Genomic DNA, 72089 nt, shown 5'->3' with positions numbered 1-72089 from the left:
TCTTAAAAAAAATAAATAAATAAAGCGCTTCTGCACAGTGAAGGAAACAATAAACAAAACTAAAAGGCAACCTTCAGAATGGAAAAGATATTTGCAAATGACTTATCTGATAAAGGGTTAATATCCAAAATCTATAAAGAACTTACCAAACTCAACACCTAAAAAACAAATAGTTAAGAAATGGGTAGAGGCCACGAATAGACTTTTTTCCAAAGAATACATCCAGATGGCTAAGAGCCACATGAAAAGATGCTCAGTATCACTCATCATCAGGGAAATACAAACCAAAACCCTGCTGAGATATCACTTCACACCTGTCATAATGGCTAAAATTAACAACACGGGCAACAAGAGATGTTTTCAAGGATGCAGAGAAAAGGAAACCTCTTACACTCTTGGTGGGAATGCAACTGGTGCAGCCACTCTGAAAACAGTATGGATGTTCCCAAAAAGTTACAAACAGAGCTACCCTACAACCCAGCAATTGCACTATTAGGTATTTACCCAAAGGATACAAAAATACTGAATTTGAAGGGGCACCCTACTGTTTACAGTAGCATTATCAACAATAACAAAACTATGGAAATAACCCAAATACCCACTGACTGATGAATGGGAAAAGAAGGTGTGTACACACACACACACACACACACACACACGGGAATATTGTTCAGCCATCTAAGAGAAATGAAATCTTTCCATCTGCAACACCAAGGATGGAGCTAGAGTGTGTTATGCTAAATGAAATAAGTCAGAGAAGGACCTATGATTTTACATATATGTGGAATTTAGGAAACAAAACAGATGAGCACATGGAAAAGGAAAAAAAAAGGAAGGAAACAGGCCATAAGACACTCTTTATGCATATAGAACAAACTGCAGGTTGATGCAAGGAAGTGGGTGGGGATGGATTTGATGGGTGATGAGTATTTAGGAGGGCACTTTGATATGATGAGCATTTGGTGTTATGTGTAAATGAGGAATCACTAAGTTATACTCCTGAAACCAATATTATACTATATGTCAACTAACTAGAATTTAAGTAAAAATTTGGAGGAAAAAAAAAGGCAGGACACTCACCTGTTATTATGTCTTGTGTCAATTTAATTATTAGTCCAGCCACAAGAATCAACTGGCCTAGGGGAGTGGGTTGGGGAGAGGGGCTATTTACCCCCTCCCAAAGTGTCCATCTTCTGCAAATGATATATCAAAATAAATCCCTTCATCATTCAACCCATCCAGGCAGACTCCATGCTAAAGCTCCCCTAGGAAGAATTTCAGGCACCTCTGCTCTTAGCCTATCTTGGGACTCTGAGGAAGGCTTCCAGGAGAAGATAAGTTAAAATGGATTTGGGAGAACAGGTAAAATGAATTTTTGAAGTTCCCAAAAGTTGGAAGCGTGTTCCAAAAGAGTATCAGCTACCTGAGAGGGTCACAAGTTTATGAAGAGCCTTCCTTTGTAAACAGTGCTATGGAGATTCAAATCTTCAAAACATAAATCGAATCTTGTTTGTGAATGCAAAGTTTAAAGCTGTGTCTGATTGTAAAGGAAAACTATTATCTTCGTATATATTACACACATTAATCTGAGCATTCAGAGCACTTCACTTAACTACACTTATGACACCAGACATGAGTTTTTCACACATCGTGCAATTCTGGGGCACCTGCTGGGTGTCCTACAATTTAACTCATTCTTTTTTTTTTATTATTTTTATTATTATTTATTTATTTAAGAGAGAGAGAGAGAGTGTGTGTGTGTGTGTATGTGCACATGCAGTGGGAAGGGACAGAAGAAGAGAGATAATCCCAAGCCACCTCACTCCCAGCAGGGAGCCTGATGATGGGCTCAATCTCATGACCCTGAGATCATCACCTGAGCTGCAATCAAGATTTAGATGCTTAACCGACCAAGACTCCCCTGACTCAATTCTGAGGATATCTACCTGGAGATAACATCAGGTCCCACAGGTTAAGGGCTCACTTCATACTCTAATCTCAAGCCCTGGTTATAACCTGTGCTTCTTATAGCAGGCTATATATTGGAGTTTCATCCCACCTTCCAATTAATTTGCTAGAGCAGCTCATATAACTGAGGAAAACAGTTAACTTATGCTGGTAAAGAAAAAGTGGGGTCAAAATGGGTTCACTTACCCCCACCACAGCAAACCAAGATTTAGCTCCCAGAAATGTGACCATTAAAGGGTGGATCTGAAATTTCCTGATCAGCACTTGTGAGATAATCTCCATAATAAGTCTCCTGTATTCCCTTCCTTGCAAAAGGAGATGGCCTGACCTCAAACAACCTGTGTTTTCTTTTGCTAATAACGTCCTTGCCTCACTCTCCTTTGGCCTATAAAATTCCTGAAAAAGCCTATCTATTTGCTGGAAGGGTTGTTGTCCAATTGTGAATCCAATAAAGCCAATCAGATACTCAAATTTGCTAGTTGAATTTTTGTTCTTTAACATTTATAGATTACCAGTTTATTGCAGAGGCATTAAAGGATAGGGTGCAACAGCCAGATGCAGAGCTACATAAAGGCAAGGTATGCAAGAAAGGTAGGAATGTATGCTGAGCTTCTCTGTCTCCTCTAGGAGTGTCCCTTTCTCAGCACCTCTGCATATCCCAGCAGTTCAAGATTCACTAAACAGCATGACTTGTTAAATCATTGGCCATTGGTGAGTGATTTGACCTTCAGCCCCTCTCCCATCACCAGAAATGGGGATTAGTGAAGAGAGACTGAAAGTTCCAGTCCTCTAATCACATGGTTTGTTCCGCTGGCAACCAGTCCCCATCCTTAGAAGCACTCCAAAGTCTCCTTGTTAACATAAACTCAGATGTGGCTGAAAGGGGCTTATTACATGAATAACAAAAGGCACACATCATTGCCCTGGAGTTATTTCAGGAACTGGGAACAAAAATCAAAATTGTAAAAAAGATGCCCCTAAAACTCTAGTATTGAAAATTATAAACATTTTGTCAGGAACAGTAGACAGAGACTATATTTAGTCTCTGTCTATGCCAGTGTGATGTTGTGATTTATAAAAGAAATATATATATAATATATAAAAGATATATATATAAAAGACATATAAATATATATATATATATATTTCTTTTATAAATCACAACATCACACTGACATAATCAGATATGTAGTTTAAAATTTAAACTAGGTGAATCATCTTGATTGTAACAAGAATAGGTTTAGTGGAGGGAGACAGTCAGACAAGGCCCTGGTAATAAAGGCAGATACTCAGAAAGCCCTTCATAATTCACTGGTGATGATAAAACATTGTAGATAAATGATCAGTTTTGAGATGCATTCATTCTTCATAGTTAAAAACAGCTGAATATTTAGTTTTAAGTATATCTTCAATTGCCTGGCAAGATCCTAGTTTATACCCACAGTCTTGGCTTTTGATTTCACTCTCAGTGGTACCCTTGCTTGGATGATCATTTATGAAGTCTTCCTATGATTTAAGCAACCCCAGCATAGGACACCAATAATTGCTAATGGTTTTGCAACTTTAATTTTACCTGACATTTTCCTCTCATTGTTTGACTTTACCTCTGTTATTGTTTCTTCTGTGAAATATAGAGATGAACCATATCCTCAGTATGTTCTTGTTCTTTTTAGGATCAATGTTGCCAAGGCCCCTTCCTACATTAACCCCCTAAGTCAGTGTGGGGGGGGTTGTTTTGTTTTTTAGTCAATATTTTTTGAGCTTTGTTTGAAAACAGGTTAAAGTTCAAATTTTTTTAAAGATTTTATCTATTTATTTGACAGAGAGAAATCACAAGTAGTCAGAGAGGCAGGCAGAGAGAGAGAGAGGGAAGCAGGCTCCCCGCCGATCCCAGGACCCTGAGATTATGACCCCAGCCGAAGGCAGCAGCTCAACCCACTGAGCCACCCAGGCGCCCAAGTTCAATTCTTTTTTATCGCCACACAATATAGACATAGACTTTTACACAATTGAAACAAAATTTCACAAGAGAATTGCAAGGTAGCTTTGCAGTGCACTCTGACATTACATATTCGACTCTTTTCTGTCATATTCTAGCCCATTTCATTCAACTTCATTTTTTAATAGTTCTGGTAAAAACCTACCACATGGTTTTATGAATTGACCAATGGGTTGTAACTTGAAAATTGAGAACCAATGCAGTAGATTATCCTATCATTATGTCACCAACTAGACCCCAAGACCTGAGCTTTATTGCCCACCTCATATGAAAATGTTGGGGTTTAGGAGCAAATGAGAAAGAATTCTTGAGATGTCTTCAGCGCAAAATGGTGGTTTTATTAAAGCACTGGGAGAGGACTCATGGGCAAAAAGAGCCGCATTGGTGTCATGAGGGGTGGCTGATGATAGACTTTCAAGGTGGGAGGGGGTCAGAGATAGGGAAGGTCTCTAAGGAATTTGAAAGCAAGGTTTCTAAAACCTGGAGGGGCTAGCTATTGTTAGGAAAGGTATAGTAAAACCCTTGTCATCAGACCCTTCAGATATATACTGGTGGACCATATGCTTGGAGGATGATTCTAACATATATCCTGGGGGCTTAGAGATAAAGGAAGTTTCCAAAGGAATTTTTATATGTTATAGGAGGCTTACAGTGTCCTGGAGGTTCGGATAATGTGAAGGTGAGATTGTCTTTTACCCTTAACAAAGTGTCGACATCAAGGCAGCTGAAGTTCATTCAACCTGTCTCAAGAACTTGTCAATGGGCTGTAAGTTATAAGGAAATTTAATTTTTTTCTTTTGCCTTTGTTCCCCACATTACACCTACTTATAATCACTAATCTTTTTCCCACATTATTTCTTAAATTGGAAAAAAAAATCCCCCCCCCTGTTTTTTTCAGTAATCTCCACACCCAACATGGAGCTTGAACTCACAATCCTGAGATCAAGAGCCACATGCTCTACTCTACTAACTGAGCCAGAAAGGTGCCCCAGCCTATCTTTTAACTCAGCAATTGGAAAGCAAAAGCACCCCTCGAGCAATAGCAACTGCCTGACAAAACCTCCGGTGGCTCAGACTACCCAGACCAGTTTGAGCATAACCTTTGACCTGAAACAGTATAGAGGAACCATAGAGTGATCTCTAGAGTGACTCACAATTACCTTTACCTCATTGTAATACTAAAATTTACCCCCTAGAGGTGTACAAGCCTCTTTTACATAACATAAAATGTAGGTCTAGGCATGTTCCTTAAGGTACATGTATCACCTTATGCCTGCCTCTTCATATGATGACAACAGTCCCCTTTTTAAACTTTCATTCTAACACTAAATAGAAGGAATCTATCCAGTCTTGCTCAAAGAGTCAGAGCTTTGTAAGTTTTCCTTGTGATCTCCTTCTTTGGAGCAAATAAAGTTTACTTTGTGCAACTGTAAGGGCCAGAGAGATTCCATCTCAGTTGAACAGCCATTTTGTTGTTCTGCAGTAACATTTTGTTGTTTCTCCTCTCCCCGCCAGGCGACTTACTTAAAAGCAAATCCAGGAAACTAGTAAAATATGGTTAACCAGTCCCAGGTAACAGAGCCCAAATTCAAGGGTGAATCAGGCCAAGTGGAGACATCCAGTTAGTGGGGCATGCATACTGTCTCCCTAGCTATCAAGGAGTGTGGGCCTACCTTTTGAGCACCTTTTGGGTGCCAATTCTGACCAAGGTGATAGGCTAGTTCAAATATCTACTATAGGGTAAATTGTAGTTCAGTTGGCCATTCATGTGTGACCTAGCATAACTATGCAACTTTCTCTGTGTGTTATAATCTTATTGGCCACCTGTGTCTGGGCAGGCTCAACCACATGGCTGTTGCCCTTTAAAAGTTAGTCTGTAAGGCAGGAAAGGGTCATCCCCTCTGTAAGAGGCGGCCCTGACAGGTCGGTTTGATTATTGATGCTTGGCATGAAATAAAGCTTTGCTTGACCTTCGCTTTGTATCAGTCTCGTTCCTTTGATCATGGACCCATCATTGGGGCTCGCCCGGGATCAAACGATGAGAACTGAGCCAGCATCAGAATTTCTGGTTGGGGCACCTGGGTGGCTCAGTGGGTTAAACCGCTGCCTTCGGCTCAGGTCATGATCTCAGGGTCTTGTGATTGAGTCCTGCATCGGGCTCTCTGCTCAGCAGGGAGCCTGCTTCCCTTCCTCTCTCTCTCTGCCTGCCTCTCCATCTATTTGTGATTTCTCTCTGTCAAATAAATAAATAAAATCTTTAAAAAAAAAAAAAAAAAGAATTTCTGGGAAAATCCTCCGGAAGTAAGATCTCAAGATTTTATTCTGTGAGATCTGGTCGGTCTGTCTGGTTGTGGAGCTCCAGGGTATGGCCCACAGGGGAGAAGCTGGACACAGCATTGCTCCCCAGGGCTGGAGTGGATGCAGGGATCCCCCATCTGTCTTCTGGTAGATCACCAGGGGGTTTGAGTCCCACTAAGCGGTCAGGGGACCAAGAAAATCCCCACCAGCCACTGGGTCTGTGGTTGTCTTTGTCTTGTCTTTTTGTTGTCTGTTGTGCTGCTCATTTGTAGGGTACTGAGAAAATCCCCACCAGCGAGTGTTTGCAGGGACTAAGAAAATCCCCACCAGCAGCAGGTTCTGGGTTAGGGCCACTGGGTCTGTGGTTGCCTTTGTCTTCTCTTTTTGTTGTCTCTTATGTTGTTTGTTGTGTTTGAAGGAATGGGGAAAGCAGAGAGTCAGAGGACTCTAACTTTCATCTCTCTGTTCCTCCTAAAAGATGTGGGGCTTCTCCCTTTCTCATTTTTTGTGTTAATGGCTCTAACTGAAGCCAACTGTGGTTAGTCTAACTCGAGACAGATACTGTAAGGAATATTCCCAAGCAGCTGCTGAAACTCCCTTTGTTTCAGGGAAATTCCTTGCCTTCTCTGGCCCAACATGGACTGCCTCCCCCTTACTGGCGGGAAAGAATGGCATCTGTTCCTCTCTTGGAGCTGATGAGCTCTAAAACTGGGAACCCTTTCTCTGCCTTCTGGCGGCACTTTGTTCTTCTATGTCCCCATTCTGTTTCTGCACCAACATGGATGTGGCCTGCATAACTGGCCCCTAGACCATCCTCGGTGCATCCTCGGTGACTCCTTCTCTCTTTACTGTTGGGAAACAAGAAGAGCACCCCCTGGACCTAACACCCACCCACTCCGGAACTTCCCACCCGGGTCTCAGGTAAACATTTGAAGTGGAGTGCACCCAGATGGAACGTAAATCAGTATTTGAACTAAGTTAAGTTTGTTGTTTTAATTAGGATGAACATGTCTTTTGAGTTAACAGCAGTAAATGTGAAACTTCAATCAAAGTTTACTGAGGGTCAAATAAGCTCATGTTATTTGTTGAAATCTGTTAGCGAAGAGATGACTAAAACTGATGGTTAATTGTCTGTCTCAAAGTTTTAATGGGTAATTGTTAAAGTAGCTTTCAAAGTCTTTAGTAACCTGAAACTTTAAAGTTTTGCTTGGATGACAAATGGAATTAAATTTGTTGGACATCTAGGTCTTAACCAAATGGGATAAAATGCTAGATCACTGGTTGCTAGAACTAGGTTTGTGCTTTTGAAATCTGTTGGTAAACGTGTTTTGTGCTTGACTGATTCATAAATTTGCCTTCTAAGAATTCTGTTATAACAATTCACAATTGGTTAATATTTAGTCTTCACTAGAGATTGAGATGTTTCTAAGAAAATGTAAATGGTTTTCTCTTTGCCTGCCCAGGATTGTAAATGAAGTCTCTTTGACTCATAAGGCTTTTCCTTGATATGCTAATTGACTTGGGAAGTACTGCTAAACCAATGATAAACCTTGGATTACTTTTGGGTAAATGCTGTAACTACTCTAGAAGTTCTATATATTTTCTAAAGTTTTAATGTTTTGATAAGGATCATCACTTGATATTTAACCATATATATTCTGAGTTATTGTCATTTGTAATTGTTTTGATTCTTTTGTAAAATGAATTCTGCCATAAAGGAAATTCATATGGGAGACTTTCAGGACAAATACAGGTCTTTGATATGTTGAGATCCTGTAACTGAAATGGGTAAGAATTTCCAGAATTAAGAGCTACCTTCAGACTAAACTAGAATTAGCAACATGGGACTAGATGAACTGAAAGATTGTAATGTTGTGTCTCTTAATGTTCTGTCTTATTTTAAATAATTACTGGTTCTGTAATGTTTGCTCTTCCAGACCAGGAAAACTTTTTCTTAAGTTATCTGTAACTTACAGAGATGTAAAAGTATTCACTTGTAAACAAATCAAAGCATTCAACTTTTCTCTCTATCTGAACCCTCTGAAACTCAAAAGGTCTCAGCTAGTATTCTTTCTTCCATAGCAGTCAGTCATTTGCATAAGTTCAATAAGAATCTGTTCTCCTTGTAACAGGACAGCATTGGAAACACTGTTTATTTTACCAAGGCTTTGACTGGAATGTCATATTTGAAAAAGACTCAGATATGACCAGACAGCTTGAAGGAACTAAGGTTGACTTTATAAAACCTGGAGCCATAAAGCCCTTTGGAACTGTTGGCCTGATACTTTGCTTACAGAGTTCCCAGCAGCCTTACCAGGTGAGTAAAGAATGTCACTTCCTGGCAGGTACAGGAGCCTGAGGCTACTTTGGGCACCTCAGGAAGAGTAATACACCCAAATCCGACAGGTATTGCAGGCATATCTGATGGCAAGTACGTGGCTTGGCTTCTGGCCTGGAGACGCTACTAAAAATTCAACTTAGAGATTCCTTATAAGAAGTTCCAGCAAGCAGATTCTAAAAGATCTATATGATCACTCAGTGTTCTTGCTGAGCTTATGTAAATAATTAGGCCAAGTTTGTTAAAACTGGACTTGTTTTTCAAATAAATTAATCCTGATTTGGCTATCTCTGGAAATTAGGGTTATTTTAGAGAGAAAAATTATGTTTTAATAACACAACTTTAGGGATGTTAAATTCTAGATTTGGTTGTCTTTAAATGTTTGTTTACCTAAGCTAGACAACTTGAGGTAAATGTCAGAGAAGTTGCATGATAGCTCATTTAGACGATCTTGCCTTCACCAGTCGACCCCAGATATAAGGAAGAAACTTCAGAAAATTAAAGGATTTGAAGGGAAGAATCTGACTGAGTTAGTGAGAATAGCAGAAAAGATGTTTAACACAGGGAAAGTATGGACACAAGTATATGTTAGTTTTTATGGGTACCTTTTCAGGCTGAGTAGAAGTTTTTTTCCACCAAACATTAGATGGCAGGAGTGGTAGCCAAAAATCTACTTGTCACGGCTGGCACGACAAATCGGCCAGGAACGTGAGGGTAAGAGGATGAAGAAAAGAACTCGAGAAGCAGAGAGATGGGGGCAGGAGGACCACTGAGGAAGATGTCCAACAGTGCTAAGTTTATTCAAAGCATTAAGGCCATATATATAGTGATATTACAATAGGAGAAGCAATACATCTGTGTCTAGCTAAACAACCACGAGTTCCCATAATAAGTTTCACTATTAACTATAAGCAGACCTCATGATGCCAAATGGCTGATGCCAGTAAAATTGTTCTGTATTGATACAGCAATCCTGGAAGTGATTTATGAGCTGTACTAGGGCAGCAAGGACCAGCCACAAACTGATGACCCTAACCGAATTGTTCTCATTTGTTTAGCAAGCATGTGCGAAGTCACATAGGTGAGCACACAACACATAGCACAGACCCTTTCTCAGTGCTACTCAACTTTTCCCATCCTAAACCTTTTGTTAGGTTATTCAGACTTTAAAGGAGGCATAAGTCGGGGCCTGGTCTCAAGCCTTATTGCGGCCTCCCACATCTACAAGAAGAAATAATTCCTAGGTTTGGGCTGCCTCTCGTGATCAGGTCAGACAACAACCCTGCATTTGAGTTCAGTCTCACAGGCATTGGCAAAGGCCGTGGGCACTAATTGGAAACTACATTGTGCCTACCTGCCCCAGAGCTTCAGGCAAGTAGAGAGAATGAACCAGACTCTTAAGAGACCTTGATAAAGCTAATCTGGAGACTGGCAGTGGATGGGTGGATCTCCTTCCTTTCACCCTCTTCAGGGTGTGATGTACACCCTACTTAAACAAGGTGACCCCATTTGAAGTAATGTTTGGGAGACTCCACTCTCCCCCACACTCTACCCTCAGCTACAAGAGATTGCCCTAGCAGAAATGACTGATCAGCCTGTACTCCAGTCCCTGCAGGCATTACAGTCTTTCTTAAAAAGACCCCATGCAGGGATCCGAACTGCCCACACTTATCGCCCTCGCCCCGCAAGGACAACAAGACGCCCTGGTTCGGATGCATCTTCTCTCTCTTCTCTCTCTTTATTTCCACAAGTCTACACACTTATATATGCTTACATGACCAATCAGTGAGCAGGGTACAGGAGGGAGCGAATCAGGCTGTGCACCTAAACGAACAACTTCGCTAGCAACCAATGCTGTTTACTTCCTCTTTGGGCGTTCTGCTTAGTCTCACGAGGCAATCCTAACCTGGCAACTAGCCAGGCGCCATCTTTTAATGGCGGAGGCCACCCTGGCCAGGGGCCTGCCTCCAACACACACTAAGACAGAGACGGAGGTGGAACCACATCCTTACCAACATGGGGACTTGGTTTGGATATGCTACCACCAAGTGGGAAACTTGGAGCCTCACTGGAAGGGACCATTTACTGTCATCCTGACCACCCCCACGACAATAAAAGTAGAAAGCATCAGTGTCTGGATTCACGTGGGACACATCAAACAAGCCGAGGATGAGGACACCCCCCAGAGATGGATGCCACTGCCAATGGACCCCACCAATTGTGGACTAAAGCTAAGACTCAAAAAAACAATGGTTCATTGAGTTCATTGTTGCTCCTATTATTAAAGTATAGGTGCGAAATATAGACAATTAGGGCTTGACATGCTATTTCTAGAAAAAGGGGAGCTCTGCATAGCCCTAGGAGAGGAATGCTGTTTCTGGGTAAATCACATTGGAGTCATTAAAGACAGTCTGGCAAAAGAGATTTCCTTAGAAGAGTCAAGGATTTGACTAATCTCCAAAGAAAAGGGGAGAATGTAAGAGTCTTACTTAGCCAGAGCAATTCCATCTCGGTTGAACAGCCATTTTGTTGTTTCTGCAGTAAAACTTAAACTGACTCTACCTCCCCCTCAGGGGACTTACTTAAAAGCAAGTCTGGGAAACTAGTAAAATATGGTTGACCAGTCCCAGGTAACAGAGCCCAAATACAAGGGCGGGTCAGGCCAAGTGGAGACATCCAATCAATGGGGCTAACATACTGTCTCCCTAAATACCAAGGACTGTGGGCCCCCTTTTTGGGCGCCAATTCTGACCAAGGTGATAGGCTACTTCAAATATCTACTATAGGGTAAATTGTAACTCAATTGGCCATTCAATTCATGTGTGACCTAGCATGACTATGCAACTTTCTCTGTGTGTTACATTCTCATTGGCCACCTGTGTGTGGCCAGGCTCAACCACATGGCCTTTGCCCATTAAAAGTTAGTCTGTAAGGCAGGGAGGGGTCACCCTCTCTGTAAGAGGCAGCCCTGACTGGTTGGTTTGAGTCTCAATGCTTGGCACAAAATAAAGCTTTGCTTTATCTTCACTTTGTATCAGTCTCACTCCTTTGATTACAGACCTATCTGTGACTCACGAAGGAGTGAACTCACATGCTTTTGTTACAAATGGATAGGAAAGGACAGTTTTATGACCCCAAAATATTCATCATGCCCCACTGCAGTCAGTCTGTCTTTTTTTTTTTTTTCTTTTTTACATTTTATTTTTAAGTAATCTCTACACCCAGCATGGGACTTAAACTCACAGCCCAGAGATCAAGAGTCACATGCTCTACCGACTGAGCCAGCCAGGTGCCCCTGCAGTCAATTTGTCTGACGCTTGTCTCCAACAACTGTGGTGTGTTTTCTGTCACTATATAACTTGCCTTTTCTGGAATTTTATATAAGTGGAATCATATAGTATAGTCTTTTGTTTCTTACTCTGTATTCAACATAATACTTTTGAGATTCATATATGTTGTGATATGTATTGTTCATTCATTTTTGTTGGTGAGTAGTATTGTACTGCAGTTTATTCATTTATCAGTTGGTTGTTTCCAGGTTTGGGATATTATGAATAAAACTACAATGAACAAAAAAAAAAAGAAAGAAAACCTACAATGAACAGTTGTATACAAGTTTTCGTGTCTTCACAAAGACATGTATGTTTGTTTGTATTTTTTCACTTCTTTTGGGTAAATATCTGAGAATTAAATTGTTGGGTCATGTGGTAAATATATTCACTTAATAAAAACTACAAAAAAAAAAAAAAAAAGGAAAGAAAGAAACTAACAAACTGAGAACTGAGAAAGGGGAACCCTCTTGCTGTTGGTGGGAATGCAATCTCATGCAGCCACTCTGGAAAACAGTGTGGAGGTTCCTCAAAAAGTTAAAAATAGAACTACCATATGACCCAACAATTGCATTACTAGGAATTTACCCAAAGGATACAAAAACACTAATTCAAAGGGATATATGTACCCTGATGTTTATAACAGCATTATCTATAATAGCCTAATTAAGGAAATAGTCCAATGCCCACTGATTGATGAAGATAAAGAAGAGGTGGGGTGCATGTATGTATATACGCACATATATATATAACATTAGTCAACCGTAAAATGATCTTGCCATTTGCAATAACATAGAGGGAGCTAGAAAGTATTGTGCTAAGTGAATAAGTCAGTCAGAGAAAAACAAAGTCCATATGATTTCACTCATATGTGGAATTCAAGAAACAAAATAAAAGAGCAAAAGGAGAGGGGAAAAAGAGGGGGGCAAACCAAGAAAAACAGACTCTTAACTCCAGAGAACAATTTGATGTTTACCTCAGGGGAGCTAGGTGGGGCAGGGAATGGGTGGAATTGATGATGGGGATTAAGGAGGGTCCTTGTTGTGCACCAGGTGATGCATGGAAGTGTTGAATCACTATCTTGTAGACCTGAAACTCATGTTACACTGTATGTTAAGTGACTGGAATTTACAAACAACATTAAAAAAAAAAAGAAAAGAAACTATTTTCAAAGTATTTGAGCCATTTTTTAATTATTTTTACCAGCAAGGAAATAAAATTTCAAATGCTCCATTCTCACCAATGCCTGGTATTGTTAGTCTTTTTTTTTTTTTAAGATTTTATTTATTTATTTGACAGAGAAAGATCACAAGTAGGCAGAGAGAGAGAGAGGGAAGCAGGCTCCCTGCTGAGTGGAGAGCCCAATGCGGGACTCAATCCCAGGACCCTGAGATCATGACCTGAGCCAAAGGCTGGTGCTTAAAAGACTGAACCACTCAGACATCCCATCTGTAATGTTTTTATAATCATTTGGTTCACTCTTATGTTGTTGGTGGGAATGCAAACTACTGCAGTCACTCCGAAAACATTATGGAGTTTCCTCGAAAAGTTTCAAACAGTGCTACGCTATGACCCAGCAATTGTACTACTAGGTATTTACAAAGGATACAGAAATACTGATTTAAAGGGGTACATGTACTTGGATGTTTATAGCAACATTATCAACAATGGCCAAACTATGGTGAGAGCCCAAATGTCCATTGACTGTTGAATGGAAAAGATGGTATACTATCTATATACAGTGGAATATTATCCAACCATCAAAAGGATGAAATCTTGCCATTTGCAATGACATGGGTGGAACTAGAGTATATTATGCTGAGCAAAATAAGTCAGTCAGAGAAAGACAAATACCATATGATTTCACTCATATGTGGAAGGTAAGAAACAATACAGATGAACATAGGGAGGGAAAGGGGAAAAAAAGAGCAGGAACCAAACCAGAAGGGACTCTTAAGGGTAGAGAACAGACTGAGTTGATGGAGGAAGGCGGGTGGGGGATGGGTTAAATGGGTGATGAGTATTAAGGAGGGCACTTGTTATGATGAGCACCAGGTGTTATATGTAAGTGATGAATAAATAAATTCTACTCCTGAGACCAATATTATGCTGTATGTTAACTAAATAGAATTTAAATAAAAATTTGAAAAGGAAAAAAAATCATTGGTTCAATATATCATAATTTCCATTCTGAATTCTTAGTGTCTTTCTTAAATTCCTAGCACAAGGAGATTTTCTAGTTATCATTTTATTGTCTCCTTATAACCTAATAGCATTTATTAGAGAATGTCATCTATGTGATTTCAATCCTGGGAACTTTGTTGAGATTTGCCTTACAGCCAAATACATATTCAGTTCATAAGCTTCATGTGTGCTGAAAGATAATGTGTGTATACATGTTGTTTTTTTTGTTTTGTTTTGTTTGTTTTTTGTTTGTTTGTTTGTTTTGCAGTTCTCAGTGTGGAGTTCCATGTTTTCATTATGTCAAATTTTGTAAGTTATATACATCAGATCTTCTAACTTATCAAACATTTTCTGTTAGTTACTAGGGAGTTTAGACACATTCTTTCACTATAATTATAGATTTATCTGTTTCTTCTGGTGATTCTATCAGTCTATGCTTTATGCATGTTTTTTCAGGCTTTATTCCTTTTTTTAACATTTTTTTAAATAAACTTATAATGTACTATTAGCACCAGGGGTACAATTCTGTGAATCACCAGGTTTACACACTTCACAGCACTCATCATAGCACATACCCTCCCCAATGTCCATAACCTCACTGCCCTCTCCCTACTCCGCTCCCCCCAGCAACCTTCAGTTTGTTTTGTGAGATTAAGAGTCTCCTATGGTTTGTCTCCCTCCTGATTCCATCTTGTTCCATTTATTATTTTCCTACCCCTCACATTTCAAACTCCCCACATTGCATCTCCACTTCCTCATATGAGGGAGATCATATGATAGTTGTCTTTCTCTGATTGACTTATTTCACTAAGCATAATAACCTCTAGTTCCATCCACATTGTTGCAAATGGTAATATTTCATTTCTTTTGATGGCTGCATAGAATGAAGAATAAAATATGACTGTAATAATGAAGGTTCAAAAAAGATTTTTTTTAATGAAAGGTATTGTTAAGATAAACTAGTTTAAAAAATGTTAAATGAGGAAAGGGTAAAAGTTTTAAAAAATTAGCAGAAGAAAAAAAATAAAATTTTTAAAAACTAATTAACTTTGCAAGACTAAAAAAATCACAGGGAGAAAGCCATGAATTCCATGCTTTGCTTTCTCCTCCTCTGTAATTCTGCTGTTTTCCTTGATAAGTGAAATTGGTCTTGGCTGAATTTCTTGTTGATCTTCTAGGGGAGGGGCCTGTTATAGTGATTCTCAAGTGTCTTTGCCCAAGGTGGAATTGCACCACCCTTACCAGGGGCCAGGCTAAGTATCCACTCGAGTTCATTTTCCGAAGCTTTTGTTCCCTGAACACTTTACGTAGAGTTCTGGAGGATGGGAATGATGAAAATGGCAGCCTCCCAATCTCTGTCCTGGAGGAGCTGAGACCTCAGGGCTCCACTCCTCAGTGTGCCCTCAGAGAAAAGCACTCAATCACTCCCATCTCCCTGGCCTTCCACCACGCCTTGAGCTCACCCAGCCTGTGACCAAGCTTCTCTGTCTCTGGCACACAGCCCTGCCTGGAGTCTCTGAACCCCACAGATCCCTGAGCTCTGGATCTGGATCTTGAGCTCCCTGGATCTTGTGGGGTCCCTGCTCACAGAGCAGTGGTCTGTGCCACAGATCATGATTTAAAGTAACCCCGAGTTGAGAGCTTACTCCTCAGTTCTGTCTCTGTAGCTGGCTTCCCCGCTCTAATACATGTGAACTCTGTGACACTCAGACAGCCCCAATCCTTCTGTGACCCCGCAGGACCTGAGGCCATGCTGTCCCCATGTGGGCTTCACCCCGGCTTGGCCTCTGGTGCAGTGTCCCTCACTGGAGCAGACTTTTAAAAGTTCTGATTTTGTGCTTTGTTGCTCTGCCGCTTGCTGGGAGCTGGCCCCTACCCCCACAGTCTATCTTCCCATCACTTTGGATTCACTTCTCCACCAGTCCTACCTTTCAGAAAGTGGTCAATTTTCTGTTTCTAGAGTTGCTGCTCTTCTTCTCTTCAATCTCCTGTTGGATTTGTAGGTGTTCGGAATGGTTTGATAAGCTATCTAGCTGATCTCCTGCTACCTGATGTCATTTCAGCCTGCTACTTCTCTGCCTTCTTGATTCCTCTCGGGCTTTGAATATAGGAACCTATTAAGGAAATTCCTACCTATGTCCAAAATAGTGAAACTGCAGAACAGTAATGGAAAAGAGGTTATCATTGGGAATAGGAGGGAAAGATGTAATCCTCAAAGAAGCAAAATTACTCACACTTGGCTTAGGGGCACTGTAATCTACAAAACAATGAAATGTTCTCTTTAGTGCACTAAGAATAAGCAACTGAAAACCTGGAATTCTAAACCCAGTGAAAGTATTTTTCAAGAATAAGGGGAAATATAATCATTTTCAGACAAATAAAACTGTGTCTCCAAGAAAGGGAAAGTTTAGCCAGAAGGAAAGTAATCCCAGATGAAAGGTCTAAGATATAAGAAGAAACAAAGGGAAAAAAATTAATAAATATTTGAATAAATCTAAACACATACCAACTACAAACTATAAAACAAGGATGATGTTTAATGATTTGTATATTGAAAAGAAACAAAATCCAAAATAACATTATATGTCAGGTTCATCTTCTGGAGGAGATAAGGATATTTATTAACTTTAGACATTGTAATTTAAATGATTACATGGCAACATAGAGGGTAACCACTAACAAAAAAATAAAGACAAAAACCACATCCCCAAACAAAATAGAATGTATAACTTCCAAAGTAGTAGAAAAATAGTAAAATTGATCCAAAAAGAGGCAAAAAGCAGTAGGAAGTAAAGGCATAAACTAGGATGGTAGATCTTTATGAAACTAATTTCATAAAGTAAAAGTAGATGAACTTGATGCCTTAGTAGTTTAAAAAAGATTCAATTGCAAAAAATTATTTATAGACTGCATGCAAGACCTTTAGAAGGTAAAATGAAATTTGAAAATTTGAAAAGTAAATGATAATAGAAAAGAATAGAAGTGAATAGATGGAAAAGATATATAGGCAAAATGAAAACCATCATAGCTCTATCAAAATGAGAATAGTAGAGTTCAGCACAAATAACATTATTAGAAATAAACAAGGCCTTGTGCTAGCAGTGTTCAAGATAAGGATATAAGGAGTACTTGGATGGTTCAGTCAGTTAAGAATTCAGCTTGATTTCAGCTCAGGACATGATCCCAGGGTCATGGGATCAAGATCTGTGTTAGGCTCCATGCTCAGCATGGAATATGTCTGGGATTCTCTCTGCCCCTCCCCGCTTCGTGCTCTCTCTCAAATAAATAAAACTTTTAAAAAAAAAAATAAGAATTAAGACTATCCATGACTGACTCATCCCTGTGATTATATAATTCGACCATCAAAACATGATGGTATCTTATATTTCCTATTATCACACCAAAAATTTGTTCATAAAGCATCTTCTTTTCTCTTCTCCTTCAACTTTCTTCTTCTTCCTTTCCTTTCTGTCCTCCCTATCTCCTCCTACTTCCTTCTTTTTCTTTCGCTCCTCCCATCCTCTTCCTTTTTCCTTCCTCTTCTTTTTCCCTTTCTCTCTTTCTCTCTCTGGAAGAGGTGGAGATAAAAACAAGATTCTTGAGTTAGGGTAAAATAAAGATTTTCAAGGCATTAAATTTATTTCAGGTGTACCTGGCTGGCTCAGTCAGTGAAGCATCCAACTCTTGATCTCAGAGTCATGAGTTTGAGCCCCAGGTTGTATGTAGAGATTACTTTAAAAATAAACAAATAAATTTGTTTATTTCAGTAAACACTTAACAGCATTAATCTTTCAGGGGAAAAAATGTATAATGTTTTATTTAGATTACCTGGAAAGTTGAATTTGGGGAGGGGCAGGCATTTGGATTTCCCCCTTCATGAATTATTGTCTCATATCCTTTGTACATATAATGGCATATTTGCTTAGTTTATACCTGGTTCCATCAAAGGAGAGGATTACCACTCAATATCTGTAATTGAAGAGAAACAGGATCTTATTACTTATTTCTTTACGTAAGTAAAAGAAAATAATACTACCAGGCACAGTATCCTTGGAGAAAACAAACTCCTCATTTAATGAGGTTCTTTGGAAGCATTTGTCTAGTGGTTGTATTAATTATAGAGGCAAGCATGGGTTTACATCAGCCTTAAAAATGTGACCTCTACTAGTTAAAGAGAAGAGAGTGGATTATTCTGGTAAGAAGGGGCCTGGGGAAGACCACTCCAAAATATGCCACAATGTCATAATGATTATTTTTAATTACTTGAAAAGCAGCCAGGGCAAGAAGGGCATCTTGACTCTTTGTCTCCCTGAATGCAGGAAATAATTCTCCCATGTGAAGGGCATCCCAATCTTTACCTGGAGACTGAGAGAAGTATAGTTACCACCACAGATGGGATTTCAGGGTTGAAGAAACCTATATAGACGAACCTTGTTACTTTTAATAATTTACTGTCTTAGCCTGAATCACCTTTAGAATTCTTTATTAATTAAAGGTCACCATTTTCTTTGTCCTATCAATTACTCACAGATTTCTGCTTCTTTGTCTAAAGCATATAAAAACTGCCTGTCTTGGTCATTTCTTTGGGTGTCAGTTATACCACTGGGCCTCCATGTGCACCTAATTGAGCTTTTAAAAATGATTATTATTCTCTTAACCTGTCTTGTGTTAATTTAATTCTTAGACCAGTCAGATGAATCTTGAAGGATAGAGAAAATTGTTTCCTCCTCAATATCTTGGTGACTGGCTGGCTTTCAGGAATATTGGGCTGGCTCTGATGGCTTTCAAAAGAATTTTCACAAAAGAAAATTGATTAACAGAAGTGCTTGTTATCATGACTATAGAACTGAATATTTCTTCAAGAAGCCTAAAAACTTTCTAATACCCAGTTTTTTATGCTAAGGATATTAAGCTTTTGTTGTGTTATTCAAATTTTTGTTTTTAAGTTTATCTTTTAACTTGGAAATTCTTCAAATATAAAGATATACAGTTTATCAAATTCCCTTGTCTTTATGCTGCCTATCTGTCAGTTTAAAATCTTTTAGAACTCATGGCATATGATGGGAATTTTCCTTTTTTTTTTTTATTAGTTTTCATTTTTAAAACAATTCTTTATACTGATTTATAATAGCCTCATATCTGTTTATTTTGCTTCCTCTAAAATTACAAGCTCCATGAGGTCAGGGTTATATCATTTTTTTTTCTCCCACAGCACATATTACAATGTATATGAGGTATGTGAGTTGGCAGTGTGAAGCCTGGACTGGAACAGGATTAAAGACTGTAGGCTATCTATTGGGGTAAAGAGTTAGTAAGGGTTGATGTAAACCAAGGACAAGTTGGATATGAGAAAAGATTCAAGAAGAGGTAAATGAGGTTCCAAATTTGATAGAACTTAACTTGTTCATAAAACAAATTCTCTTGGGTTGCAAAAATTTCTATAATTTTTTTTTCTTTAGTAATTCCACTCCTTTCTTGTTTGTTTTTTATTAATTCAGTGGACTGGAAATAGTGGAGTTCTCTTGTGGGATCTTAGTAAAGTAAGATGGTTAAGCATAAAGACTTAAAGAGTCCCTAACAACTGAACTTAATAAATCCCAGAGGATTAGAAGACTGAGGACTCAGGTGGCAACTTTATTTAAATGGCTACTTCTAAACTTAGCGGACACAAGTAACCATTATTAGTGTGTTTACCCAAGGGTAGTTCTCAAAGGCACCCAAATCCCCAAGCCATACTGAAGCCATCCTAAGGGTAATGAAGATCAAGTTTTCTTTTTCCCAAAAGAGTCTCAAAAATTTTTGTACTTGTTGTATTAGGTTAAAAGACAGAATATTCTATATTTGGATTTTCCATTATGTAAGATAATGAATTTCTTCATGATGGTGAAAGAAAGGAGAGGAAAGTAAAAGAGAAGAAAAGAAAGGGAAGGAAGAAATTGAGGGAGGAAAGACAGAGGCAGAGAGAAAGGAAGGAGAAAGGAAATAAAAGAGAACAAAAAAAGGGAAAGCAAATAGACTAGAAATGAGAAGTCATACTCAGAGATCTAACAGATGTGAAAGACTGAAGCCTGGAGTCTAGTTTTCCTTGAAACAAGTGCTCTGCCAGTTATGGGTTAATTGTATAATGTTGTTGTGTGGGACTGCAAAGAGATCTAGGAGCAACCTAGTTCAAGTCCTTTTTAAAGGACTTTTTAAAGAAAAGATTGAATGCCTAAAGGTTAAATTACTTGCTAAAGTTTTAGTACCAGGATTGATACTATAATTCAGATCTTCTGATTCGTATCTAATGGTGTGTAGTTTATGAGATGCTTCATTACACACACCAACTCCTGGCTCTTAGTTCAATAGCTAATAGGCGAGAGAGCATAGTCAGCTAAACAAAGAGTTTGGCTACCTTTTAATGATTCTGGATAAGATCATCTCTCTGGATGAATTCCTAAGGATGTAATTAATATTTCCCAGAAGGACTAAAGTCAATTTTTCAATTCCTTATGCACCTTACATGATCTAGGTTTGTTAGGCCCTATGGGGAAGATAAATCATTTATGGTGGCTCTGGCAAATATATGCTTTGCTTCCTACATCTTGCAAAAGAATGAATGGGTATGGAAAATAAAGTTTCTAAGAATAAATGTCTCTGTCTTGGTTAAGTGTGACTTTTCCTGGTAGGACATATATACTATTCATTTGCAGTGGTCAATGACAAAAACCAGACAAGTAAGAAGATTGATTTTATTCAGATCAGAGTATCTCAGAGGGGTGGTATTGCCTTAGACTTTTATAGGCCGGGGTAATTTACAGTGGAGGTTGTTTTGTAAACAGGAGAAGTCTCAGTCAGTTATTGGAACAAACATTTTTCTCTCTAGTTGGCTAGTTTCAAGGAGACAAATAGTTCTAATCTTAGCTGAAAATCAGGAGACAAAGAATGGGAAGTTGGTGAGGTAAAAAGCAGGTTTAGGCAAAGAGGAAGAGTATGTGTCTGGCCTTGTTACAACATTTACCCAATCAACAATTATTGAATCACTCGTTCTTTTTTTTTTTTTTTTTTTTTTAAGGAATTTCTTTCTCTCTCTCTCTCTTTTTTTAAGATTTTATGTATTTATTTTAGAGAAAGAGAGCTAGAGAGACAGGGGGTGGGGGAGTTGGTGGGGGTAGGGAGTAGAAGAAGAAGGAGGAAGAGAGAATTTCCAGAAGACTCGAAGCACAGAGCCCAACCAGTCTCATGACCCTAAGATCATGACCTGAGCCAAAACGAAGAGTTGGGTACTTAACCAGCTGAGTGACCCAGGGGTCCCTGAAACACTCTTTCCCTCCCTTCCTCCCTCCCTCCCTTCCTTTCTTTCTTTCCTTCCTTCATTAATATTTTATTTATTTATTTATTTATTTATTTGATAGAGAGAGAGATACCATGAGAGGGAACACAACAAGTGGAGTGGGAGAGGGAGAAGAAAACTTCCCACTGAGCAGGAAGTCTGTTGTGGGGCCCCATCCCAGGAACCTGGGATCATGACCTAAGTAGAGGGCAAACACTTAATGACTGAGCCACCTAGGCATCCCTCACTCCTTATTTCTTGATTGAACTAGTAGGTTCCTAAAGTAACCAGATCCACTGCCTTGGTCTAATCTTAGTGGAAAGCTCTCTGTTACAAAATTAATTTATGGAAAATATAACAGTTTCTTGTGAATGCTTTTAAACGTTTAGTTACCAGTGTTTTTGTGATTAAAGTTGTCCATGAGGAGTTCTCAGAATGGATAGACTTAGTAAGTAGCCATGAGTAAGATAAATATAGGGCATAAATTGGATAATAGTGTGATGGCTGTATAATTTTGTAAATACACTTAATGCCATTGGATTATATATTTTAAAATGGTTAAAATGGGGGTGAGGGAATGGCACCTGGATGGCTAATTTGGATAGGCATCCAACTTTTGGTGTTGGCTCAGGTCATGATCTCATGGATTGTAAGATGAAGCCCTGAGTAAGACTCTGTTCCATGGGGAGTCTGCTTGAAGTCTCCCTTTGTCCCTCCCCACACTCACGCACTCTCTCTCTCTGAAATAAATAAATAAATCATTTTTTAAAAACACAAAATGTTTAAAATAGTAATTTTATGTTATATATATTTTACCATAATTTTTTAAGCACATGGAAAAAAAGAAGAAATTAGAAATTATAATGCACAGATCCTGATAACAGTAAGAGAAACGACTATCTAGAAAACTATAAAACTGTATAAAAAGACATAGAAGAACACCTGGATAAATGGAGAAACATACTATGTTTCTGGATTGGAGAACTCAATGTAAAAAAAAAAAGAAAAGAAAAGACAAGGAAGCTCTTCTCTAGTTTATCTATGCATTCCATGCAATATAAAGGAAGTCTTTATAGAATTTATATAATATAAGTAGACAGACACATGTACACATGTACAAAAACTGATTCTATAATTTTCAATGATCTAGAATGGATTATTCAGTAAGTAGTAGTATGACAACTAACTAGCCAACTGGAAAGTGGTAGTCGAACTCCTACAACTTAACATACACCAAAATTAATTACAGTGGATCAAAAATGTGAACTTAAAACCATAGTGAAAACACAGAAAAGATAGACCTCTCCTCTCTAAATATGCTGAAGTCTTAAATAGGCATCACATAAAACAGAAATTCCAAATGATGAATCAGTGAGGTGCTATTTCGCATAATAATCAGTAAAAGCAGAATAAGTTGTGTCTAGATCCACAATAAGTTACATCTATATACCCATCAGAATGAGTGAGTTTAAGAAGGTTAATAAAACCACATATTGGTGAGAAAGTAAGCAATGGGAACCTTTGTGCCCTGTCATTGGGAGCATCAACTGGGACAACTTCTTTGAGAAAGAGTTTGATATAAACATTCCCAACAACTCCAAAATTCCACTTCTATCAGCCCGAAAGAATATGACTTATTAATAAAAAAAGACATCGGGATGCCAGGGTGGCTCAGTGGGTTAAGCTTCTGCCTTTGGCTCAGGTTATGATCTCAGGGTCCAGGGATCGAGCTGCACTGGGCTCTCTGCTCAGCGGGAACCCTGCTTCCTCCTCTCTCTCCGCCTGCATCACTGCCTACTTGTGATTTCTCTCTCTCTGTGTCAAATAAGTTTTAAAAAATCTTTAAAAATTTTTTTAAAAAAATAAAATTTAATTTAAAAAAAGGATGTCTAGAGAGCAGGTTCACATAAATATTTTGAACTGAAGAATAAACATAGGGGACATGCTCTCCTAGATATCAAAATATAAAGTTATTAAAACATTGTCATATTGAAGCAGTTATAAACAAATTGACCACTAAAAGGGAAGAAAGTTTAGAAACCATTAAGGACATATGTTTTTAAAGATTTTATTTATTTATTTGACAGAGAGAAATTACAAGTACACTGAAAGGCAGGCAGAGAGAGAGAGAGAAGGAAGCAGGCTCCCTGCTGAGCAGAGAGCCCAATGCGGGACTCGATCCCAGGACCCTGAGATCATGACCTGAGCCAAAGGCAGCGGCTTAACCCACTGAGCCACCCAGGCGCCCCGAGGACATATGTTTTTATTGTGTAATTACCTTAAGGACATATATTTATACTATGTGGTTATATTAGGGATATATATTTATATTGCATAGTTATCTAAGTTTCATCTCAATCAATGGGGAAAAAAATGAACTATTGGGTAAGTATTGTTTTATCTGTTCTGATAAAAAAAAAAAGATTCACACATCACACCAAAAATAATAAATATTTTGATTTGACTGACTCGGTGTGAAGAGCATGTGACTCTTGAACTGGCAGTGGTGAGTTTAAGTCCCACGCTGGGTGCACAGATTACTTAAGTCAATGAAACTTAAAATAATAATAATAATAATAATAAATATTTGGGGAGTAAGAGACTTAAAAATCTAAAGATAAACAAAGATACAAATTTACCAGAAAAAAATTTGTAGAATACCTTTATAATTTGAAGAATGGGGGGGATGTGTGTTCGTGTGCATGTGTGTACCTTAAATATACATTAAACATAATTGTATATACATTGTATATACACTGTATATATAGTTAAAGAAATTTTATCTAGAACTTGGAAAGAGGTAATATGATAATTAGTTGTTTTTTTAATACACGCTGAGTCTGCTTGCCTTCACTTTGCCTAAAACTGGATTCACCTCCTGGTGGGTATTGAGCCAAAAAGATACCACCAAGACAAAGAAAAGGAAAAGGAAGGGTTTTACTTACAACAAGTGAAGAAGACAACCAGGGCTAGTTCCCAACAGAACAACTCCAGGGAAGTTTTAAGCTAAGGATGCATATATATTCATGAAAGGGCTTGTGCAGTGTGGAATTTAGAATGGAATTGGGGCAAAAGTTATCTTAAGGTGCAAGACTTTAGGTCTTGGTTGATAGAAGTTATGGGGGCCAGCAAGGGTCAGAATCGTCTATTCTCTGGCTCCAGCAGGTCTGGTATTTGAGTGCTCAAAGGAGTTTAAATCCTGCAAAGATAACTCAAGAATGTGCATAAAGTCAATCTTTACTTTTGAAATGGCACTGGGAGTTTTTCTACTGATTTATTGTCTCTGATATGATTAGGCTATCTCCTGGCCTGATAGTGGCTATTTGGTCTTACATTCTTTTGTTCTCTTAAAATCATTAACTACTGTGGTCTATTCTTCTGCCATTTCAACATATGCCAAGAAGTTCTGCAAGAAATGGGCTGTGGACAAGCAGTGCTGATCAAGCAGAGATCACAAGATGGCCAGGCTCTAAAATGACTTCTCTTATGTCAAGAAAGTTATGTCTCACCTTTCTTTTTCTGGAGCTCCCCCAACTGCTTACACTAATGTGATACTCTTGGGAAATGACACAATCTATTTGACAATAATCAACATCTGATGAAGTTACAGAAAGCCAACTGATCTATGAAATTAAGAGTTAACATGTAAACCTGTAAGTTGTTAGGATACGTACTACCTTGTGAAGATATTAACCATAAGTGATAAGCCTTTATTGCTGTGAAAATGTTAACCACTTTTATAGACAATTTTGCAATCTTATTTGGCATTTCTTTCTCCTCTAACAAAATAAGTAAGACGCTGTTCTTCAAAAACTTCTCAAGCCAGCTCTGTTCTTACCTGCTAATTCCTTCACAATTCAGTAAAAGCTTGGCATGTGCTGGGGCACCTGGGTGGCTCAGTCAATTAAGCATCTGCCTAGATCCCAGAGTTCTGGGATCCAGCCCTGTGTCGGGCTTCCTGCTCAGCAGGGAGTCTGCTTCTCCCTCTGCCCCTCTGCCCCTCTACCCCCACACTTGTGCTCTTTCTCTCTTAAATAAATTTAAGAAACAAAGAAAAAAAACCTTTACATGTATGAAAGAGTTTTGCCTTTCAATATAATTGTATATTTATAGACAAGTCTCTGGAAGGAATGTACAAAAAGAAAATTAGACAGTGGTTTTACTTCTGGGGATGCAAGTAGGACATTGAACTGTTACATTTCTTTATTACTTTTGTATTTTATTACTTTTGTATTTTAAACGTCCCTTAATTGAGAACACAAAAATGTTATTGTGTCAATGAAAAGGAAGTATAAACAAAGAAAACAGAATGTTTTCATGAACTCTGTTCACTAGAGAAATGATTTAGCAAACTACGGTATTTTTTTCTTTGGAAAAATACACAATAATTAAAATCATTTTGTGAAGATTATATTTTATTTTATTTTAAATATTTTCTTTTTAAATTTATTTTTTATTTATTTTTCAAATATTTATTTATTTGAGAGAGAAAGAGTGCAAGAGACAGCACAAGTTGGGAGGAAAGGCAGAGGGAAAGGGAGAAGCAGAATCCCCACTGAGTAGGGAGCCCAAAGTGGGACTCAATTCCAGGACTCCAGGATCATGAACTGAGCTGAAGGTAGATGCTTAACCAACTGAGTCACCCAGGTAACCCTAAATATTTTATTTATTTATCTATTTATCTATCTATTTATTTATTTTTCAAGATTTTATTTATATATTTGACAGAGAGAAAGACAGCAAGAGCAGGAACATAAGCAGAGGGAGTGGGAGAGGGAGAAATAGGCTTCCCTCTGAGCAGGTAACCAAATGTGGGGCTCGATCCCAGGACCCTGGGATCATGATCTGAACTGAAGGCAGATGCTTAATGACTGAGCCACCCAGGCACCCCAAAGATTTTATTTTTAAGTAATATTTATACCCAATGTGTGACTCAAAGTCATACACTCTACCTACTGAGCCAACCAGGCACCCCAAAGATTACATTTTAACATGTAAAACTATTTTTTTTTTAAATCATGGGAAGAAAAAACAATATATTCGTGATAGCCATCTTAGGGTAATAGGCTATTAATTTTTATTTTTCAGTATTTTCCTCATTGTCTAATGAGCACCTCACCTTAATAATGAAGAAAACACTGATACAAACAGAGCATAGCACATTCCAGCATGCCCTGACTCTTTGAGAATGTATGATGCAATAATTTGGCTTTTTGTGACCTATACAAAAGCTTATAGTTTGTGTTCCCTCCCACAACTAAGAATTTTACCTCACATAATGGATATTTGATAGGGGACTTTTTATTAAAGGAGTGCAAGTTAACACTTTAAACTGAGATTGAATTAAAGGCTTGCAAGTTTTTACTAAGAAGACAACATTTCTGTGCTGTGTTGTTAATCAAAAGAACTTCTTGGGGTGCCTGGGTGGCTCAGTGGATTAAAGCCTCTGCCTTCGGCTCAGGTAATGGTCCCAGGGTCCTGGGATCGAGCCCCACATCGGGCTCTCTGCTCAGCAGGGAACCTGCTTCCTTCTCTCTCTCTCTCTCTCTCTGCCTACCTGTGATCTCTGTCAAATAAATTAAAAAAATCTTTAAAAAAAAAAAAAGAAATTCAGATGGTCTATCTATTTGGAAATTTTTTTTAGTAGACACTGAGAGGAAAAAACCTCTACCTTATTAGGTTTAATACCTGGAAGTAAGCAAATTAAATAACAGCAGGAGAAAAGGCGCTTACTTTTTTTAATGTGTATAGGAGTTCACAGAAAAGAAGGGAAACTCAGAGAAACAGAGTTTATATATTCTTTTAACAAGAGAAAGGGAGTTTGAGCTTGCAAGGACAATAAATGGTGGGGAAGTGAAACTAATGGAAGATAAAGGCTATTTCAATAAGTTTTGTTTATGCAAACTCATCCTGGTGATGGTTCCTTGGCTTGGACAATGAGAATCACTCTTGCCTCTCTGGTGGGGGTGCTTGTGGGTAGAGGTGTGATTCTTAATGTCTTCAGCACAAAATAATCCTTACGCTTGGGGTACCTCCGTGACTCAGTTTGTTAGGCATCTGGCTTTGTCTCAGGTCCTGGTCCTGGGGTCCTGGGATTCAGCCCCATGTGGGTTCCCGGCTCATCTGGAAGCCTGCTTTTCCCTCTCCCTCTTTCACTTCTCCCACTCATGCTCTCTCTCTCTCAAATAAATAAATAAAATCTTAAAAAAAAAAAAAAAAAAAAACACCTTACGCCAAAGTGGCATATTTCAGGGAAGCATATTTAGATCCCTTTCAAACAAAAAGGAATAAAGTCACAATGTCTATAGGGTAAAAATTCAGCATTCTATGTAAAGAATTCATTGCTGTGCCAAATTTATGCTTTTGGGGGAGGCAGGAAGCCTCCAGGGTTATGAGCAAAAACTCCTTTTCTTTTTTTAAGTTTATTATTTATTTATTTAAGTAATCTCTCTATCCAACGTGGGGCTCAAACTCATGACCCAAAGATCGAGTCCCATGATCTTCTGACTGAACCAGCCAGGTACCCCTAAACAAAAACTCTTGACTGCCTGGCTTTTCATATTTTAGCACTGTGCCCTTCAGCAAAAATATTAATCTCTTTGAGCTCAAATTCTTCACCTGTAGAAGATTCTTCACCTGTAGAAGATTATTGTCGTAAAGATAGAGCATAGTTAACAAAATGTCTGGCACAGTAAACAATAAATGCTACAAATATCCTTTTATGTTTCTTTTTAAAGATGTTTTTTTCATAAGGACACCAAAATCTTTGTATCAGGCAGTGTTAGATTTGAGAAGCAGAAACACTATCAATAATAGGATAAGGAGTTTCTTGCAGGCATTAGAACTTAGACGATTATGGTAGCTGGTTGAGAAGACGGTTGTTAAGAGCGTGATGTCATGCCGGCTGGCAATCAGGGGCTGAGTGTAAAGTAGGGAAGAGAAAGAACTGGATTCAATAAGAAGAAATTAAAAACCACAAGGACAAACCATGATGTTGGGTGACCTGTGGTAGAAGCTGGTGTCCTTCCTCATTGGACTACACCCACACCTGGCCCAGGATTAAGAAAAGCTGAAGGAAGGGATATGGTGTGTGCTTGAGGAACTATGAACTGGGTATTACCATTCACTACTAGTTGCACTAGGACATCAGCAACAACATGCGATTGCTACCACAATGCCTGACACCCTATACTGACTTCCAGCATGAAAAAAAAATGGCAAGTACTTCACTTAAGCCTTCTAAAACACTCCTACTTCTCCTGTGGTCAACTGTAACAGAGAATCACACAGGCAAAGAAATTCTGGGAAAGTTAGTTTGAAGGTCGGTAAATTGATGTAGTACAAAGTCATTGCATTCTTTGTATTGTTTGTAATCCTGCTTACTTCAGTCGAAACTGAAAACTTAGAGGAAAAAACACACTATACCATTCAGATATTTTAAGCCTAGCTCTTTTATTTTGAAACTTGGGGATTTCTAATAATAAAAATTCACTTTCAAGGGACACTGGGGTGGCTCAGTTGGTTAAGTGTCTGCCTTCGGCCTGAAATCAAGTCCTGCATTGGGCTCCTTGCTCCATGGGGAGCCTGCTTCTCCCTATACTTGTTCTGTCTGCTGCTCCACCTGCTTGTGCTCTCTCTCTCTCTTTCTCTCTCTCTGACAAAAACATTAAGTCTTTTTTTAAAAAAATTTTAAAAATTCACTTTCTATATTCTATTTGATGAATTTGTAGTTAAGAAAACAAGTATCATTCACTTCAGAACATGTAATTTCAAGTGAATCATGTATCACAGCATATAGAAATTTGTTGGGCAAGGGGCTATCAAACTCTTGTGAAGAACTGGCCCCTGGGAAAGAGTTGGGTCCAAGGATATCTGAGAAGGTTGTAACAGCATGTCCAGCATGATAGCCTTCTTTGGTCCTCAAATAGTACCCATCTATAGAGGTATTTAATATTTATTTATGTATTTATTTAAAATATTTTTATTTATTTATTAGAGAGAGAGAGAAAGAGAGAGCGTGCACTAGTCCAGGGTGGGGGGTGGCAGAGAGAGACAGACTCCCTGCTGAGCATGGAGCCCAATGCGGGACTCAATCCCAGAATCCTGAGTTCATGACCTGCGCTTAATTCAGATACTTAACCAAATGAGTCACCCAGGCGCTTTAGATATGGATCAGTTAAGAGGTTTGCCTTCTTTTGAATAAGGAAGAACTGGGATGGGTTCTAGAGTGTCCCTGGAATGGATAAATAGGTACAGGGGAGAGGAGGTGATTTTGATGTGGGAGAGCAAGGTTCTCCTCTCACGGAGTTGAAGAATGAATCTCAGACAAAGGAGAGTGAATAAAGCCACGGAAGTTTTTTAAGGAAGGATACAGAAAAGCAGTTCTCAGGAGTGAGAGGGGTCCCCACAGGGTTACCACTGAGGACTTTTAGGGATGGTCTTTTATAGAAAGCTAACCAGAGAACTCAAATCCTTTTAACATCTATATCAATAGCACCACTGAGTAAGTACTAGTGATAACACCTTCAGTGGATTACTTCCTTTTTAGGGTCCAGTAATTCTTGTAAGAGCTACTTGTGACCAACCAAGACCCCACCTCTGACACCTAGGACAAGATGGTCTGGTTTGTTCTCTTATCTCTGGTTTCCCTTCATCTCCCACATTTTGAATTTTGTGAGCCTGATCCCATGGCCCACCTAGCCCCACCTGTCCCTAACTTAAGCCAATCTAGATGCAGAAAATGCTAGCTATTTTCGGTTAAGAATAAAGTCTGAGCAGCCTCAGGGACCACGAGGTTAAGTACAGTTAATAAGGCTAAGTCACCAGACTGTGGCAGCTGCTGTCATTACACCCAAACAAGGTGGGTGGCCTTTTGCAATGGGGTCAAAGAAGGGGACATAATCAATGGGTCTCTGATGTCCATTATACTATTGTTAAGACCCATAGAGTTTGTCCTGATTTTTTAATATACAAGTAGAAAGAAAGGATTGTGATAATTAGGGAACCCAAGGGTGGGGAGTCTATTCAGGGCAAAGACCCAGGTGCGTAGGAACTAAGGGCCAGCTATCCCAAAATGGGCCTCTTTGGCATGAAGATTACTTCAAGTTAAAAAGCAAACAAAACCAGTAGATTCAGGAAAAGCTCTTTACCTCCCTCTCAACTGTCTAAAAAGAATTTAGATAGGCAACCTGCTCTGGGAAGAGAGCTAAATCAGTACCACATTTGGAGAGGAACCAGGTATGGTAGACAGGGAGGAATCTAGCAAGTCCTCTTTGAGCTGAGTCCTCTATATCTCAGTATTTCTGAGTGATCCAGCAACATTGGTTTACCAAAGATTTCCTTTTCTCATCTTCCTGTGAATTGCATGCATCCCTTCCCTCTGAAACCACAGACCACTAACCCCTTCTCCTTCATTCAGAACAACATGTATACCTCATTTTTGCTTGAGCATCTGTGGAATTTCTAGGTCCATGTGGATTCTGTGTACATGCAAAAAAGCAAATTTGATTTTTTCCTGTTAATCTGTCTCATAGCGATTTGATTCTTTGTCTGGCTAAAAAGACATAGGAGGGGACAGGAAATTTCTATTCCCTGACATGTGTCAACTAAAGGTTGTATAAAGGGATAGCCAGTACCAAAAGTTAGGAATGTGATGTCTACAATATCCCAGGAGTCCAACTCTTTGACATTATGCTTTGGTGATTAGCAAGGTAAAGTAATGAAGAGCTTCCACTCTTTGATGGGAAAGAAACTTTCCATTTTGTGCAATAATGTCATGACTAAGATGGCATTTCCTGCCCTTAAAGAAACAATGTTTACTGGAGAATGCCAAGTATGAGAAGTCTCCAAATGAGCAGTCTCACTTATGAAAGGGTGGCATCTTAGTAGGGAGGGGTTCAGGTTGGCTAATTTGGGGAACAGAATGTCAAAGATGGGTCCTTAAGAAAGGGTATAATAATTCTTGTGGATTGGTAATTATTGTTTGGTTAAAAATGAAGCAGGAGATGAGGTTCTTCTCTTAAGGAGTCAAAGAATGAATCTCGTGAACAAAGGAGAGTGAGCAAAGTGACAAGATTTTCATAAAGCAAATGTGTAGAGGAAGCTCTCAGGAGTGAGAGGGGTCCCAACCAGGGGTGCCAATGGGGACTTTCGCTAGCAGTGTTTTGTTTAAAAACTGACCAGGAAACTTGTAGACTTCCAATTCCCATGACGTCTTTTGTTGAGCAAGGATTTGTGATAACATCTTTGATGGTTAACTTTTCCTCTAAGGCCTGGTCATTTTTTTGGTGTGTGGTCATTTTCTATATTCCGTGATCACAGTGTAATTATCATCAAACATTTCAACCTTACCCATTGGGGCAGGGTGGTCTGATTTTTCTTTCTGATTTTTATTTTTCTGTCTTGGTGCCTGCATACCTGAATACCCTCAGAGCCTAGTTAGAGCCCTTCTTTCCCTCCCAAAGTCCCCTCCTTTCCCTATTCATCCTTCCTCTTGGAAGAGGATCCCTGATTGCCATTAGGGAGTAAGAATGATGACAGCTCTGACTTCTTCATGCTGGAAAGGGAGGGTATGAGGTTGCAACAGTCAGAGTCTACCCTGGGGTTGGTCAGGAGGTCCACGGTACAACTCTGGGGAAATGCTGAAAAGCATGAGGTGACACAGGCATTGACAAAAACAGAGAGAAAAACACAAACCAATGATTATTTTCACCAGCAAAATAGCAACCCTGAAATAATGATCCCATTCTCCAAGCCAGCTAAATAATCCAGAAGAGACCCTGATTTTGTCCAGTTCAGCTTGAATGTTATATATTGTGAGACTTTATAAGAATTGTCAGTTAAAACAACACATGTGTGGAAACTCTTTACAATCTAAGTGATGCAGAAGTAATAAATAATCAATGGTTGCCTGATTCTCCAGAAGTTTCCCCTAACTTCGCTCAGTTCTTGATTCAGGGCATTTAACTCTTGGGACATATCATTCAAGGTTCTAAGGAGTAGGCACACATTTTGTTTTATCTCATGGTGTAAGATTTTTCCAAGTGCTCGGAGTCCCACCAGAGAGAAGCAAGCCTGCTGTTTCCCTATCTGATATGAGAGCCACATTATCACCCTAATGGAGCGTGGGGTGGGAGGTGAGATGCTGCAAGTCTTGTTGATAATGTGTCACTGGGTGTGACATGATCAATAATCCTAGTTTGCCTATAGAACACCCCCATAAGAATTGTTCAGAGATGATATAGTCCATACAGGCACAAAACAGATCCCATCCTCTAGGAAGTTATGAGTTACTAGTTGGAGATGGGAAATGTAAGGTAAAGTCGTATTGAGTAGAGGCTCATTACTGGCCATGCATCTGCAATTGGTTCTGATTACATGTTTTAGATGTATTGAGAGCCTGAACCACAGGGAAGCATTCCAAACTGAGTGGTAAGACTCTTATTGAGTTGTAAAACTTTGGCCTGCTTGGCCCCCACACCCACTAGGCTATTGAAAAGCAGGTTTTGTGGGTAGTTACCATCAGCAACACAAAACTGAGATTGATTCATAATATTCAGAGCCATATGTATCCAAAAGTTGTCTAGGGCCAACAGTCTTGCAGGGGCCGGGTTTATCATAACCATAATGGGAAGATAACTTTTATAGTAAGTATCAGGAGATCCTATTTGTATTTTTACATAGGTGTATTCTCCAGCATCTAATAATGTATTGGAGGCCAATTGCATTTGCATAGCTTGTAATGTGCCTACTACTCAATGCAACTTTACTTTACATTTCCCAACCCCAACTGGTAACCTACCTACCTATAGGACGGGATCGGTTTTGTCAAGTAGATTTGAGGATGATAATAGGTAGGGGCTATGGTCATGTGCAAGAAGGTGTGATGAGGGACAATTGTGGGGACAAGAACAGTAACAGGTGTGGAAAATTCTTAGACCGTCTGTGTCTCTAACAACATTCAATGTCACCTGGGATACCACCACTGAGAATGAATTGACCTAACAAAACTGGGCTGAAATTCAGTCTTTAAAAACTAATTCTCAACAATGGTAGGATTTATTCTCCTTGAACATGAATCTGAACAGAATAGTAATTCTTACATTCATCATCTTACATTCAGTCTTCCAAACTCAAGCTCTTAGAATCTGCATTGCTAGGCTATTTTGTTTTTGTCTGCTGAACCCTGTGACAACATCTTATCCTCCTTGGTTTTTGTTTTCCAAACTCCCCTTGAATTTTGTTTTCCAGTTGGTAATTCTACTCAGGGTGATCTTTTTGACTGTTCAAATAACACGACACGGAGATCAACTTTACATAAGTTGAGAAGTAAATGGTCATTGCTAATGATAGGGAAAGGATAATTTTCTGGTTGTTAATGGAAATTCTTGTAGCCTAAAAAGGAAATAATCTGGCAATACCTGTTATGTTAAAATTACAATTCAGCCCAACAGTCCTCCTCCTGGGAATCCTTCCAATACTCATGGATTGTTCATAAGTGGCAAAAAATTGGAAACAAAGTGGATTTCATTGGATAAGACACAATTTAACTAATTATTAAAAATGACTTATAACGGGGTGCCTGGGTGGCTCAGTGAGTTAAAGCCTCTGCCTTCGGCTCAGGTCATGATCCCAGGGTCCTGGGATCGAGCCCCACATCGGGCTCTCTGCTCAGCGGGGAGCCTGCTTCCCTTCCTCTCTCTCTCCCTGCCTCTTTGCCTACTTGTGATCTCTATCTCTCGAATAAATAAATAAAATCTTTTTAAAAAAATGATTTATAACAATTTCTATGTCCTGGAAGCCAAATCAGAGAAGTGTGTAACATATACTATTTAATAAAATGGTGACTAATATCTCTCTGTATGGATGTTTATTTATTAATACATGGTTGAGTGAGCATGGAGAAAAGTACTGAAGTACACATGGATGAAGGGGAATTGGTGGCTCATCGCTGTACCCAAACCATGTGTATCATTATTGGGTAAGTCTTGAAATCAGGTTGTGAAAGTCCTTCAGGTGTTTTTCAGGATGGTTTCTGCTGGTCTCATTCCTTTCTATTTACAGGCTCAAGTCTCCAATTATCCTCTTCTTGTCAAATCCAAAGGAAATTTTCCTATTTTCTCTTCCTTGATATTTAACAAATGGCACAATATTTACTCATCTAGCCCATTCTTTTCTTCACCTGTGTATCAACATTCTCTTGGTTTTCCTTCTTTCTTTCTGGCTATTCCTTTGTCTCTTTAAGGTTTATCCTTTTCTCTTACCATTAAACTTTACAGTTTTTTGAGGCTTGGTCCTCATCTCGTTTCTCATTTTTCATCTCACATAAGGCAATACCCCTTCATATCCAGAATTTTAATAAACTCTTAAAAGACTGGAATTTACTTCTCTCTCAGTTAGATATTCTGGCTGTTCCAGGCAGGTGAAGAGTTCTTCTTTACAGATCTTTCAGTATCTATTTTCTTTCCATTTTGTTCCTTAAACCTTGCCTTGGGTAAGGTTTATAACCTAGAGTCTATTATATTATTTCTCTATTACTGCCATAATAAATTACCACAAACTGAGCTGCTTAAACAACACCTACTTATTATCTCACAGAGCTTTCAAGCCCATTCAGGTAACTGGCAGAATTTACTTGCTTCGCATGTTTTCCTTGTGGTCCCCTCCATTCAAGTCAGCAACAGTGAGTTGAGCCTCTCTCATCCTTTCACTCTCAGACTTCCACCTCTGCCACATCTCTCTGGCCTCCTCCTCCATCTTCCTTTTCTGCTTTAAAGGGCTCATATGATTACATTGGGCTGGATCCACCCAGATAATCCAGACTCATTTGCTTATGCTAAGATCAGCTGATTAGTAATCTTAGTTATCTCTGCAAAATCCCCTTTGTATGTAACTAATATAACCATGGAGTAACATCAGGAGGTAAAGATTCCAGGCACCAAAATTCTGCCTACTACACTCATGGATAGAATTTAGTAATACCATGAATTTGGAAGGTGAAGGAGTTTGGGACATGGGACAGCTCCCACTCCTCACCCCTACCCCCACTTTGGCATTTGGCATATGGGCTACTTTGAGCTGCAGGCAATCGAGACCTTGTGGGCTTAGGAGAAACTTTTGCCCCTCACTCTACTATATAGAAGAATCTAAATTGGAGGGTCTTTCCAGAATAAAGGTTTATTAGCAAAGATAAATTTTATCTGAGTGACCCATCTGAATGGCACGGCAAACACCTAATTACCAAAAATCTTCTCTTTTCTCACCACCCTGTGAATTACATTCTTTTCCTCTGAAGTTCCAGATCCCTATCCCATTCTCCTTAGTTCAGAATGACACATGTACCTCATTTTGCCTATCTTTGGAATTTCCATGTCTATGTGAATTCCTCATACATATGCTATTAAATTTTATTTTCTCCAGTTAATCTGTCTCATGTCAATTTGATTCTCAATCCAGTTAGAAGGACCCTTGAAACGGACCTTGCTCCCTTAAAGGAATACTTGTCCCTGATAATGGCAAAACAATTAACTCTATTTTTACTCAAATGCTTTACTGAAATGTATCATATTCCTTGTCATTCGGTCAAGAAGAGGCTGTGAAGCAATCAAAGTGTTTATTTGGGGTCTTAGGGATTGCAATCTGGAAAACACAGAGTCCACCTAATCCAAAGGATGCTTGAATTGGGAATTTGCAAATTATGAGTGGGAATTCCAGGACTATAAAGGCAAAAAACACCAGTTAACATAATTTGTTTTGGAAGAATTATAATTGGTGGGGCACCTGGGTGACTCAGTGGATTAAAGCCTCTGCCTTCGGCTCAGGTCATGATCCCAGGGTCCTGGGATTAAGCCTCAAATCAGGCTCTCAGCTTGGCGGGGAGCCTGCTTCCCCACCCCTCCTCTGCCTGCCTCTTTGCCTACTTGTGATCTCTGTCTCTCAAATAAATAAATAAAATCTTTAAAAAAATAAAGAATTATAATTGGTGCTGGCAGACTTTCAACTATCTAATACATGATTGGCTATTTAGCTAACAGGTATTAGGTTATCTCTATTTCAGTCCAAAGTAGAAGGATGTATCCCAGGAGATGGTCCAGTTGCAACTGACAAAAGTTAAAAATTCATGGTGTTCTGAGAATTGAAAGAAGAGATGTGCATAGTCCTTACTTCCTAATATCTTTCTAACTCTATTTAGAGTGACTATTTTAGCAATAGATAGGTCATTCTGAATCTTCTTTCACATCTTCAATTACGAATGTTGGCAAAAAAAAAATCCACAGTAACATAGTAGTATTAATAATATATTTGTCATCATATATATCGCAGGTATTTTCAGATTATCAGAGTTAGTGCAGATGATCTTGAAATATCATTTCAGTCCATCGGTTCAAAAAAAAATCAGTTTTTATTGGATCTGCTACTAGATCTTATTTCCTAATAAGGAAACACATATTACTAGGTCATAACTAGTTTTTAAAATATTTTCAGAACTTTCATACTGAATTAATTTCCTTTGTAATCTTATGTATTTTATTTTAAGCATTCCCAAACACTTTTCAAAGTAGGAGTCTATGGGTTCTACTAAGCTACCAAAGAGAGTTTATGGCCCCAGAAAGGAAAAGAATTCCTGTCCTCAGGAATTATCTTCCTTTGTAGGTTGAAATTTGGTTATGGTCTTTTCTACATTGCAATCTAAACAAATGAGAATGATAGAGGAACTTTGGGTTAAAGCATTCCCTTAGGCCGAAGCTGGGTACAATTCTGCTCATATGTCATTTTGAGAACTGAAATATGGCAATACTTAGTTGCAAGAGGCTTGGGACCCAGTTATGTGACCCTGTACCCAGCTTAGTATTACTAACAGAAAGGGGAAACAGAATATAGAGGACATTCAAGAAAAGAAAAAGGAAATCAATGACCTAATTTGCAACTTAAATGAATAATAGTCACCTTTTGTACACTGCTATAATTTCTTACTATAAACATGCTAATGATGTCATGCAAAGATTGAGATAGTATCTATAGTCAAATTAATTTTGAATTTTTGCTTTTGAATGTCGAATGTCAGGAAACATAGGCAGAGCATGTGTAATTTATCATGGGAGAGATAGGATAGAGCAATCTAATCTTTTGGGGATTGTCACCTTTGTGAGGTGGGGATCCTGATGATCTGGGCCAAAATGATGGGGGGACTACTGACTGATGATCAGTAGGCATCTTTATTTCTTACAGTCTCTTCTTTTATACCTTCCACAAGATCCAATTATAAACAGGATATAGATTTATGTGCAGGGGGTAGGCTACATGTGAAATGTGATTTACATGCAGGCAATCAAGTGAGACAAGTGAACAACAATTATCTCTTAGCTTTAAATGACAGTATCTCTTAGCTTTAAATGACAAGAGCGAGTTAAGGATTCTGCATAATTATCAGATCTATCTAGAGGACAGGAAAACACCCCACGGATCCTCCCACGTTTAATGCAGGCGTTGGCCCAGGAAGATTCTTGCCCTCCATCTCCTGGTATTTTCTCACAAGATTTCACAGGACACCAGTCACATTGGCCAGGATCTAGGTTGTGTTCCAACAGGGATATCTTTCCTCAGGCTGAACATCTGGATACAACATACTTTGACACACTGTGTTGTAAGTACCTGAAAGAGAAGGCAATGTAGGGGTGCATGGGTGGCTCAGTTGGTTAAGTATCTACCTTGGCTCAGGTCATAATCTCAGAGTCTGCTTCTACTTCTACCCCTCCTCCCTGCTTGTGATCTCTCTCTCTCTCTCATACTCTTTCTCAAAAAAATAAATAAAATCTCTCTTTTTTTAAGCCTTTTAAAAAAGAAGGCAATGTAAAGTCCAGCCCTGGATTAAACATACTTTCAAGTCCTAGAGATTGTGCTTCCCTTTGCAAGTCTTCTCACTAGGGATCCTTCAGGGCTACTGTATTGATGACTGCTAGTTTTGCTTTAGGATTTCTGGAAAGACCAAACGCTTCCTGGAAGTCAGACAAGCTTTACTTATCCAAAGGCAAAAGGAGAAAGTCAGCATAAACACAGGCAAGGATACATGGAAGAGAGATCAGCAGCTTCATCCCAAATAGGGTTGTAGCTTCCTGGGCATTAAATCTTGATGGGCATTAAGCCTTCCTTAGGTGGTATAGGAGTGGGGTCTGCATCAGACTTTCTGGCAATAAAACTCCCTCTCCCTTGGGTTGGTATTTCATAGCCGATGTGTGTGGTGGAGGCTCTGGAAAATCCCTTTTCTGAGCCAAGTGCACCACTCCATGTACCAGGAGACAGTCTAAGATATATTACTTTACGTAATGATCTCAACAATCCTATAAAGGAAATATAGGTATGCCCTGCTTTTCACTCTTCAAAAGTTCTCCTTATGCCACTTGGCTTTTAGTGGCATAATGTACTTAGTACATAAGGTACTTACGCCACTAACATTAGTACCTGTTTTCACTAACCCTGAGAAATCTGAAGAGGATTTTTGCTTTCATGGAAAAAAAGGTGGTAAGTGAAAACAGTATTCAACATTTATTTTACTGCATGGACCCTCAGCAGCCAGAGGGCCACCACCACACTCCATCCTTGGGGAGGACACTGGGTATCTCAGCACTGAGCTGCTGTAGCTTTTAATTATGTCTGGGAGCATCTGTGCTGTACCCCAATTTATTTTGTGCATCTGTTAGTGTCGCGAGCAAAACCCCTGCGTCCCGCCAGGAGGTCGCAACGTGTAAAGAAGAGATAGAGAGATGGATATAATATAACTCACTTGATCTTTATTGGGAGGAGGTCCGCACCACTATCGTGGCCCGGTCACGGTCCGCTGATGTTGTCATGGAGAAGGAGACGTCGCCTCACAATCTAGATAGAGAGGTCACCGCAGAAGTTGAGACTGAGAACCAGCGAGTGGTTGGCAATGAAACTGTTGGGATGTCGGTAGCACGGTAGCACCCGCGATGACATTCTCCCGACAGGGAACTCGCTTCACTTCAGTCCAACCCGATGCCTCTATATACTGTGCTAAGTCTCCTTCATAAACACATTACATCACTTATTTTTCTTATGCTTACACACCAAAAACATACACACGTCGTAAACATGTTTTGGTCTACGATATTTCGCAGGAGTTAAAATATTTACAACTTGTTACTCCGCGCTAATCTTATCACTACACGCATTTGGTCTAGGCTTACTTGCTATGTGGTATTTGCTATGTGGTTAGTTTGTTATCACCACACGCATATGGTCTAGGCTTACTTGCTATGTGGTTAGTTTGCAATTTGTTCCTGTTTTTCATTTAGTAGGGATTTGCACTTACTACATATTATTTATTTATTTATTCATTTATTTATTACACTTTATTTATTAAAGGTTCGTACTCACTACAGTTAGCATGATGTGTCCTAAGGAAAACCTAGAAGGAGTTATTTTTTGGGTCTGGGGATGTTCAAAAATGTTTCCATATCAATTAATGGTCATCGCTTCCTCACTTTACACCATTTTGGCTTAGGAAAGTTTTCATAGGAAATCTCTACTTTTGGATTGCAGGAGAAACCCGCATTCCTGTTACTTCTTCTTTTGGAGGCAGGAAAACTGAGCAGAGACAGGGTAAGTGATTTTCCCAGAGTTGTATGTCTAGTGAATGGCAGAGCTAAGATCCAAACCTTGGGGGCAAAGGAATACTCTGCCCTCCCAAAAGCAAGAACAAACCACCACTACCCTTTGTTATTCTTTACCCTCAGTCATATTCCCTTATTTACGTCTTCCTATACAAGCCCTCATATGAAAAAAGGGTCTATTTTCTTTGAGAAGTTTCCTCTGCATTAATGGACACGCTCCCTATTTCCAGTGGCCTGGTGGGAGGCGGGAATCTCAGCTTCCCTTGGTGCGGTTTCTATCACATGTGTTATAAAAAGCTTGCCGACCCCATTCTCTGTATCATTGGTCCGGAGACCAGCAGCAATAGCCTATCCTGAAAACTTATTAGAAATCTACACTTTCAGCCCTACTGAATTGGCAGCCGTTTCCCAGGTAGCGGTCTTTAATCTTTAATCCCTTTGTAACAAGCTCTCTGGACCGTTCTGATGCAAGTGAGAGGCAGAGAACCACTGATGGAGAGGGATTCTCCATCAGACACGTGAACGTGCCTTTGCAAATCTCGCCGCCCAGACACTGGAAGGCCAGGCTGGCCACTGCCTTGCTCACACGGGTGGCGCTAGGACCCGGGCGGCACGGACCTCACCGCTACCGCCCACGGCCGGGGGCGGGGCCAAGCTGTGCGGGGAGCCGGGACCTCGCTGCTCGACCCGCCCCTGGAGGCGGACCGAGCTGACTTAAACTCAGGGGCCCGGGAGGCCAGAGCGTCCTCCCTGCTTGCCCGCCCTAGGTCGTTCGCCGGTCGGTAAGTGTGGGGCCGTGTAGCCCGCGGCTGCTCGCTCGCCGTCCCCGGCGCCCCGTGGGGCGCTGGGCGCCGGAAGTGTAGGCGCCCGCGGGCTGGGGCCCGGCGTGCGGCGGCGGGAGCTTTTGTTCTGAGGAGGGGACGGGGTAGCGGGATCGCGGACTCTCAGGCGGCTCCGGGCCTTGGCCCGGCGGTTCCCGCGGCCAGCCGTCCGCCCCGCTCGTGGCCCGGAGGGCCGCGCGGGACTGGCGGCGGCCAGCCGCGGACGCCGAGCTCGAGCCGGAGGGCGGCGCCTCGTTGGGTGTTTTCTTTAAATTGCCTTACCCCTTGTGGTGGAGGTCGCGGGTGGCGAGAGCGGCACTCATTTTGTTGAACTACAAGGCGGATGTTTAGGCAGTGGGTGTGAAAAAAGCTTATGTTTTTCATTATTTCCTGTCGTCGGTGTGGGGGGAAAAAAAATTGTGTTTTGCATTTACTGTTTCTCGAGCGTTCCTTTCCTCTCCACCTCCATTATGCTGACCCTCCCGAAACAGGATTGCTCGGCTCGTGTGTCCTAGTGGCCCGCGAACGCCTCTGTACCGCATATGCTCTCCGTTCTCAGCGGTAGCTAGTTCCTGGAGGCATTTTTAAATGCACAAATGCATATCGCTTTTAGGTATTCTCGAGGGATGCGAATGCCCTGAGCGAGTGTCCTTGGTCCCGAGTTCATCAGCAGCACCCTTTAGGGGAATCGTTTCAGTGAAAACATTTAATTTGTAACACTTTAATTTTTTTTTAAGATTTTATGTATTTGACAGAGATCACAAGTAGGGAGAGAGGGGGAAGCAGGCTCCCAACTGAGCAGAGAGCCGGATGTGGGGCTCGATCCCAGGACCCTGAGATCAGTGACTGGAGCCAAAGGCGGAGGCTTAACCCACTGAGCCACCCAGGCGCCCCTATTTGTAACATTTTGAAAAGGCCTATTTTTAAAACAAAGAGAACAGCCGGTGATGTGATTCAGTTTGGGGTGCATTTGAATAGGTGGGTCACAGGGCTTGTTTGGGGATTTTTCTGTTTAATGTTGGCTGTAAACCGTATGTTTTATATTCAGTGTTAACGTGCACGAATGTTAAGGTTTTACTTTTTTTTTTTTTTTTTAATTTTTCCTCCTGTATAGCAGAGATTCGGATTCTCTTACTGTTCTCTTACTATTCAGGAAAATTGCAAAAACAAAGTAGTTTTGTTTTAGAATGGTAGGACAGTAGTAAACCTGGAGGACTGCACATCAATTCTGAATTAAACAGTGAATGGTATTTTAGGCCACACCTAGTTTCTATTTCTGTTACTTTGCACACAAGAATTTTTGTAAACCTAGTATGTTTTTGGTGCAACCTTAAAGGAACTGAGTTTTGCACAGCAGTGTTGTATCAAGTAAACAGATTAACATATACTTTTATTGTAACTTGGAAGTAAATTTCATATACATAAAAATATAAATTTTATATTAAATTATTATTGATTACTAAATGTTTCTTGCTCTTCCTAGGACCAAAGAAGTAAACACTGTGTGAAGGGGGAACACATTTTCAGAGGGAAATGGGAACATACACAATAATACAAGAGTAAGATTGTCTTTACAAGTAAGTATGTTCCCTCCAAGTAACCTTTTTTAATTTATCTGTTAGGGAATAAAATTGGTTAAACATTAAATGGTAGGACACAATGGATTTGATGACAAAACTTGGGGAGAAATGGTATGGTTGACAAAGCACAGAATTCAGTTGTTAATCTTTTCAAGATAAGGAAGAGTAGATTATGGTGAGGTGATTGGTTCAGGTTACTCAGGTAGAGGTCTACTTAAGATTGCTCTGTTTCTTGATTTTTAAAATTTGGTTTTATTATTTCTGGCAAGGAGTTAAGGCACCACAGAGCGCAACTCTGAGAGAACCATTCTGTGAGATAGAAAGCTGGAGAGATCATCTCTTAGGCTTCTATACTGTAAACACCCAAGTTGTGTCAGGAAATAATCTGTAGTGATTAAGACTATGGCCTTGCAGTCGATTGCTGAGCTTCAAATCTTGGCTCTACCATTTATTATCTATACAACCTTTGGAAAATTATTTAACCTTTTGCCTTAGTTTTCTCATCTGTAAAATGGGGATGACAGCACCTGCCTCATAGCATTGTTGGGATAGGTTACATGATTTTACTCATACAATACACTTGAAATAGCTGTCAGCTATTAGTGGTAAGTGGTTAATAAATTTTAGCTATTGTTTTGATAGAAGAAAGATATTTTATAGTCCAAGACAACATTATGTCTAATAGGGAATTCAGTCTGCTAATGTAAACTCTTAAGTTTACCAACTTTACCAAGTCCGTTTACCAGCTTTGTGTTGATTAAATCCCTTCATTATAGACCATGCTGTAGGTCCAGTTTTTGTAGGAAAGTACCAGACACAGCTCTAGTTTACCTGCAGGCTTAATTTGAAATCAGGAATGCCTCATTAAATTCTTTATCTAGGCAGATTTGCCCGAAAGCCTTGTTTTTACATGTTAACTGTGTGATATACAGGAATCTCTTCCCGGTTAGATTATCCATGGCTGGCACAAATAGGAGTGCAAATGTTTAGGGAATTGATGTTGCTTTTTATTTATTTATTTATTTATTTATTTGACAGAGAGAGATCACAAGTAGGCAGAGAGAGAGAGAGAGAGAGGAGGAAGCAGGCTCCCCGCTGAGCAGAGAGCCCGATGCGGGACTTGATCCCAGGACCCTGAGATCATGACCTGAGCCGAAGGCAGCGCCTTAACCCACTGAGCCACTCAGGCGCCCCGATGTTGCTTTTTATAAAGGTGTTTATAGGAGTGCATGGGTGGCTCAGTCAGTTAAGCATCCGACTTCTGCTAGGGTCGTAGTCTTTGGGTCCTGGGATTGAGCCCCATGTTCTGCTCTGTCTTGCTGGGCTGGGGGAGGAGTCCTCTGTTTTTCCTCCTTCCTCTGCCTGTGCCCTCTCTCAAGTAAATAATAAAATCTTTAAAAAGGTATTTATAAAGGTGAATTTCCAGTTTTTCTGTGTGTGTATGGAGGCCTTCTCCACCCTTTTGCACCCCCCCCTCATGTAAGGCATACTCTGAAACAGACATGGAAAGCTTTCAGTTTGAGATAAAGAAACGACAGTTTACCAACTCTGTCTCCAGAAATGCAAGTTAAAATTTACTTTATAATAAGCCTTGTAAAGAAAGAAGTAATCTTGCGGACTTTGAGGAATTCTAAATGCTTTGTTGGGAGGCAGCATTGTAGTGTATGTATTCTTGGGATCTTAAGTGTGCTTGTAAATTGAAGGGCAATGTTGAGGTAAATGTCTCAAGTGAGACATTTGCTCATAGTAGTAATGACTGCAAAGATTTAATAACAATCACTAAGATTCTCTTGAGATGTATTACAAGACTTCTTTGTAAGTAAAATCTTTAATCTGCTTAAAGGTGCAAAATGTTATATGAAATATTGTGCACCTTAGGTTTTAAGAAACAAATCATAAGCAAATTATTTTTTTTAATTCCAAAAGGTAATTTATTGGATTACATCATTAGAAGTTCAAGTAGCTCCATCTTCGGCTGGATCTAGCATGTGAATCTAAGGAAAGAAAATTTTTAGGCTTTAGAGACACTCCTATCTTTGAGCTCTGCTATCTTCAGCATTGACTTCATTCTCCCTTCATTGAGTGGCTGCAGCATATCCAGGTAAATATCCAAATAGCTTCGTCTTGGACATGCCTTGTGTATGATTGTTTTACCAGAAGTCTATAATTAATTTCATTGGCTTTCATTGGGTCATGTGCCTGTCTGTGCTGTTAACAGGGAAATGCTGTGTTTAGTCTTTACAGTCAGGGATAGAATTCATACATACTCATTAATTCAGTTTGTCCGTTTACAGAGTACAGTGATTTTTGGTGTATTCACATGGTTTGCAACCATTACTGCAGTCAATTTTAGAACAGTTTCTTCACACACACACACACACACATACACACACCACCTCAAACAGTTTCCATGCTCATTAATGGTGTCGACTCAGATGATGATGAGGCTGTAAAGTAACTGAAAGAGTTTCTTAGGCATATTTTGGACTGCAATCTGGGATACACAGATTTGACTGAAATCCAAAGTGTCCTCCCAGCAAGTGAGGAGTGCCGGGTTATAGAGGCAGAAACCAGAAGGGTACATAACTTATTTTGGAAAAATAATGCTTGGTGGTACCAGAGTTTAAACTAAATAGAATACACGATTGACTGGCTAATAGGCATTAACATTCTCTCTGTTTCAGTCCATAGTAAGAGGATGTGTTGCAGGAGGTGGTCTAGTTCCAGTTGACAAAAGTCAAAAGTTCATGGTGTTCCAAAAATTGAAATAAGATAAGCACTGGCCCTATTTCCTTAATATCCTTCTGACTCTATTTGGAGTGGCTGTTAGTAATACTTACTGTTTTGGAATGTTGTTTCACAAATCCCTCCCTCCTCACCCCCAACCCACCCCAACCCAAGTATTCCCAGGCAACTGTTAATCTAGTTTCTATGTCTAGGTTTGTGTGTTCTGCACATTTCTTATACATGAATTAATAATACATGATCTTTTGTGACTTTCTCTCACCTCACATGTTGTTTTCAAGGTTTATCCATGTTGAATCATGTATGTACTTCACTGCTTTTTATTGCCAAGTAATAGTCCATTGTATGGGTATGCCATATTTTGTTTATCCTTTCATCAGGTAACAGACACTTGGCTACTGTAAATGCTGCTGTGAGCATTCACGTGCAAGCGTTTGTGTAGACATACATTTTTAATTCTCTTGGATATACACATAGGAGCAGAATTGCTCCATCATATGATAACTATTTGATCTTTTGAGAAACAGAGTGGGGAGCCTGGGTGGTTCCGTCTTTAAGCATCTGCCTTTGGCTCAGGTCGTGGGAACAAGTCCCACATCGGCTCTCTGCTCAGCAGGAAGCCTGCTTCTCCCTCTCCCACTCCCCCTGCTTGTGTCTCTGTCAAATAAATAAATAAAATCTTAAAAAAAAAAAAAAAGAAAGAAAGAAAGAAACTGCCAGAGTGTTCTTCATAGTAGTGGAAGTATTTATGTTCTCAACAGCAATGCATAAGAGTTCCAGTGTGTCCACATCCATGGCAAGCACTTTTTGTGGTATGGCACTGTTTTTGATTGATGGTTTATGATGTTGAACATCTTTTTATGATCTACTTAGATCTTTGGAAAAATTGTTCAGAATCTTTGTTGACTTAGAATTTGAGTTGTCTTTGTATTGTTGAGTTGTAAGAGTTCTTTACTGAATTCTGTTCCACTGATGATTGTCTATCCTGTTTGGTAGGTAGCACATGGTTTTATTATTGTAGTTTTGAAGTGGGAAGTGCAAGGGGCACCTGGGTGGCTCAGTAGTTTAAGCCTCTGCAAGCTTCAGCTCAGGTCATGATCCTAGGGTTCTGCAATCCGAGCCCCACATCAGGCTCTCTGCTCAGCCGGGAGCCTGCTTCCCGCTCTCTCTCTTTCTGCCTGCCTCTCTGCCTACTTACTATCTCTGTCAAATAAATAAATAAATAAAATCTTCAAAAAAAAAAAGAATATGAAATTGGGTAGTGTAAATCCTCCAAATTTACTCTTTTCAAAATAAATTTTAGGATCATGTTCTCAACTTCTGAAAAGACATCTGGGATTTTGGTAAGGTTTGCACTGAATCTGTAGATGCGTTTGGGGAGTATTACCACCTTAACATTATTAAATCCTTTAATTCATTGAATGTGGGATGTTTTCCTTTTTTTTTTTTTTAGGTCTTTAATTTCTTTTTTCTTTTTTTTAATAAAACATTTTTTTGGTAATTTCTACACCGAACATGGGGCTCAAACTCGTGATTGAGGTGCATGCTCTTCCTGCTGTGCCAGCCAAGTGCCCCAAGTATTTTGTTTGTTTTATCTAGGGTTTTATTTATTTATTTATTTATTTCCTCAGAATTATGATACCTTGGGGTACCTGGGTGGCTCAGTAGTCGGGCATCTGTCTTTGGCCTGGGTCGTGATCCCCAGGGTCCTGGGATTGAGCCCCACATAAGGCTCCCTGCTTGGTGGGAAGCCTGCTTCTCCCTCTCCCCCTCCCCCTGTGTGTTCCCTCTCTTACTGTGTCTCCCTCTGTCAAATAAGTAAAATCTTTAAAAAAAAAAAAAGAATTATGACACTTTTTTTTTCCTTTTCTTTTTAAATAAACTCCACACCCAACATCAGGCTCAAACTTAACCTCTCCAAGATGAAGAGTTTCATGCTCTACTGACCCAGCTAGCCCGGTGCCCAGGGTCTTTAATTTCTTGCAGCAATGTTTTGCAGAGTATAAATGTTTCATTTTTGTTAGATTTATTCCAAAGTGTATTTTGTTCTTTTTAATGATGTAATGGATTGTTTACAAGAGTAAGTGTTGTTTCGTTTAGAAATACATTTGGGGGCTGCCTGGGTGGCTCATGGGTTAAAGCCTCCCCTTTGGCTCAGGTCATGATCCCAGCGTCCTGGGATCGAGCCCCACATCGGGCTCTTGGCTCTGCAGAGAGCCTGCTTCCTCCTCTCTCTGCCTGCCTCCCTGCCTGCTTGTGATCTCTCTCTCTCTCTGTGTCAAATAAATAAATAAACAAATCTTTAAAAAAAAAAAAGAAAAGAAAAGAAATACATTTGAATTTTGTGCATCGAGCTTGTACCAGGCATCCTAGTTAAATTAGTTTATTACTTACGTTAGTTTTTTAGTGGATTCCTTATAGTTTTCTACATACAATATGATGTCATCTGCAATTAGAGATAGTTTTTTTAAATTTATTTATTTTTTAAAGATTTTATTTATTTATTTGACAGGGATCACAAGTAGACAGAGAGGCAGGCAGAGATAGAGGAGGAAGCAGGCTCCCTGCCAAGCAGAGAGCTCAAAGCGGGACTCGATCCCAGGACTCCCGAGACCATGACCAGAGCCAAAGGCAGAGACTTAACCCACTGAGCCACCCAGGTGCCCTGCAATTTTACTTCTTCATTTACAATCAGATATCCCTTTCTTTCTTTTTGTATAACTGCCTTGGTTTTTTGCTTATCCCTCTAGTACAATACTGAACAGAAGTAGCAAGAATAGACATCTCTGTTTTGTTCCTGATCTCTTAGGGGGTAAGCATTCAGTCTTTGTTCATTATGAAGTCAGCTACGGGTTTTTTGTAGATACCTTTCATCAAATCAAAGAAATTCCCTTCTGTTTCTAGTTTGAGTGTTTTTATCATGGACATGTGTTATATTTGAACGTGCATTTAATTTCTGCCCTATTAGATCCTTCTGCATCTGCTGAGATGATCGTGTGGTTTTTGTTCTTCATTTTATTGGTTATATAACGTTGATTTTTTTTTTTTTAATGTTGAACCAATTTTGCATTTCAGGGACAAGTCCCACTTGGTTATGGCATATAATTATTTTTATATACTACTGTATTTGGTTGCTAGTACTTTGTGGGGATGTTTTTGCATCTGTATTCATAAGAAACTGGTCTGCAATTTCATTGTGATCTCTTTCCTGGTTTTGCCGTTAGGGAATATTAGCCTCATAGCATTAACTTGGAAAGTATTCCCTCCTCTTTTGCATTTTAGAAAAGTTTATAGAGGGCCACCTGGGTGGCTCAGTGGTTTAGCCTCTGCCTGCCTCTCTGCCTACTTGTGATCTCTATCTGTCAAATAAATAAATAAAATCTTTTAAAAAAAAAGTTTATAGAATTGGTTTCTAATATTTAAATTTTTTATATGATTCACCAGAAAGCTGTCTGGAACTAAGCATTTCTTTTTAGGTAATTTTCTGGTTGCTAATTCATTCTCTTGATAGGTCTGTTTAGATTTCTTGTATTTTCTGGAGTCAGTTTTGGTCAGTGTGTCTTTTGGGGTCTTTTGGGATTGTGCACTCAATTCCGCTCTCCGGGGAAAGGTTCCTCCCACATCAACAACAAGCAGTTCTCTAAAGATACAATGTGGGTATTCCGCAAGTCAACACATTTTTGATACTATATACCTGGAAGTAGCATCAGTTTCTATAGGTTGAGTGTTCTGTCCCACAAGATTGTCCTCACCCCCATGAAAGATACCAGTGCCTAGGTTGTCCCTTGTGCTTCTGACCAACAGGCTGCATATTGTAGGTTTTTCTCTGACCCTCCTGGGATTTCCCATACTGGTCACAAGTCCAGATTATTTGTTACCTGTACTTCCAGTTAGCTGGCTGTGTAGATCACAGGTTTCCACAAACTCTTCCCTGGAGTCTATTAATTTGCTAGAGAGGCTCACAGAACTCAATCATTTTACTTACTGGTTTATTGCAAAGGATTTTAAAGGATACAAATCAGTGGTCATAGAAGAAATGCATAGGGTGAGGTATGTGGGAAGGAGAATGGAACTTCTGTCTCCTCTGAGCATGCCACTCTCCCCAAATCTTCATGTGTTCACAAATGTAGAAGCCCTCAGAATCCTGTCTTTTGGTTTTTTATAGAGGCTTCATTACATAATCATGATTGATTAAAAACATTGGCCATTGATTGCAGCCTCACATCTTCTTCCTGTCTGGAGGTGGGAGGGGTGGGACCCAAAGTTCCAACCCCTTAAGCAGGGGGCTGGTTCTCTTGGCCAACAGCCCACCTCTTTTGGTGCATTCTGAAAATTTGCCATATTAACATAACAAAAGGCACCTTCCTTCATCACATCACTTTGGAAAACCTAAGGATTTTAGGAACTCCGGCAGAAATGGGGACAAAAATCAAATACATATTTCTTAACTGTAAATCACAATGTATGATTTTTATCCAAATTATCAAATACATTGGCATACAGTTGCTTGTAGTATTCTCTTTATGTTCTGTGAAGTATTGATAGTAATGTCTCTATTTCCTGATTTTAGAAATTTGAGACTTTTTGGTCAGTTCAGATAAAAGTTTATCCATTTTGGTGATCTTCTCAAAGACCCAAGTTTTGGTTCTGTTCGTTTTCTCTATTTTTGTATTCTCATGGCTGAAGTTTATGACAGCAAAATACAATATATGACCAACAGAAGAGAGAGAAGGCACAGGCAAAGTTCATGGAGGCGAGATGCATGTTTCCAGGTTCTCCTTTCACGAGGACTGCATGCGTATGCCATCTCTGCAGCTGCAGATGGCAGGGACAGATGGTCTCCAGAAGCATTTATGTACATTAGAAATTCTTTAGAACCCCAAAGAGTATTTGTTTATGTAGGTTATATCAGATCTGCTTTTGCTTCAGTTTTTTGCCATGTACTGTTTTAGATGAAGTAGTTGAGGGTGTTTATTGGATGTATGAACTAGATCAGTGCTTCATTACAGTGCTGAAGGATCACTGCCACAGCTTCTATTGGCTTTTACATTTTCCTTCCAGGTGACCATGTTACTGGACAAAGTGTTGTAGCTAGGGCGGCTTAGAGCATAGTATAGATCAGTTCACAATTGAGTGATTGTCATGCCATCTCACCTGCAAAACTTGCATAGGTCCCCTGTGCTAGTTGGAGAAAGAAGGAAGACAGTAGACCCAGGGGATCAGGGTTGGGGAAGTAGGCAGAAACTTGTAATCTAATTTACCCCAGGCTATTGCTTCCTACCACCCTCAGTCAACATACTGCTGGCCAGTGGAAGATTGTAATCTGAGGACTCTTACCAACTCAGCCCCTGCTGATTTGGGGAGTGAATGTCCTTGGGAGTGGTGTACTTTGGGTTAAGGCTTCTATACCTTATCCTTCTAGTCCTGATTTCCATTGATTTCCTGATCAGTGAAAGCGAAGTTCTCCTGTATGTATTTTCTGGACTAGAGTTACAGGCTCTGGCTTTAAGTAGATATGTTATCCCCTGCCTGACCCTGCTAACAAAGTAGATTGTGTCCCACAAGGCTCTTCTGGTACTTCAGGTCCCCTTGCATCATTAATCTCAAACTTCAGTTCTCTAAAGTCTAGATCTTAACTCCATGCCAATAAAATGCCTCTGTTATAACAAAGTTCTTGTGACCCTCTAAACCTGGGACAACCAAAGTGGATGGTAGAATGTGGCTTATAATGACAGATAACTGTGAAAGTTTTCAGATTTTTCTTCGGGGCAATTCAGCCTGCTTTTATGGCTCCTATTTAGTTTTGTTCAAAGAGTTTGTCCACCTCAAGAGCCACAGAATTGGCTCACGCCTATTACAATAGCAATATTTAAACTCTTAATAAATACACTTTGTACTCCAGCAGCATGTTGCATCTTAGGTAGCTTATACTTGCCTGGCAAACTACTTATGTACTTGAGACCCTTGTCAGGGATTTCTAGATACTTGAAACCACTACCCTCTAATGAATCCTTTTTCCTTCCTTACCTGGAACAGTTGGCTAGGCAGAACTCCAAGGAAGGGTAACTGACTTTCTCATGTGTGCTCTGGGATCTTTAATTCCCACTCTAGGGTATAGTACAACTATAAAAGGTAGTCTAAAATTTGTCTCTGACCTCTGCTTTAGAGACACAGTAAAGTAGCATAAACTTTCTAACCGGAATGACAAATGCATTGCTCTGAACTTCCCACTGGCCAGTTACGATGCGATGTATGTGATTCCCAACACCCTGTGCTGTCCCATTAATCAGTCAGCAATAGTAGAGCAGTTTATTTCTTCTTCCCTTGTTCTTCCAGGGAGAAAGCCATGTGGCTGTCATTGGTGAACCTCGATGATGATACCTGGGACGTACTTTGCTGACTTGGCTCTGTGTGGAGGCCTGACCTCCACAAAACACCTGATCATCCTGCCAGGGATCAGGGTCAAGTCAGTCTTTTCCATTGTTAGCCAAGAGAAAAGCACAGTTAATTAAGGTATTTGACCAACTGTCCTGTGCTTCTGAGTAAAATTTGTAGCTGGACATGTGAAAGGTAGAGAAGGTAGAGATGTAGGGGGAGAGGGCAGCTTCACCATGGTACTGTGATTACCTTTGTCTTCTCATGGGCTGAATAGGCAAAGCCAAATCGCTGTGTGAATATCTTGGCAGGCTGGAACAAAGGTTGATAAGAACCCTTGGAAAAAATGACCATGAGGATGTTTTTTTTGTTTGTTTGTTTCTTTCTTTCTTTCTACTGCCCTGGTGTCCATTGAGCACAGTTTACCACCTCCCTTACCCTTGAGATATAGCTTCAGGCTATAAAATGATTATGCTTGAGTTGGCTTCTCAGCACCCTGTGTTCTTAGCCATGTTGGTATCACCCTCCAGGAATAGGGACACTGATACTGATTTTTCTGGTGTGTAAGTAATAAATTGCATATGAAATTGTAGTCTTGTCTCCGTTCTGTCTCTGGCAGCGTGGAGACCTCACAGCTGTGATAGTGGGACTTGTGCTAGCTGTGACACTACTGTGTGGCATCATATCTTTAAAGCATTCAATGCAGTTCTTAACATATGGTAAATTCTCGTGTTAACCGTTACTTACAGAGTTGTATTATAAATAACACAAAACTTAGAATTGTTAATTCAAGGATTGATAGCCTACTTTCTCCTATGACTAAGGTTACAAACAGCCAAAGGTAGAATAGGTTGAGTAAATATGATACTTTGGCATTCCTGAAAAGTGTTGGTATTTGTGGTGTTGTTGATAATATAGAAGTATCGGTAGCTTTTTCTAATGCAGATTGGTTTTTTCAATGAAAAATACTGGCCTTCCTCAATTTAACCACATCAGTGGACACTCCAAATAAACTTTGGTGTGGAACACATTAGAAGTGGAACTTAAAAAGCAATAAGGGAGAGTTCCAGTTTAAAATACCAGGATAGTTGTTTATTTTTGCTTTTTTGTTTGTTTAGATAGGAGAAAAGTATTCATTTCTTAAGAAGTTTCTATATTTTTGAAGTACTAAAAGGCTTGCAAATGAAATCATGTGATAATTATGGTTGACATAGATCTGAAGGGAGGGGTGGGAACTTTTTCCCCATTCAGAAGTTTAAATAGGGACTTCTTTTTAACTTGGTGTTCAGCACTTACAGATAATGTTTATTAGTTTGACATTTATTGAAGCCCACCAGACATTGTCTAGATTTGCATCTTTTGTGTTGCTCTAAGACAGTCTTTTTTTATGCCTATTATCTTGGTTATTAATAGCATTGTCTTTCACTTCAGTAATGTTCCAGTTTGATAAATTAACAGTCACCCCGTATATAAAACAGTTCTTGATGTGGCTTAGTTTGTCCTAGTCTTTCTTACTATTTTATCTGACCCTATAGTAGGCCTGGCCATGGCAAACCATAATATGACAGTTCCTTTTCATAAGAGTTTTGTTCATGGGTATGTGTGCTTATGTGTTTCTGTATAAGATAGATATTATGATTATTCCTCCAAGCTGTGATTTTTAGATTATTTTTTGCTTTGTAAATTTCTGTAATAAGGCTAAATTACCAATAAAGGAGGCTGCTAGGTTGACAATTTTTCATTTAAACTACAATCTTTGCATTAAAAGGATATAGAATACTTTAAAATGAAAAGACAATTCACAAATCTTTTCTTCCGTTGGTGAGGGCTTTATGAAATTTTTATATGAAAATCACATACATTGTTAACATACAGTCTCTTACAGCTCTTGATTTTTTTTTCCCTGCTTCACAGATTAATTTTGCATTTCATAGCTTACTATTAACAGCTTCTTATACTTTGAATTTTTAGTGACTTGCTTTCTTCCAGTTTCTCACAGAATGTACCAGTGATAGTATCATAAAATTTAAAGCCCCAGACTATGCATTTCATAGCTTACTATTCACAACTTCTTATACTTTGAATTTTTAGTGATTTGCTTTCTTCCAGTTTTCTCACAGTATGTAATAGTGATAGTATCAGAAAATTTAAAGCCATAGACTGGGACACCTGGGTGGCTCAGTCAGTGACATGGCTGACTCTTGATTTTTGGTTCCGGTCATGATCTCGGGGTCCTGGAATGGAGCTTGTGTTGCTCAGTAGGGAGTCTGCCTAAGGACTCTCTTCCTCTGCTCCTCCCTCCCATGTGTGCTCACACTCTTTCTCTCTAATAAATAAATCTTTAAAAAGGGGGGGGGGGACTTTGTCTATTTCTAGGATGTAAAAAAGGTTTTTTTAGCTAAAACTTTTAAGATTGTTTTTATGATGACACACAAACCTCACAGATGTTTTCTTCAGGGTAGGAGTGTGTGTATTGACTCTGACTTCCCTCAGTTTGGGTCACTGCACTTTTATCATTGTCAACATACAAGGACTTCTGGCCTCCCAGTGAAGGCCAAACATCCTATCAGCATCAACATATTGGTATTACCTATTCTTCAGACTACAAAACCTACCAGATGTGGGGGGAGGGGATTAGTAGAGCCAGACTTTGTACTCATTGTATCAAGTGTCATTATTCAGGGTGTACTCATTGTATCAAGTGTCATTATTCAGGGTTTGCTAATTTACTTACAGCTAGTAATAGCAAAGATGTTCCTAGAATTTCCCACAGTTGAATATAAAATTCCAGTGTTTTGGTGGCTTGATGACATCTCCCATTACTGAGCGGCCTGCTTTCACCACTTGACAAAAGTACTTGAACTGTTGTTGCCAAAGTGGGGAGATCCTTAAACTTAGAAGGCAACCAATGGACAATTATTTACTAACCCGCAACTTAAGATACTCAATTTGTTTTAATCCCTACTAGAAACAAATATAGGCGTGTATAATGTGTTCTGTATTTCTCTTTCTTGATTTTTCTGCCAGTTCTATTCATTATTGAAAATACAGAATTGAAATTTTCAACTCTTGGTGAATTGCCTTTTTCTCCCTTGTTCTGTGTTTTTGCTTTTTTTTTTTTTTTTTTTTTAATTTTAATGCTCTTTTAGGTGTGTTTGTTTTATCTTTTTGTTAGATTGACCCTTTATGGTTGCAGAATACTTCTTATCTCTAGTAAGATTGGTTTATGTTGTCTGATAATTAGCATAGACCTTCCATAGTTCTCTTAACTGCTGTGTTTGCATGATATGATGCCTTCTTTATTCTTTTATTTTCATTCTGTTTGTATCTTTGGATGTAAAGTGTGTCTATTAGAGACAGCATTTTAGTTAAATAGGTTTTGGGTTCTTTTTTTTAATCTAGTCTGACATTCTCTGTCTTTTGGATTATTTAATCCATTCACATTTAATGTTACTGATATAGTGGGATTTATATCGGCTATTTATACTTTTGATTTCTAGGTCTTGTGTCTTTTTCCTCCCTTAGTATTTTCTTTTGCATTAAGTGAATATTTTCTAGTGTACATTTTAATATTCAAAATGTTTTTTTCCCACTGTATATTTTGTGGAAGCACAAATTACCTTTTTTTGTAGACCACCTGAAAATCTTCCTTCTTATATTTTTCTGTATTTTGTATACGTTATATATTTTTTTATTTTATTTTTTTCAGTGTTCTAAGATTCATTGTTTATGCACCACACCCAGTGCTCCATGCAATATGTACCCTCCTTAATACCCATCACCAGGCTAACCCATCCTTCACCTTCCAAAACTCTTCATTTTGTTTCTGAGTCCATAGTCCCTCATGCTTTGTCTCCTCCTCCGATTTACCCCAATTCACTTTTTCTTTCCTTCTCGTAATGTCATATGTGTTACTCCTTATGCTCCACAAGTAAGTGAAACCATATGATATTTGACTTTCTCTGCTTGACTTATTTCACTTAGTTTAATCTCCTCCAGTCCCAACTGTGTTGATAAAAAAGTTGGGTATTCATCCTTTCTGATGGAGGCATAATATTCCATCTTATATATGAACCATATCTTCTTGATACACTCGTCCTTTGAAGGGCATCTTGACTCTTTCTATAGTTTGGCGATTGTGGCCATTGCTGCTATGAACATTGGGGTACTATGGCCCTTCTTTTCACTATATCTGTATCTTTGGGATAAATATCTAAGTAGTGCAATTGCAGGGTCATAGGGTAGCTCTAAATCATTTTTATCTATACCTTTAAAGGTATTAAGCATTTAAAATCTAGCTTATTATGCTTGTGATTTTTTTTTTTAAGATTTTTATTTATTTATTTGAGAGAGAGAATGAGAGAGAGCATGAGAGGAGAAAGGTCAGCAGGAGAAGCAGACTCCCCGTTGAGCAGTGAGCCTGATGTGGGACTTGATCCCAGTACTCCAGGATTATGACCATAGCCAAAGGCAGTTGCTTAACCAACTGAACCACCCAGTTGCCCTATGCTTGTGGTTTTAAATCCAACTAAAAGACTGTTACTAGTATGGAGGTAGAGAGGTGAAGAATATGGGGCCCAGTGAGGTTGATCTCTTGTTTTTGAATTCTGCCAATCCTAGAGTATGTGTATACCTGTGTGGAAGACCTAATCCTGGAGAGACAGGTTGATAAGTAGGAGTAAAGGGAGGGGAGTAGGATTTTATTTATTTTTATTTTTTATTTTTTAATTTTTTTTTATTAGAGAGCCTGAGCAGGGAGAAGGAGCAGAGGGAGAAGCAGACTCCCTGCTGAGCAGGGAGCCTTATGTGGGACTCAGTCCCGGGACCCTGATATCATGACCTGAGCCAGAGGCAGACACCTAACCCACTGAGCCACCCACATGCCCTAGGAATAGGATTTTAAATGTGGAGATTCTGTATGAAGGTCAGCTCTGTTGCAGGAGATGCATGTTACATTTATATTGGTGGGCTTCATAGATTTGATGATGGGAGAACAGCAGATGATGCTATTTTTTCTCTGAAATATAAGCAGCTGATGGGATGCCTGGGTGGCTCAGTTGGTTAAGCAGCTGACTTCGGCTCAGGTCATGATCCCAGTGTCCTGGGATCGAGTCCCACATCGGGCTCTTTGCTCGGCAGGGAGCCTGCTTCTCTCTCTGCCTCTGCCTGCCATTCTGTCTGCCTGTGCTCGCTCGCTCTCCCTCTCTCACAAATAAAATCTTTAAAAAAAAAAAAATTAAATATAAGCAGCTGAATTAGGGCAGGGAAACGTGTTGTGTGGGTTGGAGTAGCTGGGGACCTGAGAGGAAAGGTCTTAGAGAATAGGGAAATTCAATAAAATGAAGTAGAATTGTTGAGCGGTGTTAAGTTTGATGTTTGTTTGTGTTCCTGAAATAAAACCAGTCTGCTGACTTGTGTAACTTTTATTTTTCCCCTAGAAAACTTCAGTTGCTCCTGTGCAGAGAAGGAGATTCTTAAAATCAGCCATACTTGGGGTTTGTCAGGTGAGAGCCATGGCTGTCACAGGTGAAGGGTGATGATGGAGTGGGGTGGAGATTTTGTCCAATAATTCATTTTTTCAAGAGAAATTAAGATGATAGATAGCTCATGTAAATCTTGTCTCTGGTAATCTCCATTACATTATATTCTCAGAAGGCTTAATACTGGGTATCCAAAAGTAGAGACTCTGTAGTCCGAAAAAAGTCAGACAACTTTTGACTCCCTCCATCTAAATAGGTAGTTCAAGGATGATTTTCCAGGCTTCAGTTTTCTTCTGTGCCAGCAGAGAAGAGAGAGGAAAAAAGTAACCCTAAGTTACTCAAAAAGGTCATTTGTCTTCCTACCCATAGGCTCTATATTGGTCCTCCAGGGTTGCCCTAATGTAACAGACTGGGTGGCTTAAACAACAAATTTGTTTCTCACAGTTTTAGTCTGGAAGTCCAAGATCAAGGAAGTCCTGATCAAGATCAGGTGGTTTCTCCTGAGTCCTCTCAGCTTGTAGTCAGCCGCCTCTGTGTGATCTCACATGGTCTTTCCTCTGTGTGTGTCTGCCTGATGTCTCTGTTAAAAGGACATTAGTCCTATTGGATTAGGGGCCTAGCCTTATCACCTCACTTAAATGTAATGACCTGCCTGAAGGGCCTGTCTCCAAATATAGTCACATTGAGGGTTAGGGTTTTAGCATAATGAATTTGCGGTGGAACGACACAATTCACTTCATAACTGGCCTCCCACTGCAAGTAGGAATAAGAACTAAGGGGAATGTATTAGGCATCATTAACTCCAGTGTAAGTGCCACTTTGCATTAATGCATCTTCTTGATCAGTTGTATTACTATTTCTGTTTTAAGTAAACTGCCCCTGATTCCAACTCATGACCCTTAAATCAAGAGTCTAATGCTATGCTGACTGAAGCAGCCAGGTGCCCCCAGTCAGTTGTATTAAGGCAGCTTTCTTGGTAGAAGGCATGTGAGGAATATGCGGATCTGATTTTTCTTCTTTAAGTTTATTAGCCAGCATAATAATAATTACATCCTAACTTTCAGATGTAGAGTCAGTTATTCCTCAGTTGCGATGCCTTCCTTAATGCCCATCACATAGTTAACCCTGTTCCCCCACCCTCCTCCTCTCCAAACCCTGAGTTTGCTTCCTAGAGTTAAGAGCTTCTCATGATTTATCTCCCTCTGATTTCTTCTCATTGAGTTTTTCTGGGATCTGTTTTTTTTTTTTTTTTTTTTTTTTTTTTTTTTTTTTTTTAAAGATTTTATTTATTTGTCAGAGAGAGCGAGCGAGAGCGAGCACAGGCAGACAGAGTGGAAGGCAGAGTCAGACTGAGAAGCAGGCTCCCTGCGGAGCAAGGAGCCCGATGTGGGACTCGATCCCAGGACGCTGGGATCATGACCTGAGCCGAAGGCAGCTGCTTAACCAACTGAGCCACCCAGGCGTCCCTGGGATCTGTTTTTAATCCAGAAGCATATATGCCTTCTTCGGTTTCGTTTTTCTTCTTAAGGAGAACACTACGATGCATAAATTAATAGATCTCAAAGATCTGTAGATTGTTTTGGGTTTTCTACATAACCTCTACATCATAGTTTCTATGTTTTCCTTCCTGATTCTTAAAATTTTCGAGGATCTCCAGTACAGTGATGAATAGAAAGGGAAATAGTGATGTGTTGGTTTTGTTGTCAGTCTGAATTTTGAAAGCTACCATGTATCAAATTTAAGGGAATTTCTGTTGTTGGTTTGATAGTTTTCTTCAAATGAATGAATGTTGAATTTTATCAAGTTCTTGCATGTGTTGAAATGAACTTGGAATTTTAAAAATTATTGTCATTATTACTTTAATTTTCAAATGACATTTGTATTTCCGAAATAATCCCAATTTGATCATGATAGGTTATTGTTTTCATATGTCACTCTTTTTGGTTTGCTAACATTTTATTTAGGATTTTCGCATTTGTGTTTCTGCGAGAGATTGGCTTCTTAATTTTCCTTTTCATCTTTTGGATGATAGCGTCAGTGAAGGAGCTCTGAAGTGCTCTCCTTTATCCTTTGTTATTTTGGATTATTTCTTTCATAAATGATTGTTAGAATACTCCAGCAAAGCCATATGGGTCTGGCATTTTCTTTGTGAAAAGATACTTAATTTTGTGATATTTTTCATGGCTAGGTGTATTTTTTTGAAGAGTTTCTCTATTCCATCTAAATTTGAAATATATTGGAATAGAATTTTTCAGAATAATAATGTTATTTTAAATCTATAGGGTCTAATGGTAGTCTCTATTCCCAATATTGTACTGTTTAAATAGAGATTGATTGATTGTAAAGATAGAGTAAGTGGGTGCATGCAAGCTGGGCTAGAGGCAGAGAAAGAGAGGGAGAAAGAGAATCCACAAGCAGACTCTTCAGCTGAGCAGGGAGCCAGATGTGGGGCTTACAACCCTGAGATCATGACCTGAACTGGAAACAAGAGTTGGCCACTTAACCAACTGAGGTGCCGACCCCACTCCAACCCCCCACCGCTGCCAGTATTGCACTTTAAAAATGTCATGATCAGTATTGTCAGAGGCTTAACTGATTTTTATTCTTTTTAAAGAATTACCTGTGACTTGCTGAATCTCCGCATTTCCATATGCATTCATTATTTTGTTTATTTCAATCATCATTTCTTTCCCTGAATTAACTTATTACTCTGCTTGTGATAAATGTGGGAATTATTTCCCAGTCATTTCATTTTATTTTAGTTAATTTTTTAAAGATCTGAAGTAATTTCTGCAGCCATCGTGGGGCTCAGACTCAAAACTGTGAGATCGAGTCACAAGCCCTGCTAACTGAGCCAATCAAGCCCCCCTTCCAGTCTTCTTTTTAAAGTACATTTATTTATGCTATGAATTATCCTGAAGTGTTACATGAACATGAATGTAAGAGCAAGTTATGGCCTGAATTGTGTGTCCCTCTTTGCTTTTCATAGGTTGAAGCCTTAACCCCTGTTGTAACTATTTGAAGAGAAGGCTTTTAGGGAGGTAATTAAGGTTAAATGACATTACAAGGGTGGGGCTCTGACTCAGTAGGACTGGTATCCTAAGTAGAGGTAGAGACACCAGAGCACTTTTTCTATGTAAGTATAAAGTACATTCCTTATTTCTTAGTTATTTGGCAATTTCCTCGTTACTTCCCCCCCTATAATTTCTAGATTGATTCTACTGTAAATTAATCTGAATTATTATAATTCTTTGAAAATTGAGGTTTATCGCTCAGTTGGATGGTCATATTGGTAAAAGTTCGATGTGCGCTTGGAAGGAATGTCTGCATTGGGTAATCTATTAATGGCCTGCATTTGGGATGTACTATTAGTATGTTAAGTTTATTTAATTAGTATGTTAAGTTTGTTCATTTGTCTTCATTTATTATGGTTATAGATTTGACTTTTTAAATTTATCAATGTACTGTTGGTGAGTGTAAAATTCTTTTTAACCATTTTGGAAGGCAATTTGTTTGTGTTTGCTTCAGTGAGCGTGGGTTACTTAGAATAAAGAACCTATTAAAGGGGCGCCTGGGTGGCTCAGTGGATTAAAGCCGCTGCCTTCGGCTCAGGTCAGGATCTCAGTGTCCTGGGATCGAGCCCCGCATCGGGCCCTCTGCTCAGCAGGGAGCCTGCTTCCCCCTCTGTCTCTGCCTGCCTCTCTGCCTACTTGTGATCTCTCTCTCTGTCAAATAAAATAAATAAAATCTTTTAAAAAAAAAAAAAAAGAACCTATTAAAATAAATAATAGCAGAAAGTAATTGCCACATCAGTGTAACAAACAAAATACTTAACTGTATAATGTAGAATGAATTCCTGTAAAAACACCCCAGAAATCTTCTTGAGCTTTGACATAATTTTTTATTGTATCCTCCTTTGCTCTTTTCTTTGTTTCTCTTCTCCAAGTTAAATATGAATTTTGGTCTAAGGTGTCTGGAATTATGATAGACATAGCATTGGTGTTAAGGTTACATAGCTACAATCCTAATAAAAGATCTTTATTTCCTACAGATTCCTGACATTCAAAGCAACTGCTAACACACTGCTGCTACATCAAATCAGCAATGAATTGGAATGCAAAACCAGAGAATGTCACCTCACCACCACAGTATCCTAAAAAGCAGTCATGTTTTTTGGAGCAGGCATTAATAAATACACTTAACACAACATCTCAAAGTTCTTTAAACTACCCTGGAAGTAACCAAGAAGCATGTATTCTTGGTATTTCAAATCCAGTTTCACAGCCACTGTTAAATATCAGGAATTACACAACTCCTCAGCAAATCCCTTTTCCTGATATGCATAATGGGACACTTGTGGCCTCACAAACTTCAGTAGAACGAATCACATATGCAAATGTTAATGGATCCAAACAGCTAAATCACAATTTGCAAACGTCTTCAGGAGTTACCCAAAATGTATGGTTGAACTCACCAATGAGAAATCCTATGCTTTCTCATGCAGGTGCAACTATGTCCCATCAGACTGGTTTTGGAACTAATACACCTAGTATACATGCACTACAGAATCAGTTTGTAACATCAGACTCCTATTCTGTGCAACTACAAATGATCCCTTCTAATTCTGCAAGAGTTCCTGTAACTTATCAGGGAGCCCCAGGACTTAACCCATCTTTATCAGAACGACAGGTTGATTGGACACCACAGTATACATCCAGTGGACTGACTTATCCAGATTACAGACCACTTTCAAAGCAATACAGTTACTCATCACGAAGCTTTTTGCCAGATCCTACTCCTCAAAAACAAACCTCTGTGCCATCAACATCATTGCATATTAAAAATGTTCACCCTCCAGATTCTCCACAGACTTTACAGTCAAAGCAGACTGCAGCCATACAGTCCTATCAATATGCAGTTACTCAAACTGACAAAAGACCTCCACCTCCTCCTTACGATTGTAGATACGCAGGCCAGCCTTTGCAGAGTACTCAGCATGTTATTAAACAGGCTTCTGTGGACATTCCTCAGAGTCAAGAACTGCACTTACCTGAGATGAGGAAAGACTACTCTAGAAGCTTTCAACAGCATTGGCAAAACCTTAATGAAAATGTCAGCACAGTTGGAAATTCCTGTAACTTGAAAGTAAATACCAATGTCACTCAGCCTTTTAATGAACCTGTTAGATCTTCTGTGGATGGTGTTCAGGCCCTTGCTCAAAATAATCAAGAGAGAAGAAGAAACTGTGATCTAACTTCAAATCAAGTACTGGACACAAGTGCCACAAAAGAAAAGTTAGTGAGGGATATTAAAACATTAGTAGAAATAAAAAAGAAGTTCTCGGAACTTGCAAGGAAAATTAAAATTAATAAAAATCTTCTGATGGCAGCAGGTTGTATTAAAACAACTGATACCTCTTATAATGAATTAGCTCCAAATTCTGAATTATCTCTGAAACAAACTGCCCAAATCCAGTCTGGACCACAAGTGACCCTAGGGACTAAAGAGGATAAACCACGAACCATAACAGAATCTACAAAAGAAACAAATAGAACACACAATAGAATGAATTCCAACATTCGGGACCCAAACTGGGGAAATTGTAACCAAGTGAATTCTGTTTTACTAAATTCTGTCTGTTCAGAAAAGTTGCCTATGCCAGACAAGTTACATGATTTAAAAGTTAGGACTTCTTTAAAGGCATCAACTGTTGAGATTACCCAGGCAACATTAAATAACACTCAGATTTCATCAGGAAATGTCAATGTTGAACTAAATGTGCCAACAAATTCTGAAACTACTAGTGTCCCTCAGTCTACATCCTTTGAGGAATATGTTTCAAAAAACCCAAATAAAAATACGCTAATTCTCAGTCTGCTTACATGTAGAGATCAACCTCAGGAGAAATTATTTAAAAATGCAAGTGAAACTATTCAGGGTTCTAAACCACATGGTTTTAAAATTAACACAAATACTCAAATCACTGGTAACCAACCATCTTCGAAAACTATGGAAACTCCAAGTACTTGTAATCTAAATGCCAGGGTTTTAAACAACTCCTTTTTCCTCGAGCATAAATCCTCAAGTGGAATGCCTTCTGACAGTGACAAACGCTTTTCTATGGAATTGCTAGCAACCTGTCTTTCTTTGTGGAAAAAGCCTTCAGAATCTACAGAGGGAAAACAGTATAATGAGTCAAAAAACAGAACAGCAGTTGGGGTTTCAAAGCCTGTGGAAACCTGTGATAAGAGTCCATTTTCAGTTATAGGAAATTCTCATCAGAAGGTAAACACCTCACAAGAAACAACTTTGTCAACAGGAGTACAGAATTATGAGTCTTCCAGTGCAGCTGTTACAAAGGGAACAGAACTTCAGGTTGCTGTGGTGTCTCCCTTAATTCTTTCAGATGTCAAAACATTGTCTGCCAAAGGAGTAACACCTGAAGCTGTACCCGAAACACTGTATCCAGTTATTAAGGAAGGCAGTGTTTGTAGCTTACAAAATCAGCTGGCAGAAAATACAAGTGTTACTGCTGCTTTGAAAGCTAATCTTAATGAACCAGTTGCTGGTACCTCAACAGACACAAAGATGTTCTCACCAATTCAGAAGGAAGAGCAAAGTGAGTCAACTAATTCAGAAGACACACCTAAAAGCAATCAAGAGAAGCGTATCAAGTTAGAACCAGATACCCACTGTTCTGTGAGTGAACAGCAAGCCTCATACAAGTCAAGGAACACTGATACTGTTAGTGGTGATATGTTACATATTGACAATATTTGTTCTCTTGTTGAAGGTGATACATCTTACAATTCCCAAATAGCAAAGATATTTAACATGCCTCCTTTGAAAAGGGTTGAGCCACAGAAACCTCTACCTACTCAAGTGATTACCAAAGAACAACAAAAAGAACAAATAGATAGCCTCAATGAAAATAAAGACTTTTGTTTTCAAAATGATAATTTTTCACAGTGCACAGATGTTTCATGTAAAATAACTGATGAGGCAGAATCTCTGCAACCTCCAGAGTCATCTTCAGAGTATGTTAAAGTGGATAGTGGAATTCTAGAGGAGAATAACATGGACCATATCACTAAAAAAGAAAGCACAGCTAATGATATGTGTTCATTGTCAGCTATTCAGCAGGATAGTTGTCCTCAGGAAGTTGACATGTCTGGCAGTTACACTGCTCAAGATCCTCCGGAAAGTGAGATTCTCAGTGATAAAGCATCTGTCTTATACCTACATGATCAGCTGTCAGAACTCTTAAAAGAATTTCCCTATGGTATTGAAGCTGTGAACACACATGAAGGTTCTGTGACCCAGCAAATAACAAACCAAATCTTGAAAGATCAAACTTGTGATAAAACTGGTTGCGACTCTAAGGACTCAGCAGACCAAATACAAATTACAATATTAAACTCAGAGCAAATGAGAGAATTATTTCCTGAACATGATGATCAACTCTGTGAGGTAGACAAGTTGATGGAACATCAGAAAGAACAACCTATTAAAAAAGGGAGCAGCCAGTGTGAGCCACAAGCAGATACAGATGGAAAGACCGAGGATACCTTAGATTCAGAGAAAGATGATGTCGGTTGCTGTGCATTGGGGTGGCTGTCTATGGTTTATGAAGGAGTACCCCAGTGTCAGTGTAGTTCCAACAACAATTCAAAGATTAACAGTTGTGAACAAGAAGAAAGAACTTCTGATAGAAATGTACCTGTTGGGTGTAATAGTTCTCTAAATAACAGTCCAAAAATTCCTTCGACTTCTCCAGATACAAAAAAACATTTTTCTGAAATAGAGCATGGCAAAAATAGAAATGATATGCCCAAAACAAAACATAAGTCAGTGAAGACACAAGAAGCAGCATCAGGTCAGTTTTTATCTAAAGGTGATAAAAAACTAGATTCCATGCAAAGTCACAAAAGAAAAAGAAAATTGCAGTTTCATGAGGTAACTTTTAATACCAGTAATAAAATGACAAAATTTTCTCAAGAGAGCCTACAACAGAAGCTCATGGCACAAAACTTACGTCCACTAAAACCAAAGGCAGGGTTTTTGACAAGTAAAAATAAAGATCTACGTATGAAGAGTGTTTCTTTGGTACAGTCACTATCCCCAGAGAAAATAAAATTGAAAGGTGGCTTAAGACAAAAAATTTTGGAAAAAAGGAAGTTAGATGATGGGAGCATACTTGATTCAAAGATAAAGAAGAAGAAGAAATATGAACGGGAGCAGAATAAAAGTATGGGAGATAGTACCTTTAAATTATGTAATTTTTTGTCAATTACAAATGAAAGAGCTAGGGTTAAAGAAAAGGCAGTATCACATGTTAAGTCCTCAGTTTCTAAGGATAGTTCATCTAAAATTAGTAGAGTTCTAACATCAAAGGAGTATTTGCAAAGGCAGAAGCACAAAGAAGCAATGGGTAGCAATGCATCAAAGAAAAGCTATGTGAGAAATGTACCATGTGATTCTCAATACATGAAGTCCAGTAAACTTCCCATGCAGGTTGGGAGTTGTGGGAAATCAAATGAGAGAACTAACAGCAGTGTACAGGCTTCTAAAGAATCCTTAAATATTCATTCAAGCCATGGTAAAAGCCTCAAGATTCACCATTCTGAGGAATCTAAAACATACGTTTCAAGAAGTGTTAAGGGTATAGTTGGTGGAAAGCAACCTGATAAAATGTGGATTGATAAAATCAAGTTAGACAAAACTTCAGGCAACATAAACAGTGAAGTGGAATTCAGTCAAATGTCTCCCCAGTCGAAGGATCAAAGGAAACTGTATCTGAACAGAGTTGCATTTAAATGTACTGAGCGTGAGAGCATTTGTCTCACAAAATTAGAGAGTTCACCCAGGAAGCTTCATAAAGAGAAGAGACTGGAAAATAAACCTCAGAGCCTCTTACCTGTTAAAGATGCCACAGAAAAACGAAGCATGCTGGAATTTAAATTATGTCCAGATGGACTGATGAAGAATACAAATTCTGTTCATGACTGGAAGGATCTGCAGCCTTGTCCTAGGAAGGAGCAAGCACCTGTGCAAGGTCTAGTATGATTTTCTTCATCGTGTCTGGAACATTGTCAGGCATTATAGGAAAAAGTAGGTTAGCACTACTTAAGCCACGTGGGTAGCTCGCAAAGACTTAAATGAATTTGCTGTTGCTTGGTATTTGTTTTTGTAAATCAATGGGTCATTTGGGCAGTATTTATCTCCCTCTTACTGTAAATTGTCCTCAATTTGTACTTCAGAGGTATATAAAATTGGAAGTTTGCCAAATACAAAGATTTCCTTTTGCACCAAGAAGCCTATATTACGAAAAATGGTTTTTGCGCTAAGTTAGAAAAATGTTACATACTATTTCAAGTATTTTGTTGATTGTCATTTGGGCTTGGAATTTCAAAGCCCTGTGAACTTGAAGATTTTGTCTGTCTAAATATGAGGAGATAATTGTTACATATTAGTGAAAACTTCTCATACATAGGGAAATGGCACAACTTACTATCGACTTTAAAGTAGTTGGTGACTGTGTTACCACAAAAAAGTGCAACTATGTAGTCTTCTCTTAAAATCTTGAAAGGGGAGGACTGTGGAAGTAGTAATTGTCCAGTATTAAGTTACCAAAGCCAGAACGTTAAGCATGACTGTCAGTTAGCTGCTGAGTAATAGAACTTTCAGTGTAGTGTCAGGAAGGAAAAAACAGGGGACTAACTTTTTATGATAGTAAGGAAACATTTAGGGGTTGTGGATATTACATATAAAACATTGTGTTTAGAAATTCAGATTGGAGAACTAAATGATTTGAATGACAATCTTAATTTCTCCCGTGATGTTTAGATGGTATCTGTTGGGGCACATAAAATTACGATATAAATACAAGGTATCTTTTCTTGAAAGGAGATAGGGATGTATGATAAAAATCAGTATAAAATTCAGTTTGTAAAGTATTGGTGATTTCACTTGGCTATGTAAGTAGATCTTTGGGAACTGAGGCACGTGTAACAAGAACATTAAAAGTGGGTGGGGGCAATGGGAGTGACTTTTCTGTCTCATGAACCCTTAAGTACCTTGAGATTGGTTGATGTTCAGCCTAAGAGGGAGAAATACAATTCCATAATGAAGATAAACTTTTGAAGCAATTTCTTTTCCATTTACGTGATACTCAGGCACTTGAAATGGAAGAGAGCATTTTTTTCAGGCTTCTTTCAGACTTGGATTATATGTGAATATATTATACCTTTTAATCTCTGTTTTATGCTTACATGATTTTCCTTCAATATAGTATTAAAAGATGAATAGCAATTTCTAGAGATCTGAAAATGAATATTTAGTTTCAGGAATAAAAAGTACTAAAGAAGACTGGTTAAGAGGTGTAACTGAGGAGAAAAGGATGCCAGAAGCCAGCCAAGAAATAGGTAAAATCATCATCTATTTAAATTTTTATTTTGTTTATTGGGCACTTGGTTATGTAGAAGCTGGATTATAGTTATGAAACTTGTGACATTCGTTTTTTATCCATATTTTTAGTGATTAAATATTTGTGTGAATAATAGGAAGATATTTTCCCTTCCCTTTTGTTTTTTGGTTTTCTTTTTTTTAGATTTTATTTGTTTGACAGAGAGACAGCAAGAGAGGGAACACAAGAAGGAAGAGTGGGAGAGGGAGAAGCAGGCTTCCTGCTGAGCAGGGAACCCTATATGTGGCTTGATCCCAGGAGCCTGAGATCATAACCTGAGCGGAAGGCAGATGCTTAACAACTGAGCCACCCAGGCGCCCCTTCCATCGCTTCTGTCCTACTGTAGAGAAGGAAGAGGTTACTCATTAATAAAAAGATGTTTCGGGCGCCTGGGTGGCTCAGTGGGTTAAGCCGCTGCCTTCGGCTCAGGTCATGATCTCGGGGTCCTGGGATCGAGTCCCGCGTCGGGCTCTCTGCTCAGCAGGGAGCCTGCTTCCTCCTCTCTCTGCCTGCCTCTCTGCTTACTTGTAGTTTCTCTCTGTCAAATAAATAAATAAAATCTTAAAAAAAAAAAAAAAAAAAAGATGTTTCTTATCATGAGTTAAGAGGTTGGCATACTTTTTTTCCTGTAGGACTACATAGTAAATACTAGGTTTTGCAGACCATAAGGTCTCCTAAATACTCGTCTCTGACACTAGTGAGAAAATGGCAGTAAAATAATAAGTGAAAGAGTATGGGCTGTGTTCCAACCATACTGGGCTAGAGGCTGGGCTTGGCCTACAGGCCATGTCATTGTTTGCCAGCCCCTGGGTTGGGTGATTTATAAGTTAATCCATTTAATTCTCAAATCCAGATAGACAGGGTGTCCCCATTTTATCAGTGGAAGGTTAGATCATTTGACTGAAATTCCATGACTAGTAACTGAGTGGGCACTTGAAATTGGTCCCTTTTCAAAAAGTGTGGAATCTGAATTATTTTGATGATAAGACTGAGCCTACTAGTTAAAATTTATTTTTGCAGGGAAGGGATTTGGGCTGAGGATCAACCAGAAAAACCAGAACTTTCAGCATCTGATTTAAGTAGTAGAATGAATGTACTTGGTTTTTAGGGTTTTACACTGAGAATTAGAAGCTAGGGTTCAGGAGTTTTAGTTTTGTTTTGGTTAATTGAATATGCAAAGACAGGGGTTTAGAATTCCTTGAAGATGGAGGGAAGCAGAATTTCCCCATAAGCAACAATTAGAAGCACATTTTTTTTCCTCTCAATTATTTTTTTATAGTTTTTTTTTTTTTTTTTTTTTATAAACATTATTAGCCCCAGGGGTACAGGTCTGTGAATCGCCAGGTTTCTGAATCTCTCAGGTGAGTGCTGAGACTTCACAGCACTCACCATAACACATACCCTCCCCAATGTCTATAACCCCACCACCGTCTCCCTACCTCCCTCCCCCTGGAAGAAGCACATTTCTTAAAGGAGAGGAAGTTTGACAAAATTGAGGAGAGAGCCTAAATATAATTTTTAGAAATTGCATCTATACATTAAAGGTGCATATAGGTAAACACAGTAGAATTGAAGACTCAAAGAAGGAAAAAATGCACATTTAATCAGAATAGGAAAACAGCTGAAAAGGGGGAAAATGAATTTTAAGAGTCCTGAGAGTAGGGACGCCTGGGTGGCTCAGTTGGTTAAGCAGCTGCCTTCGGCTCAGGTCATGATCCCAGCGTCCTGGGATCGAGTCCCACATCGGGCTACTTGCTCCGCAGGGAGCCTGCTTCTCCCTCTGACTCTGCCTTCCACTCTGTCTGCCTGTGCTCGCTCTCACTCTCTCTCTCTCTTACAAATAAATAAATAAAATCTTTAAAAAAAAAAAAAAAAAAAAAGAGTCCTGAGAGTAGAAAAGACTTCCAGAGTTGGAACACAGGAATTTAAAAACGAGAAAATGAAAGTGGGCATGGAGATTGGGCAAGAAAGATCCTTGGAAATAGAGATAATACCTCGTAGATTAAGTGAGAGGCATGATTGAAATCTGAATCTGAAAACACAGATGCCTGCACAGATTGACTAGAAAAGATATCCACAGATAGGATGAGCAATAAACTGAAGTAGAATAAACAATACCCAGAGTCATGATGAAAAAAAAATACAGACTTTCGGACAAGCTCAAGGAGATCTGAAACGGTAGAGAAAAGCCAAGGTACAAGTCACAGCTCTGTCAAAAGTGTAAGATCAAATCACCAGATTGTACCTGAAACTAATATAATACTGTATGTCAATTTAATTTCAGTTAAAAAGTAAAGGCAAATAAAATGCACCTGTAATTCAAAAAAGCTGGATCAGATTCAGGGAAAGTGTGAAAGAACAAATACCAAGATGAAGATGTGGACACTATGAACCAATGTGAAGAAAGATAAAAAAACAATTGTCATGAACTCCCAAATAGATGCAAAGAAACTTTTTAGATAATTGTACACCTAAATTTGGTAGCAAAGATTGGAGTGTAGATGGAGCAAGTTGTGAAACTCAAGTCAGGATAAGGTTCAGAGAAGAGGAGCTGAGAGAATACAGTGGAAATGATTTAGGGACCCATCTTGGGTGTCAGTATTACTGACATCATAAAAGAAAGCTATTGAGAACATACAAGAATTTTGAATCATGTAAAGAACCAAAAGAACTAGAGCATCAGAAAAAGGTAAAATTGTACTGTATTCTAGAAAAGATTGGTCTTTCTAGAGTAGGAATGGACTTTTTAGAGCAGGAATAAAAACCATGTGAATTCTGTATAGAGGGAATGGAGACTGAGAAATAGAGGAACATCTAGAAATTCAAGAATTGGGAAAAACTGAACCCATCAAAAAGATAATGAGCTAATGCAATGCTGAGATGGTCTAACAAAACAAAAATGACAGACTTGTAAAGTGTAGCAAGGCCAGAATACTGTCTTTCCCATTCACTGGTTGAAACTGGCTCGTGTTCATGCTTTTTATGATGTTAGTTGAGATAGTGGTTAAAAAGGTCACACTTACATTTTGTGCAAATGATAGTAGAACAGAATAGCCCTGGGCTTGTGAAGATGGGATGAGAGTAGAAAATAGTCCCCACAAGAGAGGCAAGATCCCCTTTGTGCATAATTTATCATTCTGTAGGTAAAAAGCCATAGTTTTTGTTTGTTTGGGCAGCAAAGTATATTGAACGATGTAGTACAGAGCTTCTGCAGAGAGAGGGGACCGGAGAAGGTTGCCCAAAAAGCCAGTTTATCAAACTCTTTGTTAGTGATATTTTATCCCAAAGAAGAATGCAGGTTTTCCTCTTCGTTTTAATTATATATTGGTCACTAATACTGAGTAATAAATAAAATTTCTGTTTCCTTAGATAATGTTTTGGCTAATTCGAGACTCTCCAAGAGAACCTTCAGTGCAGATGGATTTGAGACACTACAAAATCCAGTAAAAGATTCAAAAGCAATGTTTCAAACCTACAAAAAGATGTATATGGAGAAGAGAAGCAGAAGCCTTGGTAGCAGTCCTTTAAAATAATTTTGAGGGTAATTTTTTTGATGGTTCTGTAATTGGCACCAGAAAATTCCTGCCATTTTTTGTTCAGGGTATTTTGCTAGAAATGCTCAGAATTACCATGATAAAATCTCAAGAGAGTTTGGTTACCACTTAAGTTATGTATATCATTGAAATTACTTAATTAAAACAGCTTGAGGACCTTACCTGTGGGTACCAGGCATAAGAAATAGATGGTATTTTTCAGGGAAACTGCAAGGTATTGAATTTTGACATTATTGAACAAAGTTTACCATTGTTTATTTTGAAATGCTAATTATCCATCCTGAGGGAGGGCTGTTCTCAGTTAAGTACTTGTTTATTTTAGCTGGGACTGTAAATAAGTTTTTATTTCTAAAGCTTATTAGCAATACTTATTTTTTTAAAATGCTCACTGTGAATGTCAGAGTATATTCTTAAGTATTTTATACCTAATTGTAAACTTTGTCAGAAGTCTTGTTTTGTACTTGTTAAGCTAGACATAATTTTTGGATAATGTTTAAACATTACTTTTCATACTTGAAATAAACATTTATTTTTAAAATATATATGTATGAAATTATAATGGTTCGTGTTTGATTTTCTACCCTCACAACAATGCACATCTTAGAAGGGTGTTTTTAAAAAGGAGAAATTTTAGTTAAGCTGTCAGGAGTAAATATTTTCAGGTTACATTCAGAAGAAGAGCAAACATTTTTCTAGGGTCAGGAAATGGCAAGAAAGCATGGAAAGCAAAATGTTTTTGGCTTTCACTTTATGGCTACTAGAAAAGTGTAGATTATTTTCATAAAATCTCAGTGCTACATGTACAGTTCCTATTAATTTAAAAAATACATTTCTGGGACTAGGGAGAAATGGGGAGTTCAGTGAGAGTATAGTTACAGTTTTGCTATTGTGTGGCTATTCTTAACACTATTGACCTGTACATTTAAAAATCCTTAAGATAGTAACTTTTATGTGCATTTTATTACAAGTCTAAGAACTGTATTCTGAAGACTTCAGAAGACTGGGCTTCTCA

General features: G+C 39.0%; 1 protein-coding gene and 1 long non-coding RNA gene across 6 annotated transcripts; one reads left to right on the top strand and one right to left on the bottom strand.

Annotated features, from left to right (window-relative positions):
- Positions 1–36711: 36711 nt before the first annotated feature.
- On the bottom strand, positions 36712–40021 carry LOC131837955 (uncharacterized). The gene is made up of 2 exons (XR_009356388.1): positions 39208–40021; positions 36712–38078 (listed from the first exon to the last, which is right to left on the bottom strand). It is a non-coding gene; the product is annotated as an uncharacterized LOC131837955 (long non-coding RNA).
- A 682-nt stretch (positions 40022–40703) lies between these two features.
- On the top strand, positions 40704–71619 carry RESF1 (retroelement silencing factor 1). Of its 5 annotated transcripts, XM_059185699.1 has the most exons (9): positions 40704–40839; positions 42362–42455; positions 44385–44559; positions 51540–51716; positions 57017–57082; positions 60048–60194; positions 61110–66113; positions 67399–67482; positions 70893–71619. In XM_059185699.1, the coding sequence occupies exons 7-9, from the start codon at positions 61163–61165 to the stop codon at positions 71054–71056; spliced, it is 5199 nt and encodes a 1732-aa protein (XP_059041682.1). In that variant the 5' UTR covers positions 40704–40839; positions 42362–42455; positions 44385–44559; positions 51540–51716; positions 57017–57082; positions 60048–60194; positions 61110–61162; the 3' UTR covers positions 71057–71619. The 5 variants fall into 5 exon arrangements, with proteins under 5 accessions (XP_059041682.1, XP_059041679.1, XP_059041680.1 ...); XM_059185696.1 differs by lacking the exon at positions 51540–51716; XM_059185697.1 differs by lacking the exon at positions 60048–60194.
- The last annotated feature ends 470 nt before the right edge of the window (positions 71620–72089 follow it).

The sequence above is a fragment of the Mustela lutreola genome, chromosome 8, assembly GCF_030435805.1.
Source record: "Mustela lutreola isolate mMusLut2 chromosome 8, mMusLut2.pri, whole genome shotgun sequence".
In the NCBI taxonomy this organism is placed as follows: domain Eukaryota; kingdom Metazoa; phylum Chordata; class Mammalia; order Carnivora; family Mustelidae; genus Mustela; species Mustela lutreola.
Note: the sequence above shows the minus strand (reverse complement) of the source record. Positions and strands in the feature narration are given on the sequence as shown.

Excerpts from the sequence above, each read along its gene's own strand:
- RESF1 (XM_059185694.1), top strand. The coding sequence starts at position 61,163 with ATGAATTGGAATGCAAAACCAGAGAATGTCACCTCACCACCACAGTAT. Across the intron at positions 66,114-67,398 it reads GGAGCAAGCACCTGTGCAAG|TTTCAGGAATAAAAAGTACT; the intron begins GTCTAGTATGAT and ends ATGAATATTTAG. Across the intron at positions 67,483-70,892 it reads AGAAGCCAGCCAAGAAATAG|ATAATGTTTTGGCTAATTCG; the intron begins GTAAAATCATCA and ends CTGTTTCCTTAG.